We start from the raw sequence: 66,244 nt of genomic DNA, 5'->3' as shown, positions 1-66,244 counted from the left end.
CTGGTGTCCCCTGCCACGATATTGCTGGAATATTGCTAAAAGCGGCGTAAAACCAAACTCAGTCAGTCAGTCCAAGAGTACCTGAATGTGTGAAGCAGACGGTCAGAAGTGCCATCAGTCAAGTCACTGAGTCTTACCACCTGATCCCTTCAGTGGCCTCTCACCATGAGCATAGGACTCTGGGAACCTATATTCTTTCCAAGAGGGTGGGGTAGCCTAATGGTTAAAGCGTTGGCTCGTCACGCCGAAGACCCGGGTTCCAATCCCCACATGGGCACAGTGTGTGAAGCCCATTTCTGGTGTCCCCGCCGTGATGTTGCTGGAATATTGCTAAAAGCAGCGTAAAACTAAACTCAGTCAGTCCAAGAGGTTGGCGGAGTAGCCAGGTGGTTAAAGCTGTGGCTCATTATGCTCAAAAGATCCAAGTTTCGTTTTTGCAAATTGGTACAATGTGTGAAGCCCTTTTCTGGTGTCCCCAGTCATAATATTGTTAGAATACTGCTAAAAGCAGCGTACAACTGTACTCTTTCCAAGACTACCTGAATGTGTGCAGCAGATGGTCAAAAGTGGAATATTCATTTTCCAATAGAATGTAATCATGACACAATAAATCCTCCAGTGATAACATCGCAGAGAGTGGAGTGTTAGGACTTGGTGCTTTACCTCTTGTTTAAAGTGGCATGTCATCAATGAAAAACGGGGCGGTGGGGTAGCCTAGTGGTTAAAGCGTTCGCTCATCACGCTGAAGACCCAGGTTCAATTCCCCACATGGGTACAAAGTGTGAAGTCCATTTCCGGTGTCCCCCGCTGTGATATTGCTGAAATATTGCTAAAAGCGGCGTAAAACCAAACTCGTTCACTCAATGAAAAACTGCTCAAACACAATTTGTCCCATTTCACCTGAAACATTACTGTCCAGGATAACTCAAGTTGTGTGAGAACATGCGTTTGTCATCCTTATCATGATGATCATGATGAACATGATTTCAATCACTGGATTGTGTGGTCTTGATCATTTACAGACTGCATGATATGGCTGGAGTATTGCTGAGCGTGTAGTTAAGCAACAAACAAAATGATGGGAGTAAATTCGCCATATACATTGTCAAAAGACCATATTTAGAAGAAACAAATCGTATATCAAGAAATGTTTTTATTTGTAGCCCTAATGAAGATACATACTGGTACTTGCCTTTTTAACCTGTAATGACATGTTCAGAAGACATTGGTACAGACTCTTGGGTAGACTGGAATGAGATTTCACTGAAGAGTTTTCATGTTTTAATTTAATTCAAGGCATTAAAAATTAGTCTCAGGAATTGTGTTGTCATTTGGGTTTTTAATGTTTGCTGACTAGGGTTCTGAATGCTATATATGTTCAAACATTTTCTTGGAATGAGATTTAAGTGTGCCGCTTTAAGTTGAAGTGATCAAATCGAAGTCAGTGTTGCTGAAACGTTCCCTGACTTTGTTGAGAAATTTTGCTGATATGCATTCACTTTTTGCACACTTGAAGCAGTAATTGTAACTGAAATCTTATGGTGTTATGTAACACACTGTTTGGTTTATTTAAAAGATGAAGAGACGATCTTCAATTTGTCATTCATGGATAACGTTATGTTTTATTTTGGGTGTAGTCTTGTGGTTCAAGCATTTGCTCATCATGCCAAAGTCCCAGGTTCGATTCCCCACATGGGGCAATGTGATATTGCTGGAATATTGTGATGTAAAACACAATTCACTCTAGTGTTGGGAATTGGTTGAAATCTCACAATTGATGATTGCTTCATTACCAACGAACGATCATCGAAAAAAATTGGTTAGCGTCATTTTTCAGATTTTCCTATCCAGGTTGTTATTGCAGATATGTATAACATGATGCAACTTGCTACTTTAAAGTGATGACTGATATATCATGAACATAAATTTCCCGGAGTCTTTTATCCCAAATTCGTTTTATGTTCGATTATGAGAAAATGTGATCGATTGCTTGGTTGTTTGGTCACTGCGACCAATCTTCGATTATTTCAATTAATTGGAACACCACTGATTCACTCACTCACTATTTTGAACTGATTTCTGTGCCTTTGACTTATTGCGTGTGTAACTATAAATGTCTGGAATGTGTCCAGACTACATGAGACTTAACGTCAAGATCTAGTATATGAAGAGTAAAAAACATCCAAACGTCTTGATCATAACAGTAAATAATCGCTTTGGCTTCTGGTGTGATCTGTTTTGATTTTAGTTCCAATGAGACTTTCATGAACAAATCTGATAGTCTGAGGGTGTATTGATTGCCAAAAAGTGTTGCTTTTAGAGCTTTGTGTGTTTATATCTTTGTAATTGTTTATTTGCAATTACAGCCATGGGAGTTGGAAAGATGGACACTGTTTGATGTAATAGATTTGGTGGATGTAGACCAGGAGATATTAAACGTTGATTCTGATATTCCCCCGGAGAAGCCACATTGGCATAATACTGGGACTCTTCGAACAGCATTTAGTAGTGATACATATAAAGGCCAGAATTTATGGATGTTAGCTTAAAAAATAAAGAAGTTGACATCCATAAGTTCTTGCCTTTATAATACTGGGACTGTTTCAAGCTTTGTCACTGCTTCAGGTTGTTCATAGTGCCAGAGGGCGGTGAGGTAGCCTAGTGGTTAAAGTGGACACTCGTCACTCCGAAGACCCGGGTTCGATTCCCCACATGGGTACAATGTGTGAAGGCCATTTCTGGTGTCCCCTGCAGTGATATAGCTGGAATATTGTTAAAAGTGGCGTAAAACTGAACTCACTCACTCACTCATAGTGCCAGACAAGGTTACTGCCTCTTTACAAATATGATCACTCTTTATTTTTAGCCATACTAAAGCAATTATAAACTTGCTGTTTTATTTACATTCTGCTGATTTCAAATAGCGGTCTGTTTTTATTTCATGTTTCAGGAATGAACATGAAAGGAAGACACATATGTCTTGATTTTAAACAAATATTTTCGGGGCATTTCATTTTGAAGGGGAAACTTTGTAGAAGTTATCCAACCAGGACTATTTTACAAAATAATACTTTGGGAATTGTCAATTTGTTTTGGCAGGCATCGTATTGGAATTTGTCACTAAAAAGCCATGCCTGTCTTAAGAGGTACTATACCCCTAGGTTGCTGATCGATGCTGACAATGTCAGTCACTGGCTTGTCTGGTCCTTTAAATATTTACAAGCCGCCTTCATATAGTTTGGATATTGCTGAGTGTGACTTGAACCAACAATCATTACTTTCTTTGAATTCATGGGTATACTTCATGCATTATTTCCTTTAAATCCTTTTTAGTATGTCCATTTCCCCTTTGGGTAATGAAAATTAGGTCTAGGTAGAGTAGAAGAAATATGTTATATTTGTTGGGAAGGTGTTGTGATCTGGTTGATAATTGTGTTCCAATCGAATTGTTTGGATGTCACTGATATTACCATGTATATGTAACGTGAAGATCTTAATTAGAATTGATCTGCAGCAACCCATGCTTGTCATAAGAGGCGACTATCAGGATCTAGTCGTCAGGAACACTGACTTGGTTGACACATGTCATCGTATCCCATTTGTGTAGATCAAAGCTCATGCTGTCGGTCAATCACTGGATTATTTACAGACTGCCGTTATATTGATGAAAAATTGCTGAGTGCGGCATTTAACGTCAGACAAGCATGCTTATCTCTCACAGATTTTTAATATAAATTTAGTACGCAATGGGCTGGTCCCAAATTTAATTTTGGAGTAATTGATTTATAAGTAATGTGGGGGTGATTTTTAAACCTTTCTTTGTGGAGTTGGTCCTTTTAAACATGCTTGAGTTGATTTGTTTGTGATTTGAGATCCTGTAGTATGTGAGTGTACTTCTGATGGAAGCAAGTAAGAAATTACGTAACCATCATGGTATGAGTCTCGTGAGTGGCTTGTATAATCAATCAAGGACGAGTGTGTAATGAACAATGTATTAGAAAAACATTTGAATGACAATCATTCTAATGAAGAGGAAGCTTTTGTAATTTCACAATAGGATCAATATTCTTTTGGCCAGTTGATATGATTTTTGTGAAGCATATTTCTGTGGTTTTGAAAACTGTGGTTGCATGTACAGGGTTTGCTTTCTGAAGATGTTTACAAGGACATCGCTTGCTTTTTAAAGTACTTGAGTTATATTTCATGACATGAAGGAAAGACTTTCACCACTAGAACAATGATATATTTTAAATGTTTGGCCAGTTGAGATCATTAACTGTGAAAATTTTTGAATAGATTCATGAAAGGATTTGACCCTGTTTTCCTTTTCAAACTAATGAAAACAAATGTGAAATTGAAACTTGAAATCACCCCAGTGAGAAAGCTTCACTTAGTCAAAGGGAGGCAACTCTTAAGGGTGCCAGTTCACAGTGTCCCATGGATTGTTTGGTAGCTTTGGCGTATGATGTTTCGTCTTCTTTAAGGAAAATACTGATTTCAATCTAAAAGCATGTATTACAGTTTAGCTTTCACTCCATGCCAGTCTTTTAGCAAATGTGACAAATGAAGGTCATTTTCATTTCTAACAATCATTACTCACTATTGTAATTTGGACCATTATTTCTTTATTTGTTGAATCAAAAGTCCACATTTCAGAGGAAGGGAAAAATGACATTTGGAACCTAGTTCCCTTTGATCTTCAGTTGTTTACGTGTGTAAAATATTGACTTTTTTACATTGACTAGTATGTTAATTTAGGCAAACATTGTGAGGATTCTAGATTTATCAAGAATGACTGACTGGGGAAAAAATTACGAAATATTTTTGTCAGTGTAAATGTTATAGAGTAACATTGACCTGAATGTCAATAAAAATATTTCGAAATGTGTTTGATGAAATTCTCAAGTATTGTCCTTGGAAGCAGAAAATACATATTTACACTGAATTGTCCTTGGTATCCGTTGCTTTGAGCATGTGTCTGAAATTGTTGATGTGTTGGCTTCTCTTCAGTTGCAATGATTATTCTGTGCCTGCTTCAGATATTCTGGTATTGAAATACAGTTGTCTTGAAGTGTTTGTAAATGCTTTTGCCTCCTTAATGTTTTCAGATGCAGGCAAGCTTAGATTAGGCACATGCTTGTCTACCGAAGCTGTTGACAAACATGAACCTAACCTAGGCCATTTGCATCTTTCTATTTCAACAAGTTACATTTTACTATTTTTGTCTTTACAAGTGGAAATGAGATCCAGGGATCAATCGAAACCTGTTCAGAGGCCGATATTTGGTCCCAAGCCTGCAGTACGTAACATCCCAATTTGATTGAACATTTCCTGAATTTTTGAAAACTTGGTCCAGAATTGGATTTTCTAAATGTTCATGTCCCAGTTTGCAACAGGCGCTAAATTGAAATACTTGAGATGGAGTTGTTTCCTGAAGATATTCAAGTTCTTGTTCTTACAGATTCTAATATGTCAATTTTTATCAATAAGATTTTTAAATCTGTAAGTATGTCCTTCCTTGGACAACTAATCCCTCCCTCTCCTACAACAAGCACAGCATGCATCGTGTGTATTACGAGTCCTGAGTGTCTGTACTATTGTGATTTCAGGGGCAATGTTATATACATGCAAACAAATCTAATTTTTGAATAAACTGTCAAAATGGACGTTGTCTTTATTGTGAACCCCCAGAGTGCACTTCTTTTTATAGTTCAGCCGGATGTTTGGTTGTTGAGTGCCATGCTCAGCAATATTCCAGCTGATATGGCGGCAATCTGTTAATAATCAAGTCTGGACCAGACAATCCATTCATCATAAATTGGGATATGATGACAGAGTCTTTGAAGGGCATTTAGATGAAGACACGAGTTTTTTTATGGATGACAACTTCTTTATTGTGAAGGGTCACGATGTTTCGAAGTATGTTCTTACTGCTTCATCAGGTGAATGAAACGAGTAAGAACATGTACATATATAACTGTTTGTTCCTAATTGTTTCATTCACCTGATGGAGTAAGAAAATACTTCGAAATGTCGTGACCCTTCACAATAAAGAAGTAGTCATCCATAAAAAATACTCGTGTCTTTATACAATGACATGTCAACGAGCCATCCCCAAGCATGGGTTACTAAAGAACAACTCTAACAGTTCTTCACAGGGGATATAGCAAATATATAATACCTGAGTAATATTTCTGCATTCAAACTACGCTTGACTTGTAGCTGACATTCCACACTGCCTCACAACCAGCCACTCAAAGAAACTTCTGCAACAATCCTTCTTATGAATCAAAGTTTCATTCATTTATTTTTCATCAATTTGTTACAACGCAAAAGCAAAAGCAGTGTCACTTCTGGCAACGCTTGATAGCAATGTGCAATGTGCACTACAATGAATACCATAATAAATGCTGGTGATTCAGGTTGTTATCGGGACCTGAGAGTCCCAATACCTAATTTCAAGAATCCTTACAGGAAATATAAGGTTTCTGTAACTTTTTTCTAACTTTCAATCATTAAGTGGGTTTAATTTTACGCTTCTTTCAGCAATATTCCAGCAATATTATGGCGGAGGACACCAGAAATGGGCTTCACACATTGTACCCATGTAGGGAATCGAACCCGGGTCTTCAGCGTGACGAGCCAACGCTTCAACCACTAGACTAACCCACAATCATTCAGTACATACCAGGAAGTTTATATTTCTTGTGGAGAATTTACTAGAGAATATTATTTGCGTCCCTTGTCGTCCATTCTATACAATTGTATGGACCTGACAGAGATTTCTTCATCACATAAAACTCTGGTGACTGTTGCAGATATTTGGGATTTGTTACTAGTATACCAATATGACCAGCTAACACACATACAGATATTGTGAATAAATATTTCATAATTTTTGTCCAAAGTCCCAAATTTGTTAAATTCATAATTGTACCATGTGTCCTCCTCCTCTATCATCACACACCAAATATGGCTACATGTTGTTTCTACCAAACTTCAACTCTCGTAACTGACAATGCCAGAAATGGGCTTCAGACACCGTAATGATGTGGGAATTGAGCCTTGGTGACGAGCCAAATATCGGAACAACTGAATGTACAACTCAGTGTTGACATATGTGTATAAAATAAATTTCTAAATGTATTGCAAGCCTCCATCATATCTGACTAGCCCCAAACACTTATGATAACAATATAACAATAGAAATTGGCACTAAAAGACTTCTTAAAGATTCAATACATATATATCTTCGACTAGAGTTTTCAAATATAGTTGGGCCAGCTTTGTGGACATGTTATGAGCCTAAACAAGAAATCACTGTCAATTAGATAACGGCAGCTACGTTGAACACATAGTTCCAAAATTATCCATTTTTCTATCAAATCGTAAAATCAGTCTTTCAAACTACCATATTCTCACTGATCATCTTCTAGTCTGTGAGTTCTCCCAATAAATGCAGTGCTTCAGCCAGGATTTTTGTGAGTGTTGCCAATAGGCACCGTAACTACTAAAATCTGTGCCAATACAGTGAAGACTTTTGCCATTCATGGTAACCATGGTATAGAAGCCCTGTGGATTATATTAAATGTTGTGCCAATGGGCTCTCTAGCATTGGACAAAAGTGCCATTATATATTTTTTAGTGTGAATGGCACAATGGCGCTTGGCTGGCTGAAGCACTGTAAATGCATTATTTAAATACCTGACATTTACACAACTATTTGACTGAGACTGTTAGAGATTTTTCATCCAAATGTAGCGGCATATAAATACAATAAAAAGTGTTCTAGATTCAAAGATGTTTAACTGCTTGTTTTACTTATATTTGTCCGCAGAAAAACTAAAGGCAGGAGGGAATAAAAATAAAAATAAAATCTCCAGTCAAAGTAATATTCCATCTAAATATAGAAAGTATTTTACTTCTGGCAATTAATGCAGTGCATATGGGGCAAAAAACAATTAAACAACCTTTCTTGTAAGTTTACATATTTGGCCAATAAAAACATAACGATTTTAGAAAATTAATTTATATTTTTTTTCTTATTCTTGAAAAAATATGATGCCGGATCCGTAAAACCAAAAATAAAATTGGTCTGGCCTAAGTTTGCTGTTCACCAATCAATCTTATGTTTGAATTATATCAGAGATCTCACCCTGTGGTGTTTTTAAGTGCTCAGGGCCCTTTTAACATTGAATACAGTAAATAAATCAACACACTGAAACAAACATGTATGTACAATCAACTCAGAATTCATTATTGCACAAATTAATTCAATCAATATTAACTATAGACAAGCACACTCCAAAATATTCATATTTACATATATTCATATCTCAAATATTTTAAAATAATCTGATATACATGACACAGTTACATAGATTTTTCTTTAACTTTGTGGTTACCCAAATAGCAATGATTTTATGAGTCCATCAAAGAACTCTCATGAGTTGGGGCCTCACTGAGCCAGTGTCGTGTACCCTGAAGAAGCATGGTGCATTTTATTGCTCAACTGAAACCAAAAATGTTTAAAAGCAACAACTGAAACTTCTGAGCTATCAGTAGAAAATCTCTGTGTTCTGTCCTTGGCACTTCAGAATCTATGGAATGGTTCATCAGCATATAACATACAAATAAATATTAAAGGTCATAAACAAAACAAATCAAAACACTATAACAAAACAAGAGTCATAAAACCCTACCTAAGATGAGGGGAGGTGCCATGAGGTTTACATTTGATTGTAAATACTTTGATTTGATAGCCCTTCTAGTATACTAGTCAGTAGTCAGCACCATTGGACCATATAGGTGTCTTCACCATCAGACCATACAGGTGTCGTCACAATCGGACCATATAGGTGTCATCCCCATTGGACCATACAGGTGTCTTCACCATCAGACCATATAGGTGTCATCCCCATTGGACCATACAGGTGTCTTCACCATCAGACCATACAGGTGTCGTCACCATTGGACCATACAGGTGTCTTCACCATCGGACCATACAGGTGTCTTCACCATCAGACCATATAGGTGTCTTTGCTATTAGATTATACAGGTGTCTTCACCATCAGACCATACAGGTGTCTTCACCATCAGACCATATAGGTGTCGTCACCATCAGACCATACAGGTGTTGTCACCATTGGACCATACAGGTGTCTTCACCATCAGACCATATAGGTGTCTTTGCTATTAGATTATACAGGTGTCTTCACCATTGGACCATACAGGTGTCTTCACCATCAGACCATACAGGTGTCGTCACCATTGGACCATACAGGTGTCTTCACCATCAGACCATACAGGTGTCGTCACCATTGTGTCTTCACCATCGACCATACAGGTGTCTTCCACCATTGGACCATACAGGTGTCTTCACCATCAGACCATCAGACCATACAGGTGTCGCCACCATTGGACCATACAGGTGTCTTCACCATCAGACCATATAGGTGTCTTTGCTATTAGATTATACAGGTGTCTTCACCATCAGACCATATAGGTGTCATCACCATTGGACCATACAGGTGTCTTCACCATCAGACCATATAGGTGTCTTTGCTATTAGATTATACAGGTGTCTTAACCATCAGACCATATATGGTGTCATCACCATCGCACCATACACGTGTCTTCATCATCAGACCATATAGGTGTCTTTACCATCAGATTATACAGGTACCCCAACTCAAGAAGCAAGTTAATTTTTCAGCAAAGAGAATTGTGATGTGCTAAACTTTGACGAATCATTACTGTTCTGTTGAGTTCACACAGACAATATCAACATTAGAAATGCCCATCCACACTGAGACTAGATTTCTATGTGACCATCAACTCATTAATACCTGTTACATGTATCTTCTCTAACAGGATCTTGTCTGTGAATTCACTTTAGGGTCGTCATCCAATCAAAAGAATAATATCACAACAGAACTTGGAAAACATGCTGGCCAACTGGTCAAATACTAATAAACATATAAAAGGGATCCTACTTCTAAACTAGAGAAGGTCAAACTTATTTCAGAAACAGAAATGCCAGTGTCCTTAATATGCTTCCCGTTTGCAAAATGGTGAATATTTGTGTTAATCGAGTGATATTAAGTCAGACATTTTTCAAACATCAGAAAACTGTCAGTAGGCCAGTGATTCTTCTTGTATAAGCACTTGCACCAGCTATTTGTCGAAACCTGAAATGATCTTACATGCATCGTGGGAAACAAGAATAAATACAAATCCTTGATTACATATACAAACAACATAATACTGAATAAATAAACTCCATTCAACACATATACAAATCATACCAACAAAACGTAACAATCATGAAAAGGCAGGTGTCGTCAAGTCAAACCATTTTATCCTGACAGTGTTTGACTGCAGCATCAGATACAGACTCCGCTACACTTCTTGTTAGGACAGTTTCACCTGGCGAGGCCAAGAGTATCAGACTGGAGATGTTTTCATATAAATAGTATCTTGATGGAGTTAGTGTACTGTCAGCATTAAAGTAAGGTATCATAATGATTTTGATATATTTTAATGCTCTGAATTTAGTGTGATATGCCAGTGTCCCTTCTAAGCATTATTGCATCACAGTAAACAATAGCTCTCTCAAAGCCTTCGTGTTTTTCTTAAACAGTAAATGTAATGCCTCAATTCAGCTCATCCAGCAATGCCTGGACAGATAAGACAGCTGAAGGCAGCTGATCAAGAGTGGCGGTTCCTGTGTAATAGCAAAGCACTGAGTGGACTGATTCAAACAGATGACGACAAAATAACCAAGTCGATTATCACAGTTGAGACTGCTGTAACTGTCCGCTTCCCGTTGTCTTCTAACACGGAACATAATCATCAATGTTGAGGAATTTATAGAAGTAGGGCAAATCATGAAAGTGGTGTTCTCCCGTCACATGAGAAATACAGCGCCCCAGGACCAGGTTGCGGCCATACGAGATGCATTCCCACGGTCTCGGCAAAGCCCAGCTTTTATCAGCCAATCACAAAGCTCGTTTCCAGTAAATACATTGTGGTACTTCTTTAACCGGTATCTGAAACAGGTAAATGTACTTGTATTCGATTACCTAAAAGGTTTGAGTCTGTCATATTAACATGGCAAGATGCCTATTACGTCACAGGCACCACACATTGCACTAGGGATCAAACCCAGGACTTCAGTGTGATGCGCCATAATAACTGCTGGGCATCCTTTCACAAAGCACTAAGGTGATCGTAAGTCACTAAGGTAACCTTAGTGCACTGTTAAATAATGGGAGTTAAGGTTAACCTTAGTAAAGGTTGCTTCGTGAAAGGAGCCCCTGGACTATAAGCCCAGGAACAGATACAACTAGGGTCTTCGAACACATTAACCACTAGACTACCCCACCGCCATATGTGAAACAGTGAGACAAACACCCCACACTGCGGACAACATCAAGGGATGTGAATCGGATGGAAAACTTAACATTTGTGATCTTACCTTTGATCTCTGACAATTTGCTTCTCACAGTTTTCTTTGTGATATTCTTTGAACTGATCACAAACATTTTGTGTCTCCTCACTGATCTCATCCCGTTTCGGCAGCTGGACGATCTCGACTCCATAAATGATACGTCTTGCTCTGAAACACACAGACACTCTGCACCAAAGGTCTTTGTGGAAACATCCTTTACAATATATCGTAGGACACAAGGATAAATGATCACAGCATGATTCTTGATTATATCCATGTATGATAAGAAAGGTATGCTACTTTATGGACAACGTCTTCATTACATTATGATGTGGCATTTCGGTATAGGTGCTAATACTGTTGCCAATCAAACAGAATATACATGTATAGTATGAGTGAGTGAGTGAGTGAGTGAGTTTAGTTTTACGCCGCACTCAGCAATATTCCAGCTATATGGCGGCGGTCTGTAAATATTCGAGTCTGGACCAGACAATCCAGTCATCAACAGCATGAGCATCGATCTGCGCAATTGGGAACTGATGACATGTGTCAACCAAGTCAGAGAAACTGACCACCCGATCCCGTTAGTCGCCTCTTACGACAAGCATAGTCGCCTTTTATGGCAAGCACATGGGTTGCTGAAGACCTATTCTATCCCGGATCTTCACGGGTCTATATTATGAAGATACTTGATAACTAGTTGTATGCTAATAGCATGTTAGGAAAATAACTGTCATTTTATCCCTAATCATGGCCATTAATACATAATTGATGATGGATAGAAAATATTTTACCAACATTATTATTCAGTAAAGTTCAATCTCAGCAGCTACAAATCAACTGATGATCTGCTGATAAATCCTCAGTCTCCCAACAACTCCCAGGCGGATATCCAGGACAGATTTTTAAAATTTTATTATGATGAGAAAGATAAGAGTGGTTTCAATTGTGATGAAACTTTTGTTTATCAAATTTGGCGTTTGTGGCTTTTAAATGAAAAAAACCCCAAAACAACAAAAACAAACCAAAACATGAATTTCGTTCTGACATAACTATCTGAAATATTAGCATTGCAAATACATATTGAAACACACGCACACGCACGCATGCACACGCACGCAATCTCAAGTCATAAGAAGTGAGGAAACCCCCAATGACAGTTAAGGTTTCGGATATATTTTTTCGCAATCACAGAAATATAGAATTGTTGAGGGACTGAAGAGGTAGAATGTGCCACGTTTTTACAGCGGGTGATACACAATCCCATTTAACACAGAAGTACATGCACAATCAACAACACAGTATCATCTGGGAGGGGCTTGTGGTTAGATGTCATACATTCGGCATATTAACAGTTAGTGGTTAGTAACAGTTAGTGGTAAGGCATATATACCGTGCATGTTAACAGTCAATGGTGATGTTCATATACTGTGGGTTATTTTAAGAATTAACTGTTAGAATAGTAACATGTTGAAAGTTAGGCATTTAAAAAGTCATTAGTTAGGCATATAACATATACTGATGAAAACAAATAAGGCAACACATGAAAGTACAAGGTTTTTGGTATGCTTTGTGTGTGAAAATCTAGGAACAAATAACCAAAAATTGGTACTTTCATGTGTTACATTTTTGTGTTTACTGACATTAACAGTGCATACTAGCATGTTAAGAGGCATATATTCTGTCAATAGTTTGGAATAATGCAGAATCTTTTACAGCACTCCAATAAATCAATAAGATCAAAAATATATTTAAGGTTCAAGCTAAATCATTAAATGTGTTCACAGTTAAAATGGATCTTTGATGTTTATATTTACAGTACTTAAATCACAGTATCTCCTAATAGTAGTATGTTTCTCCTGCTTTTTGTTTTCTTCATTTGTTTCACGTGATAGACAACTTTCTACATTTACAAGTCTATGGTATTTGTTCATCCAACAATGTACTACATCTACTGTAAACCCACACACAACCTCTGTTTCTACTAAAGTCCTAGCAAAGCAGGATTAGACATTTAAACTAGTTGGCATCCAGGGTGTTTTGAGGTGTACTTCTAAAGTATTTAAATCTACCAACCCCTACATATATAGAGGATACTAAACGACCTTCCGTGTAATACCAGTTTTATTAAACGAGTTAATGATTTGGTATCAAACGAGCGAAAGCGAGTTTAGTATTCTGTTTATTACTCTCCAACATAAACTGATAGAAACTGCCTACTAACAGTGTGATGGCTTCAGCTTTCCGCGAGTCAAGCAAGGTCTAATACCATTGTGACAGAGGTATTAGCATTGTGACGTCATATCTGTAAATCATTATGATGTCATACGTCTAGCGGAATTACACTAGTGTAATATTGCCGTAAAACTATTACACTGCAGTATCTTCCACGGAGAGTAATGATTACTTTTAACATTAGGGTAATGTTAAGGTTTAACTTGAACTTCGAACCTACCATTTGTTTCACGTGATGGACAACTTTCTACGTTTACAAGTCTACGGTACACGGTACTTGTTCATCCAAGAATTTACTACATCTACTGTAAACCCAAATACAATCTGTTCTAGTAACATCCTAGTACAGCAAGATTAATTATTTGAACTAGCTGTGATCCTGGGTGTTTTGAAGAGTACTTCTACAGTATCTAAATCTAGCAACCCCTACATATTTACTTTTAACATCAGGGTAATGTTAAGGTTTAACTTCGAGGTTTTAACCCTCCATTTGTCTCACGCGACGGAGGTTGTACCAATTTACTCCATATGCCATAACCCAAATACAGCCTCGGTTTCTAGTAACAGCCTTAGCAGAACAAACAAACAAACAAAACTACAATGACATCGCATTCCAAACATACCAGGCACTGGTTAAAAAAGCTAAAAAAAATAAAATGCAGTGATTAACAGCAGAAGTGCACCATAAACTAAATAGTTCAACTCAAACCCCATGCTTGAACAAACTCAAGAAAATTTACAAACGTTGTCATGGTTACCTAACATAAAGAATATTGATCCACCTGTATCGAGATATGTATCTGCAATAGAAGATGAGAAATGGCAAATAATGAATGAGTGATGAAATTAATCAATCAATCCTTAAATGTGAGAAGAGAACACAATACAGATAGATTACGCTCACCTGGACTAGATTACGCTCACCTGGAATATTATCCAATGAGGGAATATTGTTTTCTGCTACTAATATCAGCAATATTCCAGCCAAGTCATGGTAGAAAAAAACAAACAGATCTTAGGTATGGTGGGTGAATACCTTAGCAACCTGGCTTCACCACAGAAACAAAATCCAAGATAAATAGAGGTTATGAGTGAGTGAGTGAGTGAAATAATGTTTTATGCCACTGTCAACATGAAAATAATCAAGGTGAACATGTTTCTGGACAAGGCAAATCAGCACAGAAAAACATTCCATGTAGGACAAACTATCAACCAAGCCACAGAACGGGAAGTGGGGACCTGGGTCCCGATTCACAAAACATTTGTAGCTCTACGACATCTGTATGCCTATGATAAACTGTAGAGTTATGACAAGTCATAACGTTAGGAACATTTTGTGGATCGAGAGATCTTATGACAAGTCCCATAAACACAGCCCTAGGATATGTTATGAACACTTTGTGGATCGGGACCCAGATCTTAGCACTTCAATGATCGTAACTCCCATACTGTTACACAGCCCTAGGATGGTCGTAGTGTTATGAACACTTTGTGGATCAGTGATCTAACAATGATCGTAACTCCCATAACACAGCCCTGGGATGGTCGTAGTGTTAAGAACACTTAGTGCAAGTAGACCTTGAACTCAGTGTCACAAAGTGACCCAGGGCTGAAATCATAAGTCTATGTTCAAGTCTGGGAGTTCCAAATGCCCTTGCTGAATCACTTTGCAGAACGGGTCCCTCTTCTGCCCAAGCCAGGGTGACGGAGTCAGGGGAAAACAATGACACACAATGCAATTTGGAAAAGGTGCAAAGCATATATTATACACAATATCTAACATAAATTACTGATTAAAACAGCAATATACTCATATCAATTTTTTTTTATAAATAAATATTCCATGACATATAAAAACTATTATTCATAATTGGCTTGAGAGAAACTTAGTTCGCTGAGACAACTGAGACAACACAGTTAAGAGTGCACAACAAAGGCAAGGACAAAAACTGTGGAAACTGACACAAACCCAATTCCGTGACATATTGAACCACCACTCAAACAGGCATCAAAGCTTTCATGCGGGTAACCATGGTAACCACAATTAACACAACATACCGACAACATTAGTGAGTACTTCTTAACATGCACAGTTCAAGGTATTTGGTGTGGATTATTCATTACCATGAGCCATGTTTGTTGAAGAAGTTCTTGGCTGTTTCACAAAGCAATCATAGTAATACACGTGAGTGGTCATGAGTCCGTCCCAAAAGTTACCAAAGTTTTCCTATTGGCCCATACATGATCAAGTCTGGACCAGGCAAACCGGTGGTGGAAAACAGGAACACAATCCATGCAATCTGTCTGTGAGTTGCTTTTCTGTCGTTTTCAACAATATCATTGGAAGTGGGCTTTAAAGGCTCTACCCATCAAAGAACCTAGGCTTTTAGTGGACAAGCCAACGCATCTTCCACTAGGCTACAGCATCATGACCATGCAATCAGGGAACAATTACATATTGACTGGGCCACATGTGATGTGATGAGATGAGTGAGTGAGTTTGGTTTTACACCGCTTTTAGCAATATTCCAGCAATATCACAGCAGGGAACACAAGAAATGGGCTTTACACATTGTACCATGTGGTGAATCAAACCCGGGTCTTCGGCTTGGCAAGCAAACGCTTTAACCACTAGGCTACCCCACTGCCCCTTCATATGTGATGACCAGCGGCACTTGTGACAAGCAATTGGAACAGGTGAACTACTTTTTACAGTCGTACGACAGTCATCGCTTTTACAACTGCCATGTGAAACACAGCCCTTAAAATGTTATCCAGGCATGTCGAGACACAAGTAACTTTTCAAAAAGGGTACACCCATTTCCAGTGACCAGAACCAGAGACATACATTTCAAAATCATCAAACCTTACCCTAACAAGCACAATACTCAGATCGAAACTTAAACATGGTATCTCCAAACTCTACTGCAAGGAAAATAATAACAGTCAGAGAAGACAGCAATACTACATAGGCGTGTAGACAGTGTGTAGATGGCATGTAGATGGGGCATGTAGATGGGTATAGATGGGACATAGATGACATGTAGATGGGGCATAGATGGCATGTAGATGGTAGGTGGAGAGTGTGAAGATGGGTGTGTCGATCTGGCATAGACAGCATGTAGACGGCATGTAGATGGGCATAGACGGCATGTAGATTGAGCATACATGGCATGTAGATGGGGCATGGACAGCATGTAGATGGGGCATAGATGGCATGTAGATGGGGCATAGATGGCATGTAGATGGGGCATAGATGGCATGTAGATGGTGGGTGGATAGTGTAAAGATGGGTGTGTAGATGGGGCATAGATGGCATGTAGATGGTGTGAATATGGAGCATAGATGGCATGTAGATGGTGGGTAGAAAGTATGAAAATGGGGGTGTAGATCTTGCATAGACAGGGTGTAGATGGAATGTAGAAGGAGCATGAATGGCATGTAGATGGTGCATGGATGTTTTGCTAAGACCGCAAATATATGGTGTGTTAAAGGGGAGTAGATGGGGTGTAGATGGTGGGTTGACAGTGTGTAAAACGGGTGTAGGTGTCATGTAGTCTGCACCACAGTAACGTGCAGTGATGTAACAACAAAAGTAATAAAGTAACATATGTTATATTGGGGATTACACTTTCTTAGTAAAGTACAGATTCTAGTACTTTTGTTAGGTTGAGTCCCATCCGGGATTCGAACCCACACCCTCAGAGTCAGGCACCTAATCGCCAGCACACAAAGTCAGTCGCCTAACCCGCTCAGCCACTGCGACTTCCTGGCTGAGGGTGTGGGTTCGAATCCCGGATGGGACTCAACCTAACAAAACTACTAGAATCTGTACTTTACTAATAAAGTGTAATCCCAAATATAACATATGTTACATTTGATCACTTTCTAAATGGCATTGTGTAATCAAAAGTAATAAATGCAATACTTCCACAAACAATTTACACTGGCCAACCATTTTATATGTGCGGATACTAAGCAAAAAGAAACAAAGCATACTCGTCCCACAAGAGAACTTACAGCTGTTCTAAGGAACAATGAAACAACGGTTATTTGGGGTGGGTGTTTTCAATTTCAATAATATGAACTGTATCAAAAACATATATCAGATGTGTACAATAACAAATGGAGTTAGGGCCACTTCAAACAATATTTCAGTTGTATCATGGCTAGTCATGGTGTATACAGGGCATGTTGGAGAGGTTTAGCACATCGGCACCAATCATATATTTGGATCAGAACTTGGGATACAAACCCACAGCAGTGGATCCTAGTCGGCACTGTACAGTGGATGGCAATGCCTCAACCCACTTGGCTACACGTGTCTCTACAGGGTTCTTGTATAGCTTTGTATTTTAATGACTTCATTTACTGTTAATTTCCAACCCCTAAATCTTATAACATTACAAGAACAACTGGTTTTGTCACAGTGCAACTTACCTTCTAATTATAGGAGCAAACATGAGTTTGGTGTCAAACCCAAACACGGCAAACGATAAGAATCCCTGAAATAAACATACAAAATATACAGGTCAGTTACAGGGAAGTTAATGGTCAGAATACTGGGAATGAGTAAGTGGTTAGGTGTTACTCTGCTTTTAGCAATATTCCAGCAATATCACGTCGGGGACACCTGAATTGGGCTTCACACATTTTGATAGGTGGGGAATCAAACCCGGGTCTTCGGTGTGATGAGCAAACTCCGTAACCTCTGGGCTACCCACCCGCCCCAAATATTGGGAAGTTAAAGGTCAATTACTGGGAAGTGTAATAGTTCTTGTAGACTGATAAAAATAGCAAATGACAAAGCAAATGCTTTAAAATGAAATCTATCATCCATACCTGTTACATGTGTTTACGTGAAACAAGTGTTCGTTATTTTTTGCTATTGCATCTTCAGATCATACACATTGAAATGAAACAAAACATAAAAGTTATAATAATGTAGAATCTCAATGTACAGCTCATAGTTGGAGACGCCATCCAAAACTCAACTCTCCTTACCTGCCCATAATTGAAAACACCGTCCAGAAACTCAATCTCGATGTAGATTCCGGTAGGATGACTGTTGAACAATCGCCACACACACAAAAATAAACCCTAAAAAAATATATTAAAAAATTGTGACATTAATGTTAGGATCAACTTCTGAATTGCATCTTTGATTCCAAATATAATACTCAAAACAAGTTATAGAAGACTAGATTCTATTATATACATTACTTTAGTCTGTCTGTTACGACAAAACAGATTTTGTTCACTATAGGTACCCCATCATGCCATCATCTTATATGTATCTGTATGTATACTGATGAGTTACTGTAAGTGAGTGAGTTGGGTTTATCACTGTTTTAGTGAGTGAGTTTAGTTTTATGACACACTCAGCAATATTCCAGCTACATGGCAGCGGCCTGTAAATAATTGATTCTGGAACAGACAATCCAGTGATCAACAGCATGAGCATTGATCTAAGTGATTGGGATACAATGACATGTGCCATTAGTCGCCTCTTACGACAAGCAGGGGTTGTTGAAGATCAATTCTAACCCGGATCTTCAGGGATCTCTGTTTTAACATTATTCTAGTTGTGTCACCGACTGACAGGTTAATGTGTTCGGAAAGCCCAAAGCAATGTAGGTCTCGGATGTTCTGCAAGTGATTCTTTCAAACCTTGAAACATATTTGGGGCAAACCAGAATCCACAATTATACGTTTCTGGCATGCCAAAGGGACATAACTCTCCATGGCACATCTTGGTGCATGACACAGCTGGCCCACCTATTGTTAGGAGTGAGTGGGATTAGTTTCACGCCGCTTTCAGCAATATTCCAGCAATATCATGGCAGGGGACACCAGAAATGGGCTTCATATGTTGAACCCATGTGGGGAATCGAACCGGGTCTTCGACATGACAAGCGAACACTTTAACCAGTAGGCTACCCCATCATTCCCTATTGTTATTATGTTATTGACCAAGACTGTGGTTGACCGGGTACAAACTACTCACAATGAACATGGACAATATCAACAGCAGCAGCAACACAAGATGGTGTCCAGTCTGGTATTCCTCTTGCAACGCGGAGTATGTTGGCTGATGCGTCTCTGCCTGTGGGTCATGAGCATGAACATTGACGCTCTTCATGTAGGTTCGCAGTCGACCGATACACTGTCGCTTCTGGCTTGTACTGCACCGTCCGGTCAGACATGTACGCTCATCTATGCTGGAGAACAGCGTGGTATCGGAACCTTCTGATTGGTCGGATGAGACGCTGCTGGTATCTTCTCTTTTAGCGGCACTGGGGAATGGAATAATGTCCTCTATGCCTGGCACTGTAAATACATGAGTGAGTGAGTGAGTGAGAGGCTGGGTGAGTGAAAGGCTGGATGAGTGATTGAGAGCGAGTGGGTCTGGGTGAGTAAGAGTGTGAGTGTGTGTGTGATTGAGAGTGAGTGACTGAGTGAGAGTGAGTGGGTCTGGGTGAGTAAGATGAGGTGAGGTGAAATTGGGTTTAACGTCGTGCTTGAGAATATTGCGCTCATATGACAACGTGCATGCGTGTGTATGTGTATGTGCGGCTGCTTGTACTAGCCCAGACTGAAACTGGTTTTATAGTGCTAGCCCACTGAGATACCATGCCGCAGTGAAGCATGAATACCCCACTCAGACACATTATACTGACTCCGAGCCGACCAGTCCTTGTTGTACCCATTAATGCCGAGCGCCAGGCAGGGACCAACAAGTACCATATTTTAACGTCTTTTGGTATGACGCGGTCGGGGATCGAAACAGCGACCTTCCGCTCTCCGTGGCGGACGCTCTAACCATTACACCACGGAGGCGGTCTCATTTGCTTGATAACGGTGTTAGCAGCTACAACGAAACGTCGCTCATATTATATTAAAGAAGTTGTATATATATCCATAGAACTCTCCTCGTTGAACATGTAATTGCAAAGAAAACCCATCATAAGTTAACTATTCTGCGTGAACTACTGACAATGACATATTTCTGCTGATCAGTGAGCTTGTCATGTTTCAAATTCTTTGTCCAAGTGTCACAACAAGCCATGTCCTCAATCCATTATCTACATAGTTGGCCAGCTGGATACTAAACACGGTTAACATTGTGACATTAGATGTCACATTTAGCTAGGACATTACACATTTTGTTTCAGGTAGTTACAAGCTGTTGAATAAGCTGTTGTATAAGCTGTTGTATAAGCTGTTGTGGATGTTTATCACACACTGCACATAGTTCTCTTGTTTATGACAAACAAACTATTTTTTATTAAGTCCCTGGAATGAATCAGAGGTGAATGTATGTGGGTATTTTCTTTTTAAAAGTACCACATTTTAACGTCTTTGGTGGGTGACGCGGGTCAGGTGAGATTGAACCCGCAACCTTGTGCTCTGTGTGGGTGTCTGTGACGCTTAGAACCACTACACCACGGAGGCGGGTGAGTAAGAGGTGGGTGTGTGTGTGAGAGTGATTGAGGTGAGTGATTGAGAGTGGGGTGTAGGTGAGTTTGTGAGTGATTGACAGTGAGGTCTGGGTGTGTGGTGTGTGTGAGTGATTGAGAGTGAGTGGGTCTGGGTGAGTGAGTCTGGTGTGTGTGAGTGATTGACAGTGAGTGTCTGGGTGAGTAAGAGTGTTGGTGTGTGTGTGAGTGATTGAGAGTGAGTGGGTCTGGGTGAGTAAGAGTGTGGGTGTGTGTGTGAGTGATTGAGAGTGGTGAGTGGGTCTGGGTGAGTGATTGAGAGAGTGGGTCTGGGTGTGGTGTGTGTGTGAGTGATTGAGAGTGAGTGGGTCTGGGTGAGTAAGAGTGTTGGTGTGTGTGAGTGATTGAGAGTGAGTGGGTCTGGGTGAGTAAGAGTGTTGGTGTGTGTGAGTGATTGAGAGTGAGTGGGTCTGGGTGAGTAAGAGTGTGGGTGTGGTGTGTGTGGGTGTGTGTGTGATTGAGAGTGAGTGGGTCTGGGTGAGTAAGAGTGTTGGTGTGTGTGAGTGATTGAGAGTGAGTGGAGTCTGGGTGAGTAAGAGTGGTGTGTGTGAGTGATTGAGAGTGAGTGGGTCTGGGTGAGTAAGAGTGTTGGTGTGTGTGAGTGATTGAGAGTGAGTGGGTCTGGGTGAGTAAGAGTGTTGGTGTGTGTGAGTGATTGACAGTGAGTGGGTCTGGGTGAGTAAGAGTGTTGGTGTGTGTGAGTGATTGACAGTGAGTGGGTCTGGGTGAGTAAGAGCTTGGGTGAGTAAGAGCGTGGGTGAGTGAATGTGTGTGAATGAGTGAGTGTGTGAGTGTAAGTGTGGGGAACACCAGAAATGGGCTTCACACATCGTACCCATTTGGGGAACTAAACATGGTCTACTCAAATATGATGATGGCATGCTGTATGTTAGTATGTTCATTGTAAACAAGCAAAAAATATATTATTCTTAAGTTAAGAAACTACATATTTCAAATGACCTTGAAGTTTGACAGAATGCTGAAAGAGACTGTTCTTGTACTGCATTTCTTAAAACTATCAACTTCTCAGATTGAAAACCCACAGTTACTATGGTAACCATTACCTCTGGAAACTCCACTACAAGAGTCATACTGAGTTGGTGTGGAGTTGTTGTCGTCACTGAGTTTGGGAGTACTCTTGACAGAACTTCTCTCTGTCTGCTGGACACCGTTTCCGGTTGCGGGTGTTCTCTCTGATTTCACCCTGCTCTCCACCACATACAATCGGTCATTTCTCTGACGGATGACCAATGCAAAGATTGAAATACCAAGGCCAAGAACCAAGACTAGAATTGACACCATAGACTGCAAGGAAAGAAATACTAAATGAATTTAAAGCCATGAATGTTTTTTAAATCAATTAAAACAATATTGAACATGTTATCAAATTTCAGTTGATTCTAATTCAGAGCTGAAACATTTATCCTGCAAAAATTCTGTACCATGCTCATTGTCACAGATACCTTGGTAAGCCTGGGCAAATTTAAGCAAGCGAGTGAAACGGCACAAAGCACCACTTTGAAATAGATTGGAGTCAAAAGACTGGGAAGCTCAAAACAATACATGGCATACATATTTATCACTTTCATCATAGACTCAGTGCAGACAAAGTTTCAAGAGTGAATGTTTTAAGGGTACTGCTTCCTATCAAACTATGGCTCATTTGAACCTATGTCCAATCTGTTGCCTTGGAAACACAAAAAATAAACACAAAGAACTTACTTTACCGATTTATCAATTACCTTAAGCAGAGAAACATACATGGCGAAAATCATTATTCTAATTGACTCGAGCAATTCTAAATTGACAAAGGCTTTGAACAGCATTTAGAGTGAGTGAGTGAGTGAGTTGGGTTTTACTCCACTTTTAGTAGTATTCCAGCAATATCACAGCAGGGGACACCATAAATGGGCTTCACACATTTCACACAAGCGGGGAATCGACCTGTGTCTTTGGCGTGACGAGTGAACGCTTTAACCACTAGGCTACCTCACCACCATTACGTAGATGGTATCTTGAAAGAATATATAAGTTCATTTCTCACCCACATTTAACTGATTTCAACTCCTGCTAAGTTTCATATTTTATAAGATTTTCTAAACTGCAGGTACACAAAACTTCAGGGCAAAGACTTCAACTAGCAGCACTCTCTAGAGAAATAAAGCTTGAGTGGACAGGCGATGCAGTCTGGTATATCACTCACTCCTGCTGCCCATCATAAAGAACAGATCTCACACTCGAATTCCGGCACCAGCAAGTCAACCTGAATCTTCTACACATTGTACCACTACCCCAGTGAAAATGAAACTTCTTCAAGTACCCCGTTATCATAAGTGGATGAAATTAATAGTGAAATTAAAGGGGCCATGATGTTAATACTAAAAATGAAAGATTTAAGTGGGCCTAGATTCAAACACTTTAGGAGCTTGCAGTGTTGCATCCAGGAATTTGGGATTAAAGGGGACATTGACTGTTACAAAAGAGGGGGACCTGACGACAATCAGGGGGTATCACATATTGACTGAAGATAGGTATTTACTGCAATGCTGATGTCTTCACAACAATGATACAGGTCAAGAAACCGCTTTTGGTATTTGTTATGAAAAGAGTGAGAATAATGAAACTGGTTTGGTTTAACAAACAAAGATGTTATCAACACGATTCGCGGTCTTGTTTATATATTTACCAAAAACGCTTTGATTTGCGTTATGTAAATGCGTCCACGAGACCCACACATGTTACACACATGCAAGTATATTATAGGCACGTGATCATTTATATTGCGTGACAGGTCGCACATCAATTTTCATTTTTTGCGGGAGATGTACGTTAATAGGGGTTCCCACAATTGCGCAGCCTTGATGCAACACTGAGCTTACCCTGAACGAACCCCTATGCTGATAACCGATCCCACTTGCCCTCACCAAGTGCCTGTTGTGACATGTATAGGTTGCTAGGAAATGAGTCTATCCCAAAGATTCAAAATGTACAAGTAAATACAGTACCTGTAGCAATAGTACAAGCAAGATTATTCCTTTGACAGGGTCTGTTTAGCTTTAGCATCAAGGAAAGAACAAAACTGATAACAGCAAAGCTTATTTAAGAAGCATATTTGGATGTTTCTGAAAGTACTGTCACATATTTCATTTCAATTATTGTCAAAGTAACAACATATTTCATAATACAAAACATACCTTGAACGTATAACTGGCTCTTAATTTAATGACATACTCTATACAAAGAGTACAAGTAAAAAAGATGAACACAAAATTACAATGAGAAGAGTCATTAACTGATCTAACTTCAGCTTCAATTATATTTTACATTCTCATTCATCCAAACATGCTTAACATTTATAAGGAAAATATTACTAGCATTCAATGCAGAAACAAGCTCAGAAGTTTCAAGCTGATAATTTCATGTTGTTCATCAGCACAAAAATGTTTGACTACAGAAGTGTATGGTTATTTCTTATTTTCTATTGCTGAATTCAACAACATTCCAATTCTATGATGCAGCATGTAACTAATCAAACCTGGACAAGATAATCCAATGATTGATTTAACGCCACGCTCAGCAATATTCCAGCTATATGGCGGCGGTCTGTAAATAATCGAGTCTGGACCAGACAATCCACTGATCAACAGCATGAGCATCGATCTACGCAATTGGGAACCGATGACGTGTCAACCAAGTCAGTGAGCCTGACCACCTGATCCCGCTAGTCGCCTCTTATGACAAGCATAGTCACCTTTTGTGGCAAGCTTGGGTTGCTGAAGACCTATTCTACCCCGGATTTGATACTGTGAAAAACAATCCAAGCCTTTGGGCTAAGTTGACTGTTGACACAGTGTGTATGACCATCACAGGCCGTTTCACAAAGCGATTGCAATATGGTAATGGTTACATAACAACTACAACAGATTTAATTTCATGAGCCAATCATTCATGCTGTTCATATTCATGCCATGCATGGAATTAACAATCAACTTGAAACTTTAAAAACAAAACTTGAAATCTTTTATCGAAAATATTATTGGAAACTATTACATTTTAACTATGAATCTTTTCAACGTATCTCACATAATCATGATCATTACAATATACAAGGAGACAATGATATTTTTCCAAACATGCTTAAAGTACCATTAACAGTGCAAGATCCCGATGTTGATTTTTGGGTCCCAATATCATCTGAAAAACAGGAACCACATCCGAAGGGAGAGGTTAAGTAAGAGAGTGAGAAAGGGTGTGATAAACCGTGATAACAAACAACTGAACATGCATAACGCATATTGACTGTCTGTGAGTGAGTGAGTTGGGTTTTACACCACTCTTAGCAATGTTCCAGCTACATTATGGAAATGGGCTTTACACATTTTACCCATGTGGGAAATCGAACCTGGGTCTTCGGCGTGATGAGCGAAAGCTTTAACCACTAAGCAACACCACGCTCCTGCTCAGCCGAGGGATTAGTTTGGACATTTAAAGAAGAGCTTAAGATTTATCTGCTCTTCAAATAGGGCTTTCATTTCAATTGATTTTGAAAATAATGACAACCAACTTTTTACATTTTTCAGCACTAAATATTCAACATAATTGATATTTGAATTTGAATACTGACTGCTTGGTCCACCCGAAAACCATCATACATATTCAGTTATTTGTAATGTGTTAAAAAAACACTAATACAGTAAACAATCATTAAAAGCATAAATAAACGAAACTGGTAATGCTGCATGCAATAACTATGTGGTGATGTTTGAATAATCTACAAAATTTATTCTGGTTAATGGATGCCTACGGACACAACAAAATCAAGTGAAGATTAATTCTTTACTAAAGTTTCAGAAAGATGATGTCATCTACAATACAAATCAAAAGAGAACCTAGAATGAGGCCAATTCAAGGTTTGATTTTAGGAACTGTGATTAATATTGCACCAGTTGATATGAAAACCTACTTGCACCAAACAAAACCAGGATGCACTCGGGTCCTCAAAATTTTGCATAGGTAAACATGCACATTATCTTGAAGTTCTTGAGGATTTAAAAAACTACATACAAACAAGGTATTGGGTTTGTATGGTAAAAATGCTCAAAGGCATTAAATGATTTCAAAAATCAATTATGTGAGTGTAGACTTGAAGGGTAAGACACAAGTTTGATTATTTTTCACATGCACTTGTAGAATGTAAATATCAGGTTACATGTTTTCAGTGAGTGAGTGAAAGAATTTCAGTTTTACGCCGCTTTTAGCAATATTCCTGCAATATCACGACGTGGGACACCAGAAATGGGCTACACACATTGTGTCCATGTGGGGACGCATTTTTCAATATCCGCTGCACTGGTGCATGTTATACATAGCTAAATCAAACCCTGTTATTTCAGCCAGCAGTCCATTTTCTTGGACACCCTACCACTTCCCACCTCCTCTCCCTCAAAATAGAAGGCAGGAAGCCTATACAGGAAGACTTTGTTGTGACATGTTAGGGCAGAAGCTAGAAAACTCTCATCTATTCTCATGGCAAAAAACAAAAATTAAAATGTCAGGGATAGAAATTAGCACAGGCCCGCTAGCCAAGACCTGCTTCATTAATGCCCTGGGCCCACTTGCACAGAGCAATCTTAGTTACAATCAATCTTAGGGCCTTACAATCAACTTTACAATCACCATACAATTGCCCTAATCCACTTGCACAAAGCCGATCTTAGAGCGATTGTAAGACGGCGTGTATTTAAGATCGCGATCTTAGTTAAGATCGAACTCTTCAACGGTGGTGGTACGAATTTCTTAAACTCGACTCCCGTCTACAGTTGTCTCAAAGTGCGCATAGCATGCTGCGCAAATAAAAAGTGATACTGGTCCCAGCACACAATACATACCTCCCTCAATCGCACCTTGCAGAATTTTCATGAAAAAGTCCCAGAAATCTTAGAAGGAACCGACACGTGGGACGATAGCATATATTTTTCTACATTCTAACTGTCTTGATTTATGAACTGAGAATGTGATATTGCAACCACAGAAATACCTACCCATGTTTTTATGAAAATACTGAAATACTGAAAAATACATGAATAAATTTGGATCTAGATTTAGTGACTTAATTATGGAACTTAAAATAACAAATATAAACAGTATTTCCTTATGATATAACACCTAAATGTATGATTTGCCAATGGTTGTCAATGAGGCGTTGTTTAATCACGCAGCTGTTGGGGAGGGGGGAGGGTAAAATCCTAAATATAACCTAGAATAAAATACAATAAAACAATGGCTACAGAAGTGTTGTAAAGAATGCTTGGCAGGGAAATACGTGCATTAAATAATATTTCAAGAGAGTAGTTATTGAATACGTATTCACAGTATATTAATTATTTAACCCTATTATGTTGATTAATATTTTTCTTAAAGTGAAATTCTTTTGAAACAGAAATTTTTAATACCCCATCATGTGTATATCCCTATTTGATGACTACTTGTATATATTTAAATTGCATAATCAAATTTAGATTTATGGATGAGAAAGAAACTTGATTTTGCACGTTAACTTGTATCTAATTGTAGATTACTTTAATGATAAACTAAGACAAAATCACTCCATGACCGAAAAGAGATATCAGTATGTTGACTGTACGGCAACGGCATATGCCAAGGGAAACCACTCCCATCTTGCCCATAAACTAAAATTATCTGCTCTTGAGTTAATGAAAAGGTCACGGCCATTGTTAATCGCACGCAGACACCATTCGCTATTATCCTTTCCTTGATTATCAAGAAGGTATGTTGTTTCACACTTATTCCAACATTGAATCGGGTGGGAATAGTACTATGTGATGTCGACTCGATAGTTATGTGTTTCACTACAGTAAATAAAAATGTACCCGACGTTAAATCAGTTGTGCATTCTCCGTGTTGTTGAAATGTCGAGGCGAACCACACAGTTTCATGCAATATAAATGCAATCTCCAAACGTAAAGCTGATTATTTGCGTGAAACAGACACTAATTTGAATGCCATTTCTAAAATGATCTTAGCTCCTTACAATTGGTCCGGACCAATTGTAAGTTTCGATTGTAACTTACAATAATCTTAGCCTACAATTGCTTTGTGCAAGTAGATGGCGATTGTAACCGATGCCTAAGATCGCGATCTTAAGGATTTACAATAATTGTAGCGCTAAGATCGTTCTGTGCAAATGGGCCCAGGTATATGAAGGGATGGTTAAACTTTAAACATTTTGTCTGGAATATTGCCATGTTAGCACTATTCCAGCTAGGACCAGGAGAGTTTCTTGGTTAATTTCTATCCCTTTATGTTCAGTTAGATAAGCAAGTAAACACCATGGAAATACATATTTAGTGACAATTTTGATTTAAATCACTTTTGCCAACTCACAATAAATTACAGCAAAGTTAATAAAACAATAACTCAACCTTTCAGCTTGAAAGTATGGTTTTACATCGCTTTTAAAAAGCAATATTCCAGCAAAATTACGCTGGCTAAATCTTAGATGCATCTTCACAATAAATACATATAACTTTTCATTTTAAATTCACTTTTAAAATTTCCACGGTCTTAAGCAATTAATTACTAACTCTCAATTAATGACACTATGCATTATTTCTACAGCTATAAAGACAAATAAAGGATAAGGTAAAAGTGTAAAAGAGAGAGAGTGAGAGAATATACAGGTGAGGTTTAGTTAATTACAGGTGAGACCTACCTGCACCTCCCCCATGTGAAAGGAAGGGTCTATCTCATGCACCATCTGGTCGTGGCCGAGCAGGAACAGACACCCCACAACCAAGAACGGTAATCTGAAACAACGTATAACACTCAACGTTAAATAGGGTACTGATAGCATCTTAAATAGCTGCCTGTCTGTTACTTAGTGGCCAGTAGTTTCCTAAGTGGAAGCGCTTTGAGCATATCCCTGTGACGTGGAAAGGCGCTATATAAATGGCCTATTATTATTATTATTATCATAGGATTGGGGATGTGGGCAGGGAGTTAAGTAAAATTTCAAATTCCTTATCCCATCTGTTCGAACATGCAATTCAAAATCAAGATTGTAAAGAATCTCACTGATTGCTATATTTTGGTTTTCACATGTACATTTATCTGCTTCCTAGTGTTCCATTCACCTGACCGTAAGAGGCAACTAACAGGATCGGGTGGTCAGACTCGCTGACTTGGTTGACACATGTCAGTGGCGGATCCAGAAGGGGGGTTCAGGGGATTCGAAACCCCCCCTTTTGAAAATAACTAAAGACCACATTGAAGTTAATGTTTTGCAATGGCAGAGCCAAGGTGGGGTTCAGGAGGTTCGAACCCCCTGAACTCCCCCTTCGGAAATTTCTGGATCCACCTATGCATGTTATTGTATCCCAATTGCGCAGATCGATGTTCATGCTGTTGATCACTGGATTGTCTGGTCCAGACTCGATTATTTACAGACCGCTGCCATATAGCTGGAATATTGCTGAGTGCGGCGTAACACTAAACTCTGTCACTCACTCATTCATCTGATGGATTAAGAACATACTCTGAAAAGTCAGGTTCCTAATGTTACAGAAATTGACATCAATACATTTACTGCTTCAGTTCTTTAACGGCTTTGTGATGGCTCCAGATAATTTTTCAACATCAGGAGTACGTACTCCTTATTTTTTCAATATAGGAGTACTGGAAAATCTTAAGAGTACATTTGGAGTACTGAATGGAATTTAATGGCTTATCAGTAATCTTGTGTTTTGTTTCATATACGCACCACAACATTGCTAGTCTTGTGTAAACTGGTCAATATACAATAAAACAATACTTTTCTTAGATAAATACGTCTGTAAATGATTCTAAGACCGTACACCATTGCCGTGGTTTCGTATCTGTATCTCTGTTTTCTAAATTATTTCCTACCGTATCATGCATTTTTTTATCCGTACATACGCCGATAAGGCCCTTATCTGGAGCCCTGTTATTCACTATTACTTGGTTTAGCTTACTTTGTTGTACAAAATAGAAGAATTGCAATTTTCAGGTGCATATTCCTGAAATGAGGATCAGTATTCTTTGGTAAGTGGTAGTGAAATGTAACAAGACCATGGCTTTGGTTTGGACTTATGTTTTTTTACTGGATACTGGTTAACTAAATGAACTCATAGGTCTTGATGATGTCGATACAGGTGTTCTGAAACAACAGTCGCATATGGCACTAAACTCTAGCTTAGAATAATGTATTCTGAAAAACAGATGTAGAACTCAACTCTAGAAAGGCATACAAAATATTCGGGAACAACTTGGCCACAAATGGTACTGAACTCCAGATAGGGGGGGCGGTGGGGTAGCCTAGTGGTTAAAAACTAAACTCGTGGCGTAAAACTAAACTCACTCACTCACTCTTTAGATTGCATGCCCCTACATCCCTATCTGGACTGACTGACTGACTGACTGACTGAGTTTAGTTTTACCCGCTTTTAGCAATATTCCAGCAATATCACGGCGGGGGACACCAGAAATGGGCTTAACTGACTGAGTATGGTTTTACGCCGCTTTTAGCAATATTCCAGCAATATCACGGCGAGGGACACCAGAAATGGGCTTCACAAATTGTACCCATGTGGGGAATCGAACCCAGGCCTTTGGCGTGATGAGCGAACGCTCTAACCACTTGGCTGCCCCACCGCCCCCTTGTGCAAAAGAGGTTTGGAACCATTACAATACAAATGTAACGTTTAACATCTTCAATTAGCAAACATCACACCAATTCTGACTGGTGTGCATTTTGATATTGATATTTTGCAGGGCCAGTGAAGTATGATTTGGGCAAGCAACATTTTCACTAACTTGTCCCCCATGCCAGTGACTTTTATTAACTCGTACACTGTATGTTAGTAATACTTACCCAAATCCAAAGAGAAAGAGCCAGACTTGAATACGAAGCAGGAAGCAGAGTCCCCGTACATGGAGAAGACACAGCGCGACAGACACCACGGCAGTCCATGTGCGGGTGCTGAACACGCCCACCAGCAGCAGCGTGATCTGGAGATACTCCTGCCACGTGTGGACTGTGGTAGCGCTGCTGTACATCGACATCCCCACACACGACACCAGCTGTAACACATAGAGACATCATCAACACGACGACACCCGCTGTAACACAGAGACATCATCAACATCCCCACCCACAACACCAGCTGTAACACATAGAGACATCATCAACATCCCCACCCACAACACCAGCTGTAACACATATAGAGACATCATCAACATCAACACATAGAGACATCATCAACATCCCACACACACCAGCTGTAACACATAGAGACATCATCAACATCCCCACACACCACTGTAACACAGAGACATCATCAACATCCCCACACACTCCACACCAGCTGTAACACATAGAGACATCATCAACATCCCGACACCGACACCGCTGTAAACACACAGAGACATCATCAACATCCCCACACGACACCAGCTGTAACACATAGAGACATCATCAACCACGACACAACACACAAATCAAGAATACAGAGACATCAACATCCCCACACAACAACACCACTGTAACATAGAGACATCATCAACATCCCACACACACGACACCAGCTGTAACGGAGACATCATCAACATCAACACACACACCAGCTGTAACACATAGAGACATCATCAACATCCCCACACACACCCAGCTGTAACACAGAGACATCATCAACATCAGCACACACATCACACCAGCTGTAACACATAGAGACATCATCAACACAACGACAACCGCTGTAACACGACATCATCAACATCCCCACACATGACACCAGCTGTAACACACAGAGACATCAAACATCCCCACAGATCAACATCCCACACACACTACATCATCAACACCCCCAGCTGTAACACAGAGACATCATCAACATCCCCACACACTCCACACCAGCTGTAACACATAGAGACATCATCAACACCACACCAGCTGTAACACCAGAGACATGAACATCACCACAGAGACATCACACACCAGCTGTAACACAACATAGAGACATCATCAACATCAAACACAGAGACATCATCAACACTGACACCAGCTGTAACACAGAGACATCATCAACATCCCCACACATGACACCAGCTGTAACAACATCAACACAACGGCACCAGAGACATCATCAACACACTACACCAGCTGTAACACATAGAGACATCATCAACACTACGACACCCGCTGTAACACAGAGACATCATCAACATCCCCACACACGACACCAGCTGTAACACATAGAGACATCATCAACACAACGACACCCGCTGTAACACAGAGACATCATCAACATCCCCACACACGACACCAGCTGTAACACATAGAGACATCATCAACATCACCATCATCAACATCCCACACTCCACCCAGCTGTAACACATAGAGACATCATCAACACCATAACACACCCGCTGTAACACATAGAGACATCATCAACACAATGACACCAGCTGTAACACACAGAGACATCATCAACATCCCACACACGACACCAGCTGTAACACATAGAGACATCATCAACATCAACACACCAGGACAGCTGTAACACAGAGACATCATCAACATCCCCACACACGGCACCCAGCTGTAACACATAGAGACATCAACACATCACACCAGCTGTAACACAGAGACATCATCAACAACGCATCGACATGTAACATCAACATCATCAACATCAACACACACAACACCAGCTGTAACACATAGACACATCACCAACATGTGACACCAGCTGTAACACCATAGAGACATAGAGATCATCAACAACACCCATCACTGAGCAACATCAACATCAACACCCCACATGACGACACCAGCTGTAACACACAGAGACATCAACATCAACGACAACAGCTGTAGTGTAACACATAGAGACATCATCAACATCCCCACACATGACACCAGCTGTAACACATAGAGACATCATCAACATGCCCACACACCAGCTGTCACACATGCACACTACACCAGCTGAGAGACATCATCAAACAACGACACACAGCTGTAACACAGAGAGACATCAACACAACGACAAGAGCTGTAGTGTAACACATAGAGACATCATTAACATCCACAGACATGACACCAGCTGCAAAACATAGAGACATCATCAACACTACACCAGCAACACATAGAGACGACATCCGCACCCAACACAGAGACATCATCAACACGACACACTACCAGCTGTAACATAGAGACATCCATATCAACACAACGACAACAGCTGTAACACATACAGACATCAACACAATGACAACAGCTGTAGTGTAACACATAGAGACATCATCAACACAACGACACCCGCTGCAACACATAGAGACATCATTAACATCCACAGACATGACACCAGCTGTAACACAGAGAGACATCGGGAACATCTACATAAACAACACCCACTGCAACACACAGATATCAACATGCACACTACACCAGCTGTAACACAGAGACATCGGGAACATCTACATAAACAACACCCACTGCAACACACAGATATCACCATGCACACTACACCAGCTGTAACACAGAGAGACATCAGGAACATCTACATAATCAACACCCACTGCAACACACAGATATCAACATGCACACTACACCAGCTGTAACATAGAGACATCGGGAACATCTACATAATCAACACCCACTGCAACACACAGATATCACCATGCACACACCAGCACCAGCTGTAACATAGAGACATCGGGAACATCTACATAATCAACACCCACTGCAACACACAGATATCAACATGCACACTACACCAGCTGTAACATAGAGACATCGGGAACATCTACATAAACAACACCCACTGCAACACACAGATATCACCATGCACACTACACCAGCTGTAACACAGAGAGACATCAGGAACATCTACATAATCAACACCCACTGCAACACACAGATATCAACATGCACACTACACCAGCTGTAACATAGAGACATCGGGAACATCTACATAAACAACACCCACTGCAACACACAGATATCACCATGCACACTACACCAGCTGTAACACAGAGACATCGGGAACATCTACATAAACAACACCCACTGCAACACACAGATATCAACATGCACACTACACCAGCTGTAACACAGAGACATCGGGATACATCTACATAAACAACACCCACTGCAACACACAGATATCACCATGCACACTACACCAGCTGTAACACAGAGAGACATCGGAACATCTACATAAACAACACCCACTGCAACACACAGATATCAACATGCACACTACACCAGCTGTAACACAGAGACATCGGGATCATCTACATAAACAACACCCACTGCAACACACAGATATCACCATGCACACTACACCAGCTGTAACACAGAGACATCAGGAACATCTACATAAACAACACCCACTGCAACACACAGATATCAACATTCACACTACACCAGCTGTAACACAGAGACATCGGGAACATCTACATAATCAACACCCACTGCAACACACAGATATCACCATGCACACTACACCAGCTGTAACACAGAGAGACATCTTAAACATCTACATAAACAACACCCACTGCAACACACAGATATCAACATGCACACTACACCAGCTGTAACACAGAGAGACATCGGGAACATCTACATAAACAACACCCACTGCAACACACAGATATCACCATGCACACTACACCAGCTGTAACACAGAGACATTGGGAACATCTACATAATCAACACCCACTGCAACACACAGATATCAACATGCACACTACACCAGCTGTAACATAGAGACATCGGGAACATCTACATAATCAACACCCACTGCAACACACATATATCACCATGCACACTACACCAGCTGTAACATAGAGACATTCGGAAACATCTACATAATCAACACCCACTGCAACACACATATATCAACATGCACACTACACCAGCTGTAACACAGACTTCACCGACAAACACACACGACACAAAGACTTTAACTTCCACAGGTTGTCGTGATGTAACTTAAATATTGCAGAGTTAAGCATTAGACAACTACCAACCAAAATCTCATCATACAAACCACATGAAATATCCTCGTTATATAGTCTTAAAAGGCAACTAATTGGATTGGGTGGTCAGAGTGAGTGAGTTAGTTTTACGCCGCACTCAGCAATATTCCAGCTACATGGCAGCGGTCTGTAAATTATCGAGTCTGGACCAGACAATCCAGTGATCAACAGCATGAGCATCGATCTATGCAGTTGGGATTTGATGACATGTGCCAGCCAAGTCAGCGAGCCTGACCACCTGATCCTGTTAGTCGCCTCTTATGACAAGCATTGGTTACCGAACACCAATTCTAACTCGGATCTTCACGGGTCTATTAAACGTAGAGGTTTGGGTGGCAGACTCTCTGACTAGGTGGTGCATGTCATCATATACCCATAATGGTTTGTTGATGCCAATCATTGGATTATCTGTACCAGACCAGACAGATCACATAGCTAGAATATGGCTAAGTGGGCCGTTAAAAACAAACGAACAAGCATTATATATGCAGATTCACATCATATTGTACGGTTCCTGATGGGCATTCAAAAAGCTTATTATCTTGTGACCAAAATGACTAAAATTACCTGCTATCTTACTGAAACCTCAAAGCACCGTGGAAGGTCTACTGACGAAGAATGGAACATTTCATTCTCAATCAGTTCAGTGATGAACTGATTGAGAATGAAATGTTCCATTCTTCGTCAGTAGACCTTCCACGGTGATACCATCCAGTATCAAGTCAACCATTATGTTTAGATTACTGATGTATCCAACATCATCATCAAAATCAATTGTATTATTTTCACCAACCTGAGAAAAGACGAGACAGAGAGTGAATCTATGTGGACAACGTCGCCATTTGCCGCTGAGAATGAACACCCCCATCACCCACACCTGTGGAACAAGAAGAGTGAGTGAGTTACACATATGTCAACCAGCATTACAACTAAAAACTTGAGATGATTTTATTAAAGGCATAGTTTCCTGCTCCTAAACCATAAAGCCTCTAAATGTTAGGGGTGACTATTGAGGGGGAACAACAACTGTGATAGCGATGATCTATTGCAATAGTTTTTTTCTCCTTGAATTGTCTCATTTGAAGTCATTTCCCAAATGAATGTATAGTTTATATAAAATAAAAACTAGTTGAAGTAGTTTCAGTCTCTTTTACTAATTGACAAGAAACTTGAAACCCAGATAAAGTAAACAGTTTAAGCATAAACTTATTATTATTATTCACAATTTCAAACTCCGAGTCGCATGCCGTGTTTACCGCCATGTTTGTTTAAGAGGTAACCGGGGTGGATAACTCTAAATCAAAGTGAACGAATCTGGTACTTCCTGTATTTTGCGCTGCGCTTTTACCAACGGAAGTCAATTACTAAACTATCGATAGTCACACATACTATTGATGCATCCATAGTTTTTCGCTTCCATCGTCGCTTAATTTCTATCAGAGATTCAACAATTGCAATCCATCGATAGTTTGATGCATCGTTACAGCACTACTAACTGTTTTCGGTATTTCCCAGGAAGGAAGGATAACTATATATGGATAAACAACTTCTTTCTTACAGTGAGAGCTCCCATTGTAATAAGGTGAGGTGAGGTGAAGTTTGGTTTAACGTCGTGCTTGAGAATATTTCGCTCATATGACGACGTGCATGCGTGTGTATGTGCGTGTGCGGCTGCTTGTACTAGCCCAGACTTAAGCTGGTTTTATAGTGCTAGCCCACTGAGATACCATGCCGCAGTGAAGCATGAATACCCCACTCAGACACATTATACTGACTCCGAGCCGACCAGTCCTTGTTGTACCCATTAATGCCGAGTGCCAGGCAGGGACCAACAAGTAGCGTTTTAGCGTCTGTTGGTATGACGCGGTCGGGATCGAACCCGCGACCTTCTGCTCTCCAGGCGGACGCTCTAACCACTACACCACGGAGGCGGTCCCATTGTAATAAAGAAGTGATAAAAAATAAGTTGTTCATCCATATATTGTTATCCTCCTTCACTGCTCCCAAGGGACTGACTGACTGACTGAGTTTGGTTTTACGCCGCTTTTAGCAATATTCCAGCAACATCACGGCAGGGGACACCAGAAATGGGCTTCACACATTGTACCCAAGTGGGGATTCGGACCCGGGTCGTCGGCGTGGCTCTCAAGGGAGAATAACATAGTTTTTGTGAATATGGTTGTAACAATGATAATATGGCCATATTATTACGGAATCTAGCAAATAAGCTATAAAAAAATATTTCGAATTTAACAAAAAGACAAAACATAGCATGAATATTGCAGATGAGTATCAATCATCTCTCGTTTCTGGATTTTGGGAGTAGTCACTGGGTCTGAAAAATATTTGGCATGAATATTTCCATATGATGCTAAATAGACTTTCCCATGACAATTTCTTTCAGTATTTTTCAACATGTTTTCGGAAATTTCCCAGGAAGGAAGGATAATTATATATGGATAAACAACTTCTTTTTTACAGAGCAATGTAAAATACATTAAGTAATGACTAACATATATTTAGTATCCATATCACAATGGCAGTCTTTTTATCAATAAGCTGAGGATGTGCTTTTCATTTTAAGGCTAGACCAATATTATATCTTGTTTTACAGATTTTTGTCCTCAGAAAACCTAAAGGCAGGAGGGAAAAAAAATAAAATAAAATCACCGGTCAAAGTAATATTCCTTCTAAATACTAGAAGTATTTTACTTTTGGCAATTTATGAAGTGTATATGGGGCAAAATACAATTTAAAAAAACATTTTCTTGAAAGTTGACATTTTTGGCCAATAAAAAACATGAGGATTTTATTTTTTGAGCGGGGAAAAATAATTTTTATTTTTTTTCTTATTCTTGAAAAACTACGACCGGCAGATCCGTAAAACAAGAAATAAAATTGGTCTGGCCAATCTATAAACTTTGATCTAAATACTAATCTATGCCAAAATGTTCTGATCCGACAATGTCTTATTGTATCACTTTCAGTTCTAGGTTAAAACCTAAAGTGAATTTTCAAAGGCTACTAAATCCCACTGTGATAAAACCTAAAGTAAATTTCAAAAGCTCCTCCCTCAAGGATGAAATCCAAAGTAACTTTTGAAGACTGACTCACGCAGCAGACTATGCTGACGATGCTAGTGTCGAAGTTGGTGTCGAGGAGGAGGGCCTTGTAGTCCAACTCGTTGCTGACCACCACTGTCATCATCTTGGCCGACACAAACATGAGGGGTGCAGAGATGAACGTGCCAGCCACCATGCCAGTTGCAACCTGAAGCAGTGTCAGTGATTGTTCTATTATGCTGGAGTACCACTTTAAATCATATGCCGTCATCCAGGCTTGCAATAAAATATCAGCAATAAAATTTAAGGCCTTTTCAGGGTTGTTTAAAGGCCCAATCAACAATTTTAAGAACGAAAGAAATAATGTACACAAAATGCATAGGTAACTGAATAAACAAAAGGTTTGTCAAATGTGGGGCTGACTATGAGAGGGAAATAACGGTACATCGCTGCACTGGAAAAGTTTTGCTTTGTAATGGAGATTAATTAATACCCACAATTTATTTTTAATACATGTATATATTAGTTTCCTGTAAAATCATAACATGACAAGTTTTACTAAATACAGGGCATTTTCAGTGATAAAACGAATTTAGGGCTTTTTAGGGTAAAATGTCCAAATTTCAGGCTCTTTCAAGCCCCTGCTACCCCTGCCACCTTATGTGACAAGCAACATATTTGTTTTTATATTATAATTAACAAACTGAACACACTGAAGCAGTGAAATTATCCAAGAAGATCTACTTAAGCCCACATTACAATCACCTTCAGAAATACCCAACAAATGTTTGACACTTTGCTAGTCCTTAAGTAGCTTGAACATCAATAAAACTGGTTGGGTCACTGGGCAGTGCTAGTTTCCTGCGGAAGTCTTACCACATCCTGTGCGAAGCCGTACTGACTGGCGTAGAGGAAGACAGAGGGCGATGTTGGGAATGTGCCATACAGGAAGCCATACATGCTGAGAGCCTCGCTTTCATTACACGTGGATCGCATATCTAGCCAGCCAATCACCTCCCATGTTATTAGCGGAAGCAAGAGTCTGGAATCATCATCATCATCATCATCATCATCATCATCATCATCCTATTGATCTGATCCCTCATCATCAATACAATCATAACTTATTCCCATTACTTTTCTTCATCAGTAAACACAGCTTCATCTACATCACAGTCAACACATTCCACTTGTTGCTGACTGACCCGTGAAGATCCAGGTTAGAATTGATCTTCAGTAATAACCCATGTTTGTCATGAGAGGTGACTAATGGGATCATGTGGTCAGGGTTGCTGACTTGGTTGACACATGTCACCGTATCCCAATTGTGTAGATCGATGCTCATGCTGTTGATCACTGGATTGTGTTGTCCAGACTCGATTATTTACAGATCGCAGCCACATCGCTGGAATATTGCTGAGTGCGGCGTAAAACAACAAAAAGACAAACAAACACAATCACCTTATTCCAGTTGTTGCCGACTGAATGAAAAACACTCATTTACCACTTATCAACTCTGTTATCCTTGCACATGATCAGTGAGTGGCTAACTTACATATAGATGAAAATAAACGAAAGACCAGAATTGCGATCACTAATTATGGGCATGATGTATCTTCATGTCAGCAAAGCAAAATATTTTCGGATAAAAATATCAATATTCATTTACATCACACAAATTATAACACAACATTCATTGCTTGAGCTTCATTGCACTACAATTTTCAGCAAGTATAGACACCATATTTCTTGTTCAGAAACCATGACAACAGTTTGTACTGGTATATGTAATTGTGATCGAATGCAAACACATTCAGAGAGATTCAGTGTCACCTAAACTTGAGTAAAATGCAAACAAAATTAGTGCCTTTCAGTAGCACTCAGCCTTTTCTTTGGAATAAAATGCAAACAAATTCAGATCCCCTCAGTATGCTCAGGGTCTGTAAGACTTGCGTTTGTGATTAGAAACAATCCGATTCAAATCCATACTGTGTCAGCTAGTGTTGGGAATCGGGAAACCAAATCCACTAACGATTATCGATTATAATCGAAATATATAATATATATTTAATGAATCAATAATTTTAAGAGGTTTTTTCTAATTGATGTCTTTTATAACTAATACTGTCATGCAATGAAATGCACGGACAGTCGAGCACCGTTGTGTCGAACTCTGATAACTCGATATCTCGGTTGTCACGATATAACATCTCGGTCCCGGCAGAATCCTTCATAATTTATCATTATTCAAGCTCTTTTAACTCGATACGGATGTCTCGATATTTCAGATATCTCAATATAATTTCATGGTCCCAACAAGCAAAATTACCCTTTTAACTCGATATTTACACAGCAATTCGATATTCACCTACCTTTCGTGGGCAGGTATTCCTCTGAACTGAGGTTGTTTCCACACGTTTACACACCGTACGGCATGAATCAAAGGGATGCGGTAGTGTAAACTAATTAGGGCTAACTGAGTTGAAGGTGTCACTTGTTTGTTATGTAATTAGGATTAATTAAGAAGGAATTAATTAGGAAGTACTCACTGTTATGACTAAACACTACTGATAACGGATTATAGTTTTGAATCAAAACATACTGAGAATCCAATGAGGGTTTTGTGTAATCGCAGTTGAGAACGGCAGATGCGTTCACAATATTTGTGGAATTGAGAGATGGAGGATGAGATGAATTATCATTCAAGATGCACACAGTAAGATGTGCTGTATCGTGTGTGACTCCAATCCCTGTGAGTAAAAATGTATATGCAAATATTTATACATGAAATCTACTCTTTGTTTTGTTTTCTTTCATAGTGATATGTGATGATATGCCCTGGTCGGATGTCTCGAAGTTTGGATAACTCGATATTTTTTCTTGGTCCCCTGAATATCGAGACAACGGTGCTCGACTGTATGTAAGAAAGACAGTGGAATTGTAATTAAACAATAAAATTGGTTAAAATTTTACAATGCGCATAGCTTTACGCTGCTGAGCGCATGTTTGTTTGTGAATATTCATTAAACTTCATGATTAGTTTACTTCATTCAAGTGTGCTATACTAAAACAAGAAAATTCCGATTAATTAAAAACATGTTTTTTTCCGATCGATTTTTGATTGTTTTTTGATCATCGAAACACCACTAGTGTCAGCCAACTTCACGATATGTGCCAACTTACGACTTTGCACCGATGAGGAGGACTGGTCCGAGGAGCGCGATGCCGGTGAGACTCTTCACCTTCCCCACCAGACTGAGGCCAAGATAGAACAGCGCAGCTGCACTATAGGCATCCGCTGCAATACACAATAAACCAATGTTCAAAATCAGGAACAAAAGTCAACGCGCCTGTCGATCAGTGTCGGAAAGAGCTGCCTGCCTGCCCTCTAGTGGCTGCTAACTTTCCTGTTGGGATGGATGAAAGTAACCTCCACCTGCCGAACAGTTGCTGAAGGGGTCGTCAGCATGGGTACAACAGATAGGTAGCCCATGTATGTTTCCGTATATACCCTAAACAAAATCAAAGTGAATACATGTACCCAGTACCCTACACTGCAAACGTGTGCATCACAAAGTATTCGTCACTGTGTATGCTCATTCTTATATAACGCAATCGGACAGATCTCATACAATAGTATGACAATTCCGATCATGACAATTCTGATCAAGGTAATTCTAAGAGTAAGACTACTTACATCAGTGTGTGAAATAGTTTCCAAATTTTGCCAGCCAATTGGGCTACCTATGCCTGAAAGTTACTAGCCCACAAAATGACTAACCCAAAATATGAATGTATAAATTAAACAAAAGATTACAAAAAGATAAAGAACCATCATTTATCAGGCCATAATCTTCCATGATTTAAAAATGTATTATAACTTAACAAGTTGGAAAGAGTGATATACAGTGAAGCCCCGTTAGTCTGGACTCCGATAATCCGGATGTCTCGTCTCCCGGACGATTTCAGCTTGTTACCAATCTATGCCTATATAATTTGCCTCGATAATCCGGAAATTCGGTTTCCGGAACCGGACGGTAAGTAGCTATCACCAATCAGTAAAATAAACAGTAAATTGCTTCACAGTCCGGACGCTGTAAGTCTTGTTCACGAACCGTAACACCACCTCCCCGGCGATGTTTACTTAATTAACTGGTCAACTGGGTTGTTGTTTTAATTAGACATTAAAAGCTCCCGACTGAAGATGCTGTACATTTACACTTTGATTGACACCACAATACAAAGGCGTGGATGACAAGTGAGCTGTATTGTGATTGGTTAATGTACTTTGACAGACAGATGCGGTCACGTGGACTTAAAGTGATTTTGCTTTACGACAACGCTGCAAGTCACAAGTGTGCTTTGCTAACTTTGCGAAACGTGACCAAATACTGCGTATCATATTCAACCAATGGATGCAGGAATAATTCGGACATTCAAGGCATACTACAATAGATCGCTTGTTAGACATTACCTCACCTGTGCTGAGGAAGGACGTGATCAGACACGTCGGATGAACATGCGGATGTCACTCGGTAAAATTATTGATGTGATGAATTCAATAAGCTTTACATTAAATGCTTATTTGTTTTATCCAGATTCGTGTCGTTTTTGTAATAGTTAGGGAAGCAACTTGGGTCTTGATTCAGTAGTCCGGACTATTCGCATTCCGGACGAATTTGCTGAGAAACGCAACTGTCCGGATTAACGAGGCTTCACTGTATTTAAGAAATGACCCCCATGAAAATTCACTAGCCAGTCGGGCCAGTGACTTTGGAGAATTACTGGCCTGACTGGATTTTTACTAGCCACAGGCTAGTGGGCCAGTGGCTATTTCACACAGTGTTACAGATTCAGTTTTATCATATTCCTCATAGAGAGTTGGAGATATATAATTGTTCTGTTACTGCTGAAGCTACTTAGATGAAACAGATTGCTTTCTTTGTCTTCTTTTAATGTTTCAACTCACGGTGTAAGTCAAAGGCTGAATTTGTTGTTCCAAAGTTTGTGAGGAATCAGAGATAATACATGAAATTTTGGAGAGGGTACAGTTAAGTGAGTTCAACTGTATATATTTTGTGCATGAAAAATCGATATGTTGTTTAACAGGAATGAAAGTGTGAAACAGAAAGTCCTGAATCAGAAGCATATCTGCATAAACATGCATTGATAATGCTGTTGTTGTTGGGATAAAATTACATGTCTCAACCAAGTCTGCCAGTGAGACCACTTGACCTCATTAGTCGCCTTTTACGACTATCCCACATTATAACCCCTTGCATCAGTGCATTCCAGAAAGTGTAGCATAGAAGCTTGCAATTCAATGTTGGTTAGAGAAATTCGCCTAGTCCTCATGAGAAGAGCATTTTATCATTAAAGTTCTTTTTTTTTTCATAAGTGTCCGTTGCAAGTTTCTGGAAAAGCAGGATTCCTCTGCATATTGAATAAATCATTAGGTACATGTCACTTCTAGTTTCTCAGTCACTACCATGCCAAGAGATGAATATGACATAATGAAAATTTCTGTAAAGCATATGGTCAGCTACGCCTATATTATCAATGAAATACTACACATATTTCCTTTTGACCAAACAGCTATAATAAATCCCCCAATAGAGTATTTTTTGGCTGACTGTGCATCTTAAAAGCTCCGTTTTTCCTCCTTATTCCAATGAATCTATTTTTAGTAAATACCCCTTTTGGGAATGCCCTTTTGTACAATGTTCTTACTATCTTAATCAAATTCAGGTAAATAACCTGGAATATCGTTGACAATAGCATTAACAGCAAACACAGTTCTAAGTGTCAAAGTGACCAAAAGCAAACCTGTTGAAACATATTTTTCTCCATTAACCTACGGTGTCTTTTTTATTCTCAAAGTGCTGGCAAAGCATAAGATAAATAGTTGTAAAAGCTGCAGGCCATCATTTGTAACCACATGTAAGGGATAACAACCTTTTCCTCAGATTTAGTTTTCTCTTCTTCAGATTTACTTTACTCAACTTCAGATATACCTTAGCTTAGATTTGCTTTACTTTACCTCAGATTTACTTTACTCTTCCTTATAATTACTTTACTCTTCCCTTCCTCAGATTTACATTACTCTTCCCTTCCTCAGATTCAATTTACTCTTCCCTTCCTCAGATTTACTTTACTCTTCCCTTCCTCAGATTCACTTTACTCTTCCCTTCCTCAGATTCACTTTACTCTTCCCTTCCTCAGATTCACTTTACTCTTCCTTATTTTTACTTACTCTTCCTTCCTCAGATTTACATTACTCTTCCCTTCCTCCTTCCTCATTTACATTTTACTCTTCCCTTCCTCAGATTTACATTACTCTTCCCTTCCTAAGATTTACCTTCTTCCCTTCTCTTTACATTACTCTTCCTTCTTCAGATTTACTTTTTAGATTTACATTACTCTTTCCCCTTCCTCAGATTTACATTACTCTTCCCTTCCTCAGATTTACATTACTCTTCCCTTCCTCAGATTTACATTACTCTTCCCTTCCTCAGATTTACATTACACTTCCCTTCCTCAGATTTACTCTTCCCTTCCTCAGATTTACATTACTCTTCCCTTCCTAAGATTTACATTACTCTTCCCCTTTTACCTCCCTTCCTCAGATTTACTTCCTAAGATTCCTAAGATTTACATTACTCTTCCCTCCCTCAGATTTACATTACTCTTCCCTTCCTCAGATTTACATTACTCTTCCCTTCCTCAGATTTACATTACTCTTCCCTTCCTCAGATTTACATTACTCTTCCTCAGATTTACATTTTACTCTTCCCTTCCTCAGATTTACATTACTCTTCCCTTCCTCAGATTTACATTACTCTTCCCTTCCTCAGATTTACATTACTCTTCCCTTCCTCAGATTTACATTACTCTTCCCTTCCTCAGATTTACATTACTCTTCCCTTCCTCAGATTTACATTACTCTTCCCTTCCTCAGATTTACATTACTCTTCCCTCCCTCAGATTTACATTACTCTTCCCTCCCTCAGATTTACATTACTCTTCCCTTCCTCAGATTTACATTACTCTTCCCTTCCTCAGATTTACATTACTCTTCCCTTCCTCAGATTTACATTACTCTTCCCTTCCTCAGATTTACATTACTCTTCCCTTCCTCAGATTTACTTTCCTTCCTCAGATTTATTCACATTACTCTTCCCTTCCTCAGATTTACATTACTCTTCCCTTCCTCAGATTCATTTTACTCTTCCCTTCCTCAGATTTACATTACTCTTCACTTCCTCAGATTCACTTTACTCTTCCCTTCCTCAGATTTACTTTCCTTCCTCAGATTTACTTTACTAATTTCCTTCCAACATTTACAGCTTTATTACCACAAGGGAAGGTCATGGCCTCACGTAAACGAGTCACATATCAGTGTCTGATTCAAATTTGTCAATGTCAGTGGAGTAATGAAATTTTCAAGAGATACTAAAATGCCAAAGTCAGGTTGGAAGAAATTTCTTTTTACTTAACCATGTCCGCTCGCTTGAAATCTTAATTGTGGCGGGTCACATACCCACTATAAACATTATGCACAAGGAAATTAGATATAAATGGTGACATATTAAAACGTAGACCTCTAAACTGTTACTTTGGGCCAAATGCAAAGTCTTATTGTCACAAGTTAGTGCCAGGGCAGCTATTATCAAGCACTGGCTTACAATGGCATTCCAGGACCTACTTGCACAAGACCACTTGTAGCGCCATGAGGATCGTAACTATCAAACTCAACACAGACTTAAGATAGTCCAGGCACTAAGATTGCATTGTCCAACTGGGCCTTGGTAGGAAAAAACTTACACATACCAATATACCCTATATCCATAGAAATGTTACTGGACTCGGGACAGGTGCCTTGCACCCCCTTCTAAACCTGAGGGGGGTCTCAGCCGAGTGGTTAAAGCGTTTGCTTGACATGTCAAAGACCCAGGTTTGGTTTCCCACATAGGTACAATGTGTGAAGCCCATTTCTGGTGTCCCCTGCTGAGATATTGCTGGAATATTGCTAAAAGCGGTGTAAAACTAAACACACTCACTCACTCTAAACCTGATCTTTCCAGGAACTAAAAAACCCTGTGCCATGTCTATGGTGGTATACCCTATACCAATAGAAATGTTACAAGCAATGGGACAGGTGGCAGGCAGGTATATCGAACACTGTTAACTTGCCTGCAGGGCTGCAATATTTTGGAAAATTGCTGAAGCAGCCTAAAGCCAAATTGTCTCCACAACTCACCTAGAACTGTCAGAATGTCATCCAGTATGTGAGGCACGTGTTGCTTGAAGATGAAGTTTCCTGCTATCCCGATAGCTGTCATGAAAACAATGGGGTTTGTGACGATTCCTTTGAACACGTGCCAGATTAGCTGACGTGTGGAGCGAGTCGAGTCCACTGATTCGGTGCGTCGTTTGTGTATTTCCATCAACACAAAGCCGAGCGGGTTGAGGAAGACCAGGGAGATGGGGGCGACAAGGTAGATGTACTGCAGGTAGTCGGGGTGGTTGTTCTGATACAGTGCTTGTACTGGAACAGGCAATATTGTGGTTAGTATAGCAGTAAAAACAGGTGCACATTATCGGTCAAATCTATGAGTGACTTCAGTTTTCCACCGCACTCAGCAATATTACAGCGGCGGTTTGTAAATAATCGAGTCTGGAACAGACAATCCAGTGATCAACATCATGAGCATCAATCAACACAATTGGGATATGATAACAAGTGTCAACCAAATCAGCGAGCCTGACCACCCTATCCCTTACGACAAGCATGGATTACTAAAGATCAATTCTAACCCAGATCAACACGGATCAAATCCAACTCTCTTGAATGTGCTGTGTGTATTCATTGTTACAAGGTCAGTTCAGTTGACTTGCAACAATTGTAACAAGAAGTTTGAACTACGAAGCAATTAATTTGTAAGCTTAGGAGGCTTGTGGTGCCAACCTCTTATACACAATATTATTGTAGTTACAAACTCATTCAGTAACTCACTCACCAACATACACTCCTAGGAGCTCATTCAGTAACTCACCCACCAACATACGCTCCTAGCAACTCATTCAGTAACTCACCCACCAACATACACTCCTAGCAACTCATTCAGTAACTCACCCTCCAACATACGCTCCTAGCAACTCATTCAGTAACTCACCCACCAACATACGCTCCTAGCAACTCATTCAGTAACTCACCCACCAACATACACTCCTAGCAACTCATTCAGTAACTCACCCACCAACATATGCTCCTAGCAACTCATTCAGTAACTCACCCACCAACATACACTCCTAGCAACTCATTCAGTAACTCACCCACCAACATACGCTCCTAGCAACTCATTCAGTAACTCACCCACCAACATACACTCCTAGCAACTCATTCAGTAACTCACCCACCAACATACACTCCTAGCAACTCATTCAGTAACTCACCCACCAACATACACTCTTAGCAACTCATGTAACATCACCCTCACCAACATACACTCCTAGCAACTCATTCAGTAACTCACCCACCAACATACACTCCTAGCAACTCATTCAGTAACTCACCCACCAACATACACTCCTAGCAACTCATTCAGTAACTCACCCACCAACATACACTCCTAGCAACTCATTCAGTAACTCACCCACCAACATACACTCCTAGCAACTCATTCAGTAACTCACCCACCAACATACACTCCTAGCAACTCATTCAGTAACTCACCCACCAACATACACTCCTAGCAACTCATTCAGTAACTCACCCACCAACATACACTCCTAGCAACTCATTCAGTAACTCACCCACCAACATACACTCTAGCAACTCATTCAGTAACTCACCCACCAACATACACTCCTAGCAACTCATTCAGTAACTCACCCTCCAAACATACACTCCTAGCAACTCATTCAGTAACTCACTCCCACCAACATACACTCCTAGCAAGCAACTTATTCAGTAACTCACCCACCAACATACACTCCTAGCAACTCATTCAGTAACTCACCCACCAACATACACTCCTAGCAACTCATTCAGTAACTCACCCTCCAACATACACTCCTAGCAACTCATTCAGTAACTCACCCACCAACATACACTCCTAGCAACTCATTCAGTAACTCACCCACCAACATACGCTCCTAGCAACTCATGCATCTAACTCACCCGACCACAGACTGTCTTTACTCACTCACTCACCCGGACACAGCCTGTCTTTATTCACTCACTCACTCCACATGGTTACGTTATGGCTGAAATATCTACGCACTAAGGAGTGAGTGAGTGAGTGAAGGTGAGAGAATGAGTGTGTATAGGTGAGTGTGTGTGGTGAGTGAGTGTAGGTAAGTGAATGTGTGAGTGTGTGTGAGTGAGTGAGTGAGTGAACAAAACAGAACATGCTGGTTTGAACTTTATTTCAGCTATATCATAGCGGATCATCGTCAAGTGAGAGAATGTGGGAAAAAAAATTTAACACTTTGGTCAAAACCACAAGCACAGGTATGCTGTCGATAAACCTAGAAACCTAATTGGGCAAATTATTACCCAAACCCAAGATTAGTGGGTTCTAGTGTACTCAAGATGTACTAAGACGTACACAAGTCATTTCTACAAAGTCATAAAATCTATCTTTATATCAATAACAGGGTGGGTTAGCCTAGTGGTCAAAGCATTCGCTTATTAAGCTGAAGACCCAGGTTCGATTCCTCATAATTGGGTACAATGTGTGAAGCCCATTTCTGGTGTCCCCTAACCAGGGCTTTACACAGACTTTTAAAAATGGGAGTCATGGTGACTCACAATATTTATTTTTGGGAGTCATTTTCAATATTTGGGAGTCACGAAAATTTTATTATTTCTAATCGTTCTCAGTATGTAACTATGTATGTCACCACCAAATGAAACTCCAGCATAGTTCAATTCACACAGCCAGGATTACTGTCTCCTCTGAGTTCTCTGGAACAATCTGACAGCTCTGTAAAAGTCAAACTATTATCGAACAATGTCAGTTTTTTGCTTATCAACTCGATTTTATTGAACTGAATTGTGACGGCAACCTATAAAACTTGCGTGAAGCTTGACTCGTATGATAATATTTTGAGAGTCATTAACAAAATTGTGGCGTCAAATACGCAGGAATCACGCGTCATGTAAAACCCTGTCCCCTAACATGGTACTGCTGGAATATCACTCACTTATAACAATAACAGGGTATTTCTATAGTAATTTGCTGACTTGAGGCCAAATATTATCCCCTGAGCATGTCTAGGTAAATCCCCAGGTCCCTGATCCACAGAGCATATCTTAGTCTTACGAATGTCGTAGTGCTTTGAACGCAGCACTCAGCAATATTCCAGCTACATGGTGGCGGTCTGCAAATAATCGAGTCTGGACCAGATAATCCAGTGATCAACAACATGAGCATCGTCTACACAATTGGGATACGATGACATGTGTCAACCAAGTCAGCAAGCCTAACTATCCGATCCCGTTAGTCGCCTCTTACGACAAGCATGAGTTACTGAAGACCAATTCTAACCCGGATCTTCACGTGTTGAACGTATTGTGGATCAGGACAGCCGTGAGGGAATCACACGCCAAGGTAGTGACAGACGAATGCTTTGTACATGCTGCTAGCACATGATGGCTCATGGTGGAATATATGACAGTCACCACTTTGTTTTCGATAATCATGACTAATCATGAGGACAAATGAATACAATAACAATGAGAATGTGAACTATCACAGTATATGAGATAACGGACTGGCCTTGTCATGAAACAAAGTTGAATGTGATGCCAAAAAAATATGAAGTTAGTTATCAAATGATAACGATGGAGGGGAAGTTACCTCGCCGACAAAATATCACTCCCACACTTCGGATGACCTGGTGACAATTGTGATTGTGTTCATGAGTGAGTATGAATGGTTTTACACCGCTTTTAGCAATATTCCAGCAATAACATGGCGGGGGACACCAGAAATGGGCTTCACACATTTTAGCCATCTGTGGAATTGAAGCCAGGTCTTCACCACTAAGCTACTCCACCGCTGCAAATGTGTTTATGGTATGTTGGGTAAGACTTCCGCCTGTATTCCCCCTAAATTTCAACAATAAGGAAATTTTTCTTTGAGTGGCAGATACAATTAACGAAACATGTTAAAACTCATCCTTATCAGATGAGGAATATATATTCAGGTCATATGATTTGATTAGAATGAAATTTAAGGGGGGATACGGGCGGAAGTCTTTATTTATATTGAAGGTAGGTATCTTTCTAAATTTTATATTCTTGTAGGTTTTACAAACGCTTTTGATTCAGTTAATAGGTCACTATTTTGGTATTCATTACTCAAACAAGGTGTAATGGGCAGATTAATCTTAGCATTAAGAAACATGTATTTTAAGATTTTGGTGTCGGCGCTTCCTTCCAGTTTGTCAGTTGGAGAATATTTTGATCGCTGAGTGGTGTACGACAAGGGTGTGTTTTAAGTCCTTTTTTCTTTGCCATTTAAATGATGTTTATAACAGAATTTTAAGTTATACTCTGATCTTGCGGGTATTTGAGTGACGATTGAGTATGGGATTTATGCCGCTTTTAGCAATATTCTAGCAATATCACAGCAGTGGACACCAGATCACGGGCTTCACACTCCGATTTTGAAGATTTACTGTTACTGTTGTATTCTGATAATTTTGTTAATTTGATGATACTGTCAGTGGTTTACAGAAAAAGATAGACATTATACATGTATACGTATTGTAAATCAGGGGGGTTAGAAATAAAACTTAGGTCTTAGTAATGGTGTGTTTTTTGCTCTTATGAGCAGTGGTTCTAGAATGGTATATCAGTCAAAACATATTAAAACTATTTGGGCAGGGGTGGAAATAACCCATTGCCCGACGCCCGAGTCCAGTGTTTTTTTCTGTTGGGCAAGCAAATTTGTATATCACACTGTACCGGTGTCCAGTTGATATTCCAATGTTAATTATGTTGTTTATTTAAAAAATCAATAAGAAAATGGCGGTATAGTGAAAAAATTATCAGGGCAAGTGATTTTACATGTGCCACTGTACCGGAGTACACTAGCAATTTTAAAGTTATTTCCACCCGTTGGGTATTATATTTTCAACTAATTCTCAAAACAGTTTGTTGACATGTGATTGTCGACCAACAATAATATATGAAACAAAGTATAGACCGTACGCATCATTTTTTGTCAATTACACTTTTGTTTTGAAGCTTGAGTAGAGGCAATATGATTGTGGTTGCTGTGAAAAACATAAATAATGGAAGTAGTGAATGTTGGAGGGACACACATTTCACCAGAATTAATATAACATTTTTAAATGACATTTTGAGTATACTTAATAAACCATATTGCAAACATAAGTCCAGATATACAAAGACCATGGATGAGTGAATGAGTATGATCTTAGCAATATTCCAGTAATGTACATAAAATGATTTTTGTTTGTTGTTTAGCCCCGCACTCAGCAATATTCCAGCTACATGGTGATGGTCTGTACATAATCGAGTCTGGACCAGAATGTGTCAACCAAGTCAGCGAGTCTGACCACCCAATCCTGTTAGTTACAACAAGCATGTGTTGCAGTAGACCAATTAGAAGGCTGACTGACTGACTGAGTTTGGTTTCACGCCGCTTTTAGCAATATTCCAGCAACAACACGGCGGGGGACACCAGAAATGGGCTTCACACATTGTACCCATGTGGGGATTCGAACCCAGGTCTTCGGCGTGACGAGCCAACCAATTAGAAGGAAGGAATATGGAAGGAAGGCAGCAAGCAAGACAATATAATGAAACTAACCACACACCAATGGAACTTTATCAACAAATTTTCAAAAGCAGAATTCAATACCTTCACCCATATATATATATATATATATATCGATACATACAGAGTATTTCTTGCAAAACCTAATTCAGAACCAACAGTTTCATAACATATTTAGATTTAATAATATCCATATTAGGTTTATCTCAGAACAAAGCTCCAGTGTCCTGACCTACAATTGCTGCAAATTGATACTCAAGTTACATCGTGGCAAGTGGTTTACACAATTTACACAGACATGCTTATATGTTCAGACTGACATATGCCATCATACAGTAAATGGTAATAAACTTCAACATATATTTGAGGCAACATAACAGTTTTTCAGTATATAATGTATTTGTGAAAGGTTAATTTGGGAAGATAAGAGCAAATTTATTATAACTCAATAAAATTGAATAATATATTTTAATAATTCAATGCTTCATTTTCTCAATCAAACAGGGTAATGGGACAGAGCTCCATCACCCCAAAAATTGAGCTGAAAAAACGTTTTCTTTAGGCAAGACCAGTTTTACTTCTTGTTTTATGGATTTTTGTCCTCTTAAAACCTAAAGGCAGGAGGGATTTTTTTTTTTTTTTAAATCACCAGTCAAAGCAAAAACCCATATGAGTTTCCATGGTAACTCATTTGGTTTGTTTATATCAACTAAAAATAAGTTGAGTGAGTTTAGGTTTCACTCTGATTTCAAGAGTATTTCACGTATATATCACATTAACATTAGGATTATATTTTTTGTGCGGAGGAAAAGTTTTTTTGTTTTTTTCCCCTTGTTCTTGAAAAAATACGACCAGCAGATCCGTAAAACAAGATATAAAATTGGCCTGGCCTTATTTACAGTAAGAAAATATTTATGGCTAATTTTTAAGTTGAGAGCAACTCAAATATTTGATAAAAAAAAATATGACCATAATTAGTATGTTAAGAAAGCAATAATCATGGAACATCATCATGGCCAGTTAATAAGTTTGATGACATACTAAAAATCTTAATTCCTTGAACTTTGAGGAGTAGGTGTCATTCTAATTCAACTTAGTATGTAACACGATCTCTGATCGGTCAATGCTATAAATTTCCGACCGTATAATCAGCATATACGGTCGCAATTTGAAAACCGATTCACCAAAACCTTTGAATGTAAACACTGTGAGTCTATTGTTAACAGGTCTACTATAGATAGGTCTGTTCTTCATACTCATTGGATAACACCATCAATGTCTGTATTTATATGACAGCTGTTACCTGTATGTACACGTAAAAGCACTTTATACTTTAAACGACTATTTCTTTGTTAATCGAACCATATCACTTGAATTCAATTCGTTATCTGCATCAATAAGAATCTAATGTTTCAAAAGAGTGGGTTTTTTGCTTGAACTCTTCAGTTATTTATCAAAATGAGATATGTTCAATGGAACTAATTCAATCGATGCAGAACTGCAACTTCTTTCAATTTGCCAAATCTCTTTTCCTCTCAATAAAAACATTAGGCTACAAACAGCATTGCCATGATGTATATATTTTTATATTGTTATTGAATATAGCAAATAATACATCACCTGCTGAATTATTATTGTATTCCGAGTTCGTAAACAAAAGATTTCACAATATCTTTTCATGATACATTCTGTATTCTCCTCATTCCATACAGTGAAATATGGTTATGAACTCAAAGGTATTCACAATATCTTTTCATGATACATTCTGATTCTGCTCCTCATACCATACAGTGAAATATGGTTATGAACTCAAAGGTATTCACAATATCTTTTCATGATACATTCTATATTCTCCTCATTCCATACAGTGAAATATGGTTATGAACTCAAAGGTATTCACAATATCTTTTCATGATACATTCTATATTCTCCTCATACCATACAGTGAAATATGGTTATGAACTCAAAGGTATTCACAATATCTTTTCATGATACATTCTATATTCTCCTCATACCATACAGTGAAATATGGTTATGAACTCAAAGGTATTCACAATATCTTTTCATGATACATTCTGTATTCTCCTCATTCCATACAGTGAAATATGGTTATGAACTCAAAGGTATTCACAATATCTTTTCATGATACATTCTATATTCTCCTCATACCATACAGTGAAATATGGTTATGAACTCAAAGGTATTCACAATATCTTTTCATGATACATTCTGTATTCTCCTCATACCATACAGTGAAATATGGTTATGAACTCAAAGGTATTCACAATATCTTTTCATGATACATTCTATATTCTCCTCATTCCATACAGTGAAATATGGTTATGAACTCAAAGGTATTCACAATATCTTTTCATGATACATTCTGTATTCTCCTCATTCCATACAGTGAAATATGGTTATGAACTCAAAGGTATTCACAATATCTTTTCATGATACATTCTATATTCTCCTCATACCATACAGTGAAATATGGTTATGAACTCAAAGGTACCGCTAATTTTAGTTTGTTACATCAATAACAGGAAATTTTCAACTAAACTGTACAGCAAGTGGCCCGGACTCCCAAAACACTGTGTTAAAAATATTATATGGGTATGAGCATGTTTGTTGCAAACCCAGTTCACTGCATATGTTACAGCCTACTAGAGGCAGTCATATTTTGGCATGACCCTTCCTGGACTCCCTCTGACCCACCAACCTTATCATTTATGATTAGGCCCCCCAAAAATTATGTTGTGTTTCCGATTTCCTACATTTCAGAACTAGGGTAGGTAGGTAGGGTGTGGGGTTTTTTTGCAAAATATTTTTACATTACTCATGTGTCAGAAAATAAATTTAATTTATTATGTGGTGAGTAAAATTGTTAGGCTCAGCGGGAATATTTAGGGTCGGTCGGGAAATCGGAACCACAAGCTTTTTTTTTTTAGGCCTTGATGCCAAAAAAGAACAGTATTTATAAAACGATACCAGTTGTATACATAGTCTGTCTCACAGACTGAACCACATTTATTTCCCTACTGTCTAGCCCTCCCTACAATGCTAAAGCTCTAAATGAAGCAAGTCTAGATTCCCTCAGGTACAGGATTCTGGGTTTATTTGTTTCTATCAAAATTGTATATATTCAGTGACTAAGCATTGGTCTTGTACAAATACTGTAATGATAAATACAGCTGTTTATACATTTCATCAGACCCACAAACACTAGCGTATTTATCTTTATGATACTGTTCCATCTACAAACATGGTGCAATATATATCCGATATATCAAACGCTATTATGGCATATGACAAGGTTCAGACTTTAAGAGAATTTTATAATGACACATATGTGTAGACCAAGGTGCAATATTTGCCCCAGGACAAAACTAGAATTACAAACTGTCAAAAGATCATCACAGTTAAATTTGTCATAAAACAGAAAGCGACATGTCAAATACTGGCTGCACATATTTTTTCACTCTCATGAACAATTTGACAACTCTTGTTAGGCACTTTGAAGTTTCAAGGACAAAGTCTATTATTTTTAACTGCATTTCAGGGCAATATGTAGGTCTGAAATCTTGAAAATAATGAAAAATGTTATGAATACACAATGCATTTTAGAAAGATGACAAATGAAACATTTGTTACATTTGGCATTATATTTTTCCAGAATCTTGATATTAGGGTTGACCTGAATAATCAATCTTAATTCAGTCCTTCAGTCTTTGAAAACATCCATAAAGTTCTCATATACCAAATATTTAATTTCAATACCATTCAGCATTAAAAACTAATGCACCAGGTTGCCTCTCCATGTCGTAACACTGTTTACAGATGCCAGTTTTCAATAATCAGTTGTTTACATGTTCCCATGACACCGTGGGGCATAACAATTAGCCACTAGTCCAAAGGACAAATTCGGTTTATTTCATTTAAGTTGTCTCATTACATAGGTGACAAATATGACTGGTCAGATCATGACTGGGTAAGGCATGGGTGGAATCTTCATGAAGTATGAACCATTAATTTTGAAAATCTTTTTAATTGTAAACATGTAAGTAACGTGTTTGAGTGGCATTCATCATCATTTGCTTGATAACGGTGTAAGTAGCTACACCGAAACATCGCTCATATAATATTAAAGAAGTTGTATATATATCCATAGAACTCTCCTCGTTGAACATGTAATTGCAAAGAAATCCCATCTTAAGTTAACTTATTCAGTGTGAACTACTGACAATGACATATTTCTGCTGATCAGTGAGCTTGTCATGTTTCAAATTCTTTGACCAAGTGTCACAACAAGCCATGTCCTCAATCCATTATCTACATAGTTGGCCAGCTGGATACTAAACACGGTTCACATTGTGACATTAGATGTCACATTTAGCTAGGACATTATACACTGTTTTCTTCAGGTAGTTACAAGCTGTTGTATAAGCTGTTGAATAAGCTGTTGTATAAGCTGTTGTGGATGTTTATCACACACTGCACATAGTTCTCTTGTTTATGACAAACAAACCAGGGATAGAAATACTTTTTTTTCTAAGTGTGCCTTAGGGCACCAGATAAACATTTTAGATGTGCCTTTCAGAAGTCAAGTGTGCCCACATGTTTTAAGAATAGATGACTGTAGCAACAATGATGATCATTTGAAATTTATTGTTAGTAAACAACAAATGTAACTTGTTTTCTGTTTTCACGGATATGTCTAATCTGTTCAAGATGGCTTTCTTAAGCTTCATTTGTTCTGCTTTCCCCAACACCTTTAATAGCTAAGAATTTTGTGACAGGTTCACTTGTTCAATATATCTAGCATGCACAATTTCCTGTTCAATAACCGAACTATCAGTACTCCCTTCACTCTAAATGGAAAAACAACCACATTTCTTTACATCATCCATCATAATTCCAGTGATTTCCTGGGCGATAAAGTCAATAAATGTTTTTACTTGTTTGTCATTTGCGTAAGTGTTTTGTTTGGGGGATTAAATGACTAAAGGTGAGTTATGTCTCTGAAAAATTAGGTGAGCCATAAGGGCACCGAGAACATTTTTTATCCGTGCCATTTCAAAGTTTACTGTGCCATGGCACCCTAATACATGGGGTATTTTGAATCCTGCAAACTATATTTTATTAAGTCCCTGGAATAATTATGTGGGTATGTGAGTGAGCGAGTGAGAGTGAACAAGCATATGTGTGTGATTATGTCAGTAAGTAGAGTCATCATGGTTATGTGTGCATATTTGTGTATACATTTGTTTTATGCCGCACTCAGCAATATTTAAGCTATATGATGGCAGTGTGTAAAGAATCAAGTCTGGACCTGACAATCCAGTGAGATTATAGACTCGGGAATGTCAAGATGACAATGAAAGATTGGGAAAATACATCTGCGTCCTAAGATGGGGTTGAAAAGATGGATCCCTGACTCTGAGGTCACACATCTGGACACAAGGTGAAGGAGTTAACCCTATAGGACGACTCCATGATATGTTAACATGGTTACAAAATCTACTTTGCAACTCCTATAAGCAAGAAAACAGTTTGGGGATCAGTTGTGAATCACTTGTGTAACTGGAAAAGCAAACACATTTCTGAACCGAAACAAAAAGAACCACTGGCAGATTTCACTGTTTATCTACCTGTCCCTGGCGACAAGATGGACGGCTGGAGCCATAAATATTGATTAATATGGAATGGATGGGCGATACACAGCTTACAACACCCTTCACAATGGGCCATCTGTCCACTAGAAGCATGAGGTGATACACACAGAGGACAGCCTACTTATCAATCAATGTGATCAATATGAATAGACAGACAATTAACTAACAGGTGCTCTCGGAGCTTATTACTAATATTAGAGACACAGCTATACACTATTGTATTGCAATATGAGGCCCACTGTACAATACATCAATTCACACCCCTGTATCATGATGTATGTGCTACATTACAAGAGATACTGGTGTAAAAACACATCAATAATAACAGAAACTGATCAATAACCAACCTACGCAGATTTTCTGGTATTTCCCAGTAGGTTACAATTAGTATAAAAATCAGTGCCCCTATGCCTATACCTTCTTCCCTACTATAACCCTTATTCATTTAATTATTAAAAAGGGTTCAGGGTTTTGATTTACCTGCAAAAAGAACGAATATCAGCTTAGGTATTGGGACCTGTGGAGATCCGATTAGAATTGTTTTCACCAACTCGTGCTTATCGTAGGAGGAAAAACTACTGGGACCGGGTGGTGAGGCTCACTGACATGGTTGACACAGCATCGGTTCCCGGTTATGCATATTGTTGCTCATGTTGTTGATCACTGGATTGTCTGGTCCAGACTAGATTATTTACAGTCCGCCGGCATATAGCTGGAATATTGCTGAGAGCAGCGTTAAACAACTAACAAAAGGTACTGAGATACATATTGTATCATACTCATAGCATCGGAGTATATAGTACTGTGACCCATCATCAAGTAACACCTTACATCTTGGGAATTGGGAAAGACAATCTTATATCACACATAGCTCATAACGTATTCAATAATTAAATATTTATAGAGTGGGGCTTGCATATCATATTAAAGTTAAAATATACTTGTTTTTTACCTGTAATCCCTTGAATAAGTATGTGACTATCTCTTGAATATCTTCCATTATTAAACAGTGGATCAATGGATTGATGAATCATCACATCCTTAAAACTTTCCAAAGTGACCTGAACCGTGAAGATCCGGGTTAGAATTGATCTTCAGTAACCCATGCTTGTCGTAAGAGGCGACTAACAGGATTGGGTGGTCAGGCTCGCTGACTTGGTTGACACATGTCCTCCTTCCACACTGTGTAGATCAAGGCTCATGCTGTTGATCACTGGATTGTCTGGTCCAGACTTGACTATTTACATACTGCCGCCATATTGCCAGTAAACTTAGGCTCAATATTATTCATTACACTGCTATACTGAGTCTAACAAACCCTAGTAGAAGATCGTGTCAGCTAACCTTTTTGACTGACCAACACAGTTTATTAAATCACGAAAGTTAACATTCACACATACCCTTTGAACCTTTACCTCAAAAACTCAAATGAGTCCGAATACTGTTTTCTGCACGATCGCTTCAGTGATACACATGGAGGACGGAATGTGTAAACAGTCGCTGAAAATAGCGTTTTTGTCAATATTCAAGGATGTCATCTTGCGGAATTATAAGCTAATAGTAACCAGGTCAAATATCTCTCCTTTGTTGATAGATCAGTGTCAGCGACCAGGGAAGGGGAGAAAATCCAAAAAACATTTTGTAAGTCCTGCTGAACCCTAACAAGTAGTCCTTGTATGCTTGGTTAAATCTGTTCAGCCGTCTTGCGTTTGATTGGACGGTCACTCAACATGCTCAAAGGTTAGGTGACGCGACCTTCTACTAGGGTTTGTTAGACTCAATATAGCAGTGTGACGAATAATACCGATCCTAGGTTTACTTAGACTGCCATATAGCTGGAATATTGCTGAGCGCGACGTTAAATAACAAACAAACAAAACCAATCAAAGTGACCTACAGTAGTGTCAGTTTGGCTTGATTAAAATGCAGGCTCATCATATTAGCCTCTGAACTACTGTCTCAGATTTCACTGAAAGAACAATTGCATAAAATCATATTGGATTAATTGAATACTGTCAAACACTGTTGTGTCAAAGTTGAAGGGACACTGAAATACTTGAAGTTCTCCAAGATTCAACACAACCGAAAAATGTTCAATAAAGATGGGAAACTCTTGGAGAAAGCTTAGACTTCAAGACCACCCTGAGGTCGACCCATCAAAGTATAACAAAACAGTGTTTAGGGGTGTAACGGTACAGTACTGTACGTATTGCGGTACAAGGGCTCGGTTCGGTATATGAGATATGGTGATAATGCAGAATATTGACAAGAAGAGTCAAACCTTATATTGTTTAATAACATGGAAAAAAATAACCAAATTCTTTGTGATTTTGAATGAACAAAACTGCCATTTTATCACAAGATAGAAATGATGGTATGGAAAGGCCAAATAAAAAAAATGTTGTGGTTCCGATTACACCTCTTAAAAATTTAGGGTAGGTAGGTAGGAATTCTTTTTTAAAAAATTTTCTTTAGAAGTAAAGTGTGAACTAATAACACATTTATCAATGTTAAATTGTTTATTCAAACAAGCTTGCAGCCATCATGTCGACTTTCTCTATCAGAATGACCGATGTCCAGTGTTCACGAATAGCGTTGGACCCTCTGACAAATCCGGCAAATTCACTAACGGTCTGATAGTCTACAACCCGCCGGCCCCAATGTCTGACTGTAAATTTCATAATGACTTTGACAGAAGTTGTTATATGTGACATGTGACACTTGTTTGCTGTTTATACATCTTATGTTTGTTAATACTTTCAATGCCAATTATAAGAAATGTGAAATCTGAAATGTGTGTTTAATTTTATTCTATGGGTCCTGTGAAATTTCAATGGGTCAGACAGACATCTGAAACTTACAGGACCCAATGTCCTGTTACTTTGAAACAACATTGTGAACACTGAATGTCCACTGGTGCCGGCAAAAACAATGCTATGTGAAAGCTTATTTTATTCATACCTCTTAAAAAAACTAGGGTCGGCACCAGAATTCAAGGGTCGGTTGGGTAATCGGAACCACAACATTTTTTATAGGCCAAACATTTTTTGGACTGCATTACGGTATACCGAACCGAAGGCAAAATACTGTAGTATACCGTTTCACCTGTAACAGTGTTTGACTGTCATTGATAACACTTACATATGGGGTATCCCAGAGCGAAGTCATTGCTCTGTGTGCTGAATATACCATACAGTCCAGCGCAGCCCAAATTCAGAGGTCTCTTTACAACCAGGGTCACAAGAGCCACGACGACAAACACGACAGTCTTGGCAATCAAGATACTCCAGAGAAATGTCCAGTTGACGGAGCTGAAGTTCAGCTCACACATGCTCTTGAAGAGGAGAGCCGGGAGGCAGAAGTTGGAGACAAACGCCCCGATACCTTTACCCTGCGTGCTGGTGATGATGCTTGCACGACCGGCGATGTAGCCACCAAGGATGATGACGAAACATTGCAGAATGGCCGGGTATAGGTTTTCAAAAGACACCTCGACGGGTCCAGTTGAGTTTCCAGTATGATTTGTTGAATTCATTTTCAAAATTTTGATTTTCACGTCTTGAAATGTCCGATCAGAGGTTCAGGATGAGGCTGGTGTGGAAGCAGGCTGATACACATGGGTTCTGGAACAGAGAAGTCAAAATACCGGTTTTCAATCAGAGTATCGCAATACGTATCGTTTTCACGTATGAGAAAATGGATAACTTTTGGATAACTTCTAGTAAAAAAGGAGAAAAATTTAGGGATGTCAACATCTGTATTATGATGAACACGATGATTTGGGTCCAGTCATACTCATTTACCAGACTGGAATGACTCAAACGAAATATGAGTTATATATGCATGACAGGTGATAAGCACTATATTAACCTTGATAGCAACAGGTTGTAGATAACAAGTAGCACTATGTGAATGAATGATGTACAGAAGAGTGAGTGAGTGAGTTTAGTTTTACGCCGCACTCAGCAATATTCCAGCTATATGGCGGCGGTCTGTAAATCATCGAGTCTGGACCAGACAATACAGTGATCAACAGCATGAGCATCGATCTGCGCAATTGGGAACCAATGACATGTGTCAACCAAGTCAGCGAGCCTGACCACCCGATCCCGTTAGTCGCCTCTTACGACAAGGATAGTCGCCTTTTGTGGCAAGCATGGGTTGCTGAAGACCTATTCTACCCCGGATCTTCACGGGCCACGTACAGAAGAATAACAAACAGCATACTTGTAATGAATGAAGGGTGAAGAATAGGATTAATAGGACTAAATAGGTTTCCTTTTCCAAATAAATGGAAAACAGGAGATCCCCATGAAACTATTGCAACCTATTCACAGGAGTTATCAGAGCTGTGTTCTTCATTAATTATTATAGACATGGAAGTGAGAATAAAAAATTGAAAATCTCCTAAAATGCTGTAATTAATACACTGTCATTATCTTGAAGCATCAACTGGAATTATTTTGTATCTAACAGTAATCCCCCCTCCTTACCTCATCCTAAACTATTAAGCCCAAATTATGCATCATGTACTTCAAGTATTTGTATTTGTTTGAATTATTACATATTTTTAACTAAAAATGTTCTGATTAATATAAAATCAATTCAAAGAAAAGATACAGTAAAGAATTTCATATAACTATAAACAAAATAGGAGATATAAACTAACATAGATAACAACATAATGGTCTGTGGTGGGACTATTTTATCACCTCTATCATAGGATGGGATAATCAAAGTATTAATAGTACAGAAAAAAAAAGTACAACTAGGCCTCTCTGACTTTCACATTGTATGTAAAGAGGGCTGAAGTCAAATTAGGTCATTCTTGATAAAGAAGTAGAGTAGTACAGTCTTTAACTTACTTCATACCTGCAAAGCACAATCTATTCAGGTGATATATGAGCGGAAGTACCACATAAATAAACAAACAAAACACATAAGCAAACGCTTATTGAGAAATTATATCATCAGGGTAAAAATCAGAGGACTATCAAACTAACTTAAGCGAAGTAGGAAACAAATCATTTAATCTTGGGGAAGGGGCAGCTGCATTAATGAACATATCACGAACAGTAATTTGTTTTGGCTGTTTTCTTTATTTTTTCAAAATAAATTTCTAATGAAATTTCAAACGACAGCCTGATCAAAACACTCTGGCAGGTTTATTAATTCCACCAAGCACAGGTGAAAAACAAGGTTGACATGTTTTGTGGACAATTGGTATTCTGGTTCATAATTCTTTTGGCATATGTCACATAACTCCATGATGTCTTTTTCATACATAAACCAGAAAACTGTAAATGACGTTGTGGAAACAAGCAACAGAAAATACATACAGGTTACCACGCTCGTGTGTTTTGGGATGGTTAATATCCTGCATTTAAAATAAATATTGTATTTAGCGAGCCTTGCATGTTTTAGTTCATATGCTCACACTCACGTGCAAAAGAAACGTCCCCCAAATTTAAATTATATTATATTTGCTGGATATGGCCAAAAACATGAAAAACAGTTCCAAAACATATTGCCCAAACACACAAATGCATGACACCCCAAAGAAATGCACGTGTTGTATGCCAGAAGAGGGAAAAATGACTTTATTCAGTGAAGTTTCCTGCACGTGCAGTAAATCACCCGTATGGAGATCGGTCATAAAACACGTTGGAAACTGTGTTTATTCATGATGCAGGATATTAACCATCCCAAAACACACGAGTGTGATAACCTTTTTATCATACGTCATTCTTACTTTATAATTTTAACAAATGGGATTTCAATTGCCACAAATCATGAAACAAAACTTCATGGAATGTTTCCACATATCTATGACAAGCTCAGTGACACAATTTTCTACTGATCACTCATTTGACTGCGTTACGTCATCTAGTTGCTGTCAGTTGTTATGTCAAAGTACGTATTGTAGTCAACAAATTTTAGCTTACGTTTGAAAAATAACAAACTCGCGTGGAACTTCAGAACCCTTGAGTTAACCTTTTGAACAGCAAATACACTTTAATGTTCTCGTGACATTGTGCATCTGGATTCCTAATGCCGTTCTCTCGCTAACACTGACAGGAGGTCGATGTTGGTATCTTCGTAAACCTATGAATTTCTATCTTCGCTTTGTAATCTGCTCCATCTATCATAACCAGACATGAATTTTCTGGGATAAAAGCACTGACAGTACCGTAACCATGCCCGTCATTCCGCACACAACCGCCGACCATTGACGCCATGTTTGTTTACACTGTGAAAGTAGTCCCTAAAATTTGCATATGACCTCTCTAATTTGCATCGATATCCATATATGACCCCAATGGATACCGAAAATATCTGTTGGCTTTATCCTGCCGAGAACACTATCCATTGTATGATAAATATACACTTGCGTAACCTTGACTCGTGGATATAAGGGAAGTGCGGCAGAATTCATCTTTTAAATGCATGATTTCATTTTGAATACGCACTGATTATTTTATTCATTGATTCAGCAAATTGAAAATGCCTAATATTCAACTCATGAATGAAACGTTTGATTACGGAAGCCATTTGCAATCATCACTCATCCATGTGCCCACAAAATGTGACGTCACCTTGTTTCGTGGATTACGTAGTCGGTTACTTTATACCACTATGTACGACATCCCACTGCAGTAAGTATTGACACCAAGGAAAGCAGATACTGAGAAGTGAGAAAGTTGGAGCTGACGGTATCTGTTTTACTTGACATGTTGTAAAATAAAATTGGCAATGGTGGTATTAGTGATCTGGGGCTATTTATCTCAATGCTGGACAATTATATTTAGTGTAATTAATGCAGAGATTCGGACCTTTTTTGTCAGCGAGGCGTGGCATTGTATGTACATCAAAAGTACCGCTTCGTGACGTCAGTCAAGACTTCATTTACGAGCTAGCATAATAATTTCAGCGATCCACGAATCAAGGTTATCCACGAATTTAGGTTACGGTTCTGTACATATTTAGAAAAAAAAATATTTTCGGACTGTCTTCGTTTCGCAAAAGATAAATTGTAGTTTTAAGTCTGCAATCCTGAAGTCTAAACAACGAAAAATGTTTTTATGGCTAAAATATCTAAGCTGAAAACAAACCATTATTATAAGTTTTTTTAAAAAACATGTCACATACAGTGGCCCAGATAAGCTGCGTATCCAGGTAAAATATGCAGAGAAAATTTCCAATTACGCATTGAAAAAATAATTGTTGCGTACCAGTTACGTATTTAGAATGTTAGATACGCAAAATGTTTAAAACAAATGCGTACGGAATATATTTAATTGTTAGCGTAATGAAAAAGACATAGATTGCTATCAAGTTGAACTGTTAGTATAGGACAAGTGTTGTACTGTCAGTACAAATCATTTCCATTATATTTAAGTTGGTTTTGATTAGGTATGACATAAGGTTGAACATACCTGCTTAGCAAACTTACTCAATGACATAATACTTAGGTGAGTAAAATGACTGAAATACGCACATCTTTGAAAGCAGTGGGTAACGGAAAATGAAATACCCACTCAACATTCATAATACCCACTCCCCAAAAATACAGTGGGTACAGTACCCACATGAGCTAAATCTTATCTGGAGCTCTGCACATAGCAGCATCGCGTCACAAACACAAAAAAAACTAAAATGGTTGATCTCTATGAAGCGATGTCACAACAGTAGATGCCGATAATAATTAGACATTGTCAATATTAAAAACACAAAAATCGTCAGTCAAACTTACACTGATTTCGGTGTAACTATTCAGAAATATTGTCAAAAAGATGTGTATTACTTACATAAGAGTATTAAGACAATAAACAATATCCCAGATCAAACAGCATCAACTTACATCATCAACATAGTCCGCTAAGTGTACTGAAGAGCTGGCTAGCTTGAGATAAGGTCCCTGTGCCAAATCACTGTGTTTTCAACGAAGCAGACAATATGTGCGATCACAGAAACGTGACCTTGAAGGTACACGTTTGTCAAGCTATGACCGTTTTACCTCGTTGGGATTTTGTAAACCATCTGATCATTGATAATTTTGACAAGCACCCAGTTTCTCGTATTCTCTCCTCCGACAAGCGCAAGGACGCATGCTTGGTAGTTCGTCTGCTTGCCGCTACGAGGCGCTCGCGATGGAAAAGTCAATGGTGACTTGCTCGGGCTTTATTCGCATATTACCGAATAAAACTATTCAGAAATTAACCAAAATAAGCGTCCCACGTATCACTGGAATATACTACGTCAATTCAAAGTAGCTACACCGTAACGGGAAAATGTCTAAATATCTCCCCTAATAATAATAAATCCATCGCAAGGCAACATTTCTTTAAGAGACTGATGACAGTCTATCACTCGTTAGTTCCGCCAGACGTCAGTAAGTAGCTAGACAAACTGTAACTTAGAGATA

General features: G+C 39.0%; 1 protein-coding gene and 1 long non-coding RNA gene across 6 annotated transcripts; one reads left to right on the top strand and one right to left on the bottom strand.

The window, feature by feature from the left end:
- The first annotated feature begins 8,751 nt into the window (after positions 1-8,751).
- On the top strand, positions 8,752-9,562 carry LOC124281227. Of its 5 annotated transcripts, none has more exons than XR_006899883.1 (5): positions 8,752-8,808; positions 8,909-8,983; positions 9,059-9,158; positions 9,209-9,308; positions 9,481-9,562. It is a non-coding gene; the product is annotated as an uncharacterized LOC124281227 (long non-coding RNA). The 5 variants fall into 5 exon arrangements; XR_006899878.1 differs by having other exon boundaries at positions 8,909-9,008; positions 9,084-9,158; XR_006899879.1 differs by having other exon boundaries at positions 8,909-9,008.
- Positions 9,563-10,342: 780 nt separating this feature from the next.
- Positions 10,343-65,947, bottom strand: LOC124281218 (integral membrane protein GPR155-like). Its single transcript, XM_046717244.1, is given in 18 exon segments — positions 10,343-10,957; positions 10,960-11,051; positions 11,480-11,620; positions 14,446-14,487; positions 18,128-18,192; positions 18,692-18,787; positions 19,695-20,017; positions 22,251-22,491; positions 25,333-25,380; positions 28,919-29,012; positions 31,097-31,305; positions 36,062-36,145; positions 38,383-38,538; positions 39,207-39,372; positions 41,514-41,628; positions 46,591-46,878; positions 60,961-61,442; positions 65,681-65,947. Coding segments are annotated over 17 exon segments (2,676 nt in total). The 5' UTR covers positions 61,355-61,442; positions 65,681-65,947; the 3' UTR covers positions 10,343-10,835.
- Positions 65,948-66,244: the final 297 nt, after the last annotated feature.

Source organism: Haliotis rubra, unplaced genomic scaffold (assembly GCF_003918875.1).
Source record: "Haliotis rubra isolate DU_JTF1 unplaced genomic scaffold, ASM391887v1 Scf108, whole genome shotgun sequence".
NCBI classification, from domain to species: domain Eukaryota; kingdom Metazoa; phylum Mollusca; class Gastropoda; order Lepetellida; family Haliotidae; genus Haliotis; species Haliotis rubra.
This window is presented reverse-complemented; position numbering and strand designations above follow the sequence as displayed.